The following is a 72089-nucleotide window of genomic DNA, read 5'->3' as shown; positions in this document are numbered from 1 at the left end:
AACCATTTTCCTGTAGCTAACAGAACATGATCTTTTAAACTCCTTATCTCATACCCAAAAGGATCAAATGTAATGTAGCAGGCATTATCCTTTGTGAACTTAGCTACTGATAAAAGATTATGTCTAATGTCTGGCACATGCAAAACATCATCTAATCTGAACCAAGTTCTGGAAGTATTAAGTACATAATTACCAGTAAGAGTTATATCAAGTTGCTTACCATTTCTAATCATTACATTGTCCTTGCCTTTGTATGTAGAAGTATTTTGAAGTAAAGTCTGGTCACCAGTCATATGTTGTGAAGCTCCACTATCAGTGATCCAAACAGTATTTGATGAAGATGGATCATCATTAATACCAGCATTGGCAACATTTATACTTGAAAAATCTTGCTGAGTAGAACCAGAAGTATGATTTGATCCATTTGAAAAACTTGCTCCGTTGTCAGAATTAGCATAATGTGCTTGAGAATTATTTGTTGAAGAACCAGTAGATGGTGGATGATATCTGAAGAAGCACCTGGTAGCCACATGACCCTTTTTCTTGCATATTTGACAGAACATTTTTGAGTACTCTATATAAGGTCTTCTAGTAGAGTTTAAGTGCGAACTAGTAGAGTTTTGAGAACCTGAACCAGAACTTGAACCAGACTGATATTGACTGTTTCTAAAATTTCCAGCATTTCCATTTCTATCATTATTTATTCTATTATTGTTATACCCATTTGAATTTCCCCTTGCATACATAGCATTATTATTTTGTTCATCATAGACATTAGAGTGTTGATGTTGTCTTTCAGCCAAAAATTGCTCATGAGATAGAAATTTGGCCTTCAACTCACCCAAAGTATAAGGGTTCTCCCTATTCTGAGAAGAAACGATAAAAATATCATAACCATTACTAAGCCCATTCATAACAAACATCATTAAGTCTGAATCACTGAATTTCTCACCAATGGCTGCTAAAAAATCAGCTATAGTTTTGATTTTCTGAAGATAAACAACAATAGATTGGTTACCCTTTCTAATCCCATGTAATTGGGTTCTTAGCATACTCTTCCTAGCCAGAAATTGAGTTCTAAAACTTCTTTCAAGAAATTCCCAAATCTGTCTGGATGTAGATCAACCAAAAACATCACCACTTATGGTTGCAGTAAAAGTTGCTTTTAAACAGGTTGAAACAAATCTATCTAGTTTCCTCTAAGAAATCCATTCTGGGTTTACAATTTCAACCCCATCAACAATTACTTTCTGTGGTGGTTCTACCAACTCACCATTAACATAACCAAATAGATCAATAGAGATCAAAACACCCTCAAATTGATCACGCCATAACAGGTAATTTGACCCATCTAATTTCATTGAAAAAAATTTGGTGATATTTGTAAACGGTAGAGAACAAGAAGTATCATATCCAGTGGAAGTCGACATTTCTACAGATTCTTGAGTTACAATTTTATGAATTGTGTTGTTGTTGTTGTTGATATTATGATTCTTGTTGTGATTATTATTTCGATTCCTTTGATAAGAACCCTTTCTTGTGGTTACCATAAAACTGCAGAAGATGAACCCTAAAAACTGAGATGGGAAAAGTTACTGAATCTTTATTGCCCAAGAAGCTGAAAGTTATTGTAAAAATTGTTAAGCTTTTGCTGATTAAGATTATAGGATCGTTACTATATATGATACCATGAGAATTGATATGTTCTCATAGTATTGAAAAACAAGAATTACAGAGAGATATGATGAAGAAGAAGGTTTATTATTACACAGTTATTGTGTCTGAAAAACAGATAAATTGAATACAAAATAAAACACACATATTTAATGTCTCTGAAAATAAGGACCATTGACTTCTATTGTCAAAGTCAGTTGACTTGGCTTTGATAATTCTACTATTCCTAATAAAACAACTTACATATAGATCGCGGAAATAATTGTAATTCTACCTAGCTAAATTTTTTTTCCTAAAAGAAGTACATAGGTCAAAGAAGTAAGCAAAAAAAAAAAAAAAGAGAGAGGCAAACTCAAGCATATTACAGCCGATTATGAAAATCAGAAATATTTACATGAGTTCTCAAGATCATTAGAGAGTCATCGAATCCGTAATATCTCCACCAATTATTGACTAATCATCCTAAATTTTCACACTTAAAAACCTTCTCGAAATCGTGGTTGGATCAAATCCGACCACATGGTTCAAGAACATATAAGCCTAGCTTAAATGAACTAAGGTTTTCATAATACAAGGGTGTTAAGTAACAAAAAAAGTAACATAGTTTTAAGTAACATGAGCATGAGTAACAATGGTTTTTTGAGTCGTCCTTTTATGGTCTGGCTCGGGATGATTCGGTCTGAATCGGCGTTGGAGTCTTTGTAAAAATTAATAAAATTGATGAACTTGTTGATGATTTTTTTTAATCCAAAAGGAAATATATTACTTAGATGAAATTACATATCACCAGGCGATCTTCTTCATCCCTTACAACATCTACTAACCAACCAGGGATGGTATTCCAAAAATCAAAAGAAGCTCTTTCAATTCTAGCTTTGTTAGCTCAGATTATGAGCTATATTGTTGCTTGTTCTCTTAACATGACTGACCTGACTCATACTAATACTAGACAAGAGATGCTTTATTTTTTCTACAATCCCCTGACTCCACTAATTTACAAAAAGGGTAGCATCTGTGATAGTTTTAAGTAGATTAAGACAATCCGATTCACTTATTACATAGTTAAGATTTAAAGACTTGCCAATAACACTGCCTCTTTGAAAGACAAGCACTCTACTAGTTCAACACCTAGTCCTCCATACCAGAATATCCCCCTGATGCCCTGGAAACTTCCTGCACAATTACGAGCTATTATGCCAACACCATATTTGCAGTCATCATAAGAAGCATCTATATTAATGTTTATGTAGTTTCTTGGTGGAGGAATCCACTTAGTGTTCATATTTATATCAGAAGAAGTATTATCATGTGTTTCTGATGTAGTAAGGGAATGAACCACACTACGAATTTTCTTTACTGTCCCAAAGTTACAATCTTGAATATTTGTTTCTAAAGATTTTGTCACATCTATTCTTCCTTAGGTACCAAGTTGTTGTCATCAAGAGTATGGTGTAATCATTATTCCCTGTGTCCTGAGAGAACCATATGTTTATCCAAGATTGTACTGTAGTTTGACTTATTTGCACATTGTTAGTGTTAACATCCAAGAGAAGCCAGACCGATCTTGCATTATCACAGTTGATAATCGGGTGTTCCAGGGTTCTTGCTGTGAGTGACAGTGAGGAAAAGTAGTTTCTATGTCTCTTTTGTATCTACTGAGTTGCACTCTTGTCGGGACAATGTCTTTTAGGCATTTCCAGATAAAGAGCTTTATTTTATGAGGAACTCTAATTTTCCACAGGCGCTTCCAAGTTTGTTTTTGGACTATCTGATGCTGTTGAAATTGCTGATGGGAATGAGATGTTAAGACCTTGTATGCCGATTTAACCTAAAATTTACCTGTATTATTTGGTTCCCAAACTAGAGTGTCACTACATTGTTGGCTGAGATACATGTTACAGATCAGAGTTGCAGTATGCTGAGGAAATATTGCTTTTATGAGTTGGATGTTCCACCTTCTTGGATTGTGTAGCATCAAATCATAGACATATACAAATCTCACTGGTTCTTTGAAATCATCTTTTGGAGCAGGAGGATGGACTAAACCTATTACCCATTTGGCATACGATACCAAGACTTTTGTACCACATTTTACATTCCATCTATGATACTTCCTAACTTGCTGAAGACCTTCCTCAATTCATTTCTAAATTCAAGAGGAATTTTGATGTTCTTCTTGCAAATGAATAAATTCACAATGGTGAGAATATTTTGGTTTAAGAATTTTAACCCACAGTTGGTCAGACTCAGTGCAGAGTCTCCAAGCTAATTTAGTGATTAGAGTCATATTGTATTGCTCTAAATCCCTAAATCCTAAACCTCCATCACACTTAGAATATGATAGTGAGTTCCGGGCAATGAAATTTAATCCTTTGTTACTTTTGTATCCCCACCAAAACTTTCTATGAATGACATTCAGTTTATTTATTGTGTGTTTTGGAAGTTTAAAGTTGCCCATGTAGTGAGTAGGGATTGTGTTCAAAACTTCTTTTACCATGGTGGATCTTGATGTTAGGTTTAGAATTTTAGAATTCCAACCTTGAAGTTTGTTTTCAAAGGCTTCATTGATGGAGTGAAAAGACTTAACCTTGTTCTTCCCCAATAATATTGGAACCCCCAAATATTTATCTGAAGAACATAGCTGCTTCACACCTAGAGTTTTGACAATGCTCTATTTTTCTTCCATTGAGACATCTCCTGTATAAAAGCTACCGACTTTGTGAAATTTATAGACTGTCCTGAGAGTGCTCCAAATTCTTGAAGAATGTGCAGGATATGATCTATGTTTCTCTGATCTGCCTGGAAAAATAACAGACAATCATCTACGAATAACAGATGATTAACTGAAGGAGCATTTTTAACAAACTTAATGCCCTGAATTTGTAGGTTTTGCTAAACTCTATTAAGACTTCTAGTAAGGAACTCCATTGCAATGATAAAAATATAAGGGGACAGAGGGTCCCCTTGTTTCATTCCTCTAGTAGGAATGTATTCTTTACAAAACCACCACTCAGCTTAATTGAAATGGAAGTAGTACTTACACATTGTTGAATAAGTAGCCTCCAATCTTCAGAGAAACCAAGGCAGTCCAACATTTTATTTATAAAGCTCCACTCGAGTCGGTCAAACTCTTTCGACATATCTAACTTAAGAGCAATTTGAGATGATCTCTTATTACATTTCTTCATTGAATGGATTAATTCATGATCTATTATAATGTTATCATTAATTAGTCTTTTTGGAACATAAGTAGCCTGTGTTGGAGAGATTATTTTATGCATGAGAGGTTTCATTCTAGTTACCAATAATTTGGAGATAATCTTGTATGAAATGTTGCAGAGACCAATTGGTCTGAAGTCCAAAGGAGTGACTGGGTGTTTTGTTTTTGGAATCAAACAAACGGAAGTTTGGTTCAAACCTTAGGGCATCTTCTTTTTTGAGAAAAAATATTGAACCATTTCTGTAATGTCATCTCCAACAGTTGACCACTGAGTTTGGAAAAAACTAGCTGGGAAACCATCCGGTCCCGAAGAATTCCAACTCTTTAAACTTTTAACCACATTGTAGATTTCATATTTAGATGGCATTTTCAGTAGGTTATCATTATCCATATGAGAAATGACAGCCTGAATGTGATCAAAAGAAGAGTTCTGAATTATTGGTTTAGTTGTGGAGGCAATATGAGAAAAAATGATTAATAAGTAGGCTTGCTAGTTAACTTGTTGATGATATTGATTTTAGTCTTTTTCCCTTTGTTTCCTTAATTGTTGATGTTCTTATTGCTTGCACAAAGTCTTCAGTAGCCGAAAAAGTTGAAACTTATTAGAGTTTATGTTTTTGCCAGAAAGTTGCGTTGGATCATCATTAAACTTGTGATGAGAATCAAAGAAAGAGACCCCAAAATTCTCATCTTGAATAACATCTACTTCAACTGGGAAAACTAATTTTTTCCAGAGAACACAAAAAAACTTCTTTATCCACCAGAGAGGGCGAAAATTAACACCAATATTTAGGCAAAAAAACATAAGATCCATGATAACATGAACAAAATAAGGGAAGATAAAAACTAGTACAAGCCCCTTAATACTGAAAGCAAAAATAACTAAAATTAAAACAAATACATGTATATCCAAATCTAGATCAAACCCAACAACAGATAAAACAACAGATTTACCCATGGCTATTAGAGAAAATTCTGAAATTAAAGTTGAAAAAGCTTCTGCTTGTCCGGGGATCAAAGGTGAAAACGATGATATGATTTGGTTTCTTCTCAACAAATCACAAAAAAACTTCATTCACAGTGAGAGATCCAAAATCAAAATCTGAAAGATTTTAGTCGAAAACAAAAAATATAGCTAAGAAGTGCCGGGAATAAAAAAAACAAATAGGTTAGAGTTGATTTGTTGATTCTTCTGCTCAGATCCGCTCCAACGGAGCCGATATGATCATGGAAAGTTTCAGGCGGCTAGAGTTTCCGTTGCCTATCCAATAAAACTTTTGAAGAAGAATGTCTCGCCGACATATAAGTATACCAGCAGAGCATACCACAAGGTCATGTAGCTTGATTTAGCCATAAAAGCTATATGGATCTCGAGTGACCGCATAAAATTTAACGTCAAATGTGGTAACAAAACATGTAAAAAACACTAAATAACCTGCACAACCATTAATTTGAACCCAAAATATATATAACCATCCTCGATAGGCTAGGATAGCAGCGCAAACCAACTGCTGCCAGTGTTAGTGAAAAGTGATGATAAGACATAATGATAGACATAATTTTATCTTCGCAATGCCAGATCCAGTAAAGAAGATAAAAACACTTCTACCAACTAAGGAAAAACTACTACAACAATGCAGTGAGTTTAAGATCAAAATAATAGAATACAAAGAAGCATACCGTAAAAGTATAATTCTGAGAAATCCGACAAGAGAAAGAGAAGAATTACATTGTATGAAAAATACAAGTATGAATGAGAACCGAATAAACTGGAGGAGTGATAGTTTTTTCTCGGAAATTAAATTCCAACCATTAAGATTGTTTTTCTTCTTAGAAAGATGTGCTCTCAAAATAGAAGTAATTTTGATTACACCTATTAAAACTAATAATGAAGCTTCCTTCGTCAAAAGAAACATTGACGAAAATTCCATCGTCGGATAATTCAAAGATGAAGATTATGCCACCAGAGACAACAAAGATGATATCATTGTTGGCGCTAATAATCTAAAAACCCAATAAAGTTACCGAGAACAGCCATTAAAGGACAAATCTTTAGAAGGGGAGAGAAAACCAGCATAGTAGTATAGATAAGAAACATAATAAAACTAACATAAAACAAAAGATAAACTAACGTAAAACAAAAGATAAACTAATAAAACAATAAGGATTGAAAACCCCTGCTCAGATCCAGCCCTTAACGGACTAAATCTGAGCAGCAATATTTTGCCTACGGTGGGATTTTTTTTTCCAGTTAGAAGAGGTGATAGGTAAGTTATGCATTTAGCTGTTCATTATTTGAAGGTTAATTAGCATCCACAATCTTTATGACCCAGAATTTTCACTGAACTCAAAACTGTTATTACAACCAAATACATATTTCGGCCAGTAACGCAAAATCTAGTGTATGACCTAATAGTTTGCATCATGACCCAAAATCTTCTCATGTGACAAAAAATTTAGCATATAACCTAAAATGTGCCTCGTGGTTCAAAAGTTGACTTGTGGATCAAATGTGACCTAAACTCTGATTGCTAGATCACTGCTAGGTTGACCCCAATATGCATTGGCAAGTCAAGTTTAGATGTCAAAACTCACTGTTTGAATTCCTTACTAAATTCAATTTCATTAGGTCAACTTGGGAATTAAAAGTGTAGAAATAGAATGCTAGTTACTCTTGAAGATTTGACGATAAAATATTGAAGAACAAACAAAGACATCATTATTCAAGCTGAGGTTATTGTTCCATTTCTGTCTAGTTTTTACAGTCTTATTCATTGAAAGGTAAAGCATATAAAGTTTGTTTACATATATTTAATGTATATATGGTGACTTGATCATGATATATGATCAAAGTGTCGAAGGAATAATATTTACTAGTTGTATTCTACAACTTCTTGTACAGAGTTACAAAGCATAGTTCTCCATACTTTTGATGATTTCAGCATAACACTAATATTATATTTTTTACTACTTAGTGTTGAAATTTAATAACTAGATAGTTTGGGTTCGTGCTTTGAAAATATGTTAGAAAACAGTTTCGTGCTTAAAAGCATATTTGAACTCGAATTAAGTTTCGTATTATAATGACAATTCATATCCGACTTGAGAAACGAATTTAGACTAATTTGTTTCCCGAATCCAATCTATAACCGGTTCAATATCCAAATCTGACTTGCATATTTTCGAAATGTTTGTTTTATCATTCTTGATTTATTTTTATTTTTATATAATTCACAATAAGTGAAAGTTGAATCTAAATGCTCAAATATATATATATATATATATATATATATATATATATATATATTCTGTTTTGAAGTTTTATGCAAAAAAGATGAAAATATGCAGCTAAGGAAGTATTGGTAAAGGATGTTAAAAATTTATCCTCTCGGCAAATTTTTGCAAGATGGCAAGCCATTTTATCAGCGTTTGATTTTAAAATTGAATATATAAACGGTGAAACTAATTCTCTACCTAATATTAACAATACGGGCATTGAAGCCCTCATTCAGGGACATAAAATATTATTTGAATTTGTCTCTGAACCTAGGCAAAAATTTATTAACCAGGTTCAAGAAAAAATCAAGCACAAAGAAAATTTTTTGTTCTTCTTAAAAGAGGAGATTCAATATGAGCAAATAGAAGAGAAACTAAATTGCCCAAAACTCCAAAAACAAATCAATGATTTTAATGATCTTCTAGTGAAAGAAGTTTGTGCTGAAATCACAAATGCATTCTGGGAAAGAAAACAACATATAGTAGAATTACCTTATGAACCAGATTTTTCTGAAAAAATGATTCCAACAAAAGCCAGACCAATTCAAATGAACAATAGATTATTAGAAATATGTAAATCTGAAATTCAAGATTTACTAGATAAAGGTTCGATTAGAAAAAGTTACTCTCCTTGGAGTTGTCCTGCATTTTATGTAGAAAAAGCAGCTGAATTAGAAAGAGGAGTTCCGAGATTAGTCATCAACTATAAGCCTTTGAACAAAGCATTAAGATGGATTAGGTATTCAATTCTATAAAAAAAGATTTTAGATAGATTACATAATGCTGTCATATTTTCAAAATTTGACTTAAAGTCAGGATATTGGCAAATTCAAATCGCAGAAAAAGACAAGTATAAAACTGCATTTACGGTTCCCTTTGGACATTATGAATGGAATGTTATGCCATTTGGTTTAGAAAATGCTCCATCAGAATTTCAACATATTATGAATAACATATTTAATTCTTATTCAACTTTTACAATTGTATACATTGATGATGTATTAATATATTCTGAATCAATTGAGCAACATTTTAACACTTATCAATATTCCTCAAAATAGTAAAACAGGCCGGATTAGTGGTATCTGCAAAAAAGATGAAAATATTTCAAACCCAGGTTAGATTCCTTGGTCACAATATTAATAAAGGTACTATACCTATAGAACGGGCTATATCCTTTGCTGATAAATTTCCTGATGAAATCAAGGATAAAAAACGATTACAAAGATTCTTAGGAAGCTTAAATTATATAGCAGATTTTTATAAGGATTTAGCTAAGGATAGCAAACCTCTATATGCAAGATTACGGGAAAAACCCTGCTAATTGGAGCAGTGAGCATACAACTGCTGTTATAAAAATCAAAGCTAAAGCTAAAGAATTGCCATGCCTAACTATAGCGAATCCAACAGCCTACAAAATAGTTGAGACTGATGCTTCAGATGTCGGATATGGAGGAATCCTTAAACAAAGGATTCATAATAAAGAGCAATTAGTAAGATATACCTCAGGTGTATGGAAATCGGCACAACAAAATTACTCAACCATTAAAAAAGAAATATTGGCAATAATTCATTGTGTTACTAAATTTGAAAGTGATTTGTTAAACCAGGAATTTCTTATTAGAGTGGATTGTCAGGCAGCTAAGGAAGTATTGGTAAAGGATGTTAAAAATTTAGCCTCTCGGCAAATTTTTGCAAGATGGCAAGCCATTTTATCAGCGTTTGATTTAAAATTGAATATATAAAAGGTGAAACTAATTCTTACCTGATTTCTTGACTCGTGAATTTTTGCAGGGGAAGCATGGACTGCCAGATAACTAGGGGAAAGGCTCCTCAATTTTCTTACCCATCTCCTAATAAAAGGAACAAAAGTAATCCTATTATGATTAAAGGAAACCCAAATAAGGGAAACAATATTCTTCTTCAGAAGAAAAGTCGGCATTTATAATGTCCACATCAATACCGCTTTTAGCGGTGGAAACAGAACATGCTAACAGAGATCCTGCAGAAGTTGCAAGCATGTACTTAAAAGAGCATATTTTACCACATTATGGTAAAACTAGAGAGTTTTATGAAACAATACTCATAGAGACAGGATCTATCCTTTTAACACATAACACGGCCAACAGTAATGGTAATGGTCCTCCTGCGTTCTCCAAGCTTGTTATTCTTAAGGTATTATCATACCGAGATTGGGGAATGAACCCTCATGGGTTAAAAAAATTCAATGATCACCCCCATATCAAACCGAGATCATATTCTTATACTGATTATATTAAAGCATGGACACATATTTTTTGCTATCAAACTCAGAGATTCTCTCATTCCTGGTATATTGGTTTTAAACTCAATACAATCAAAGAGCTACCAAATTGGTTCAGAGCATGGCTAAGTAGCTGGGGCCATGCCCGGAGATTTTACCTGCATATATTGTAGATATGTTAAATAAGTTTATCAAGGCTAATAGCCAATCTTATGATATAAGAAGATTAATGCAGTGGTTCTTTATACTGTATGAAATCCCATGGATTCTAAGATGGAATTATTCGATTCCACAAGATAATGATCCTGATTGGGATTATATCCCTTATTTAGAAAGGCAATTATATATCAAATGGTGGGATAGATATAATGCAGCACATCTACAACCATCTACATTTAACATGCAGTTTGTTGCAGCTCAGCTTATGGTATCGGCATCAACCACCTCAATGCCGATGGAATTCTCAACCCACATACTCGCACTAAAGCATAGGCACGGGGACTTGTCAAAGGAAGAATTTAAGAAGCATTTTGGAGGCACTTGATAACGAAGATTTGGGTTCCCAACCGTCCTCGTCAAAAACCTTTGAGGAAGAAGAGATAAAATCGGAAAATACAGAAGACCTAAATGCAAATGGTGATGATTGCTTTGGAATGATTTAGGGTTTAAATGGTTCGAAGAAGATAGAAAATTCTAATTATTTTCCGGCAAAAAATTGGTCAACTTTTCATCAACAGGAAGCAGGATCGACTCCACTATTCACCAAGGACACGTATTTGCTTCAAAATAGTAAAAGTGAAAAGGTTTAATATTTTCCAAAAAAGAAAAAAGGTAAATCTTATCTAAGATTTCCACCTTAGATATGTCTTCCACTTGTCTACCACTTATAGGTTGTTGTAATTATAGATAGGATTCTCAAAAAAGAAAATCTTATCTCTTTTGTTTCTTGCAAACTTTCCCCTATATAAATACCCGTTAAGGGAAAGGGAAAGAGCAAGTTTTTAGTTCTCAAGAGTCATTGTCTATAAGTTTGAGAGTGAAAGTTTCTGAGTGTTTCCTGCTTTGAGAGTGATAGTTTGTGAGTGTTTTCATGTTCTAAGTGTGAGTTTGAAGTTGTTTGGTGTGCTATCTATTAAGGAATAAAAGACTACTTTGTAAGTATCTCTACCCGTTATCTATGTTTTAAATTTCTTTTAATTATGAAGATTCCTTTTAATTTTCTATTAATCATTTTCTAAATTATCTTTCAATCACTATTTCTATTTATTAGTTTTAATAATATATTCTGTTTTGAAGTTTTATATATATATATTCTGTTTCAAATAAAGATTATATAAAACCTGGGAACGTTTTGGTATCAGAGCCATTTAAAAGGGGAGATAAAGTGCTAAATATTAGTCGCAGTGAGCTCGTAAAATAAAACCTCTTTAAAAAATTAGAGCATTGATTCCTGTTGACCGTTTACAGCTTTATAAACCCTAATTATGGCTAGCTTTGTCAGATCGTTTTCAAAGAAAAATAGTTTGAAAAATAAAATAACCCTTAATTCAGAAGAGGTCATAATGCATGACATTGAAAAAAATTACAAAATTGGAATATTCCTAAAGTTCCAGTTAATGAAGTATATAAGAAAGGATCTTTTCAATTCAGAAGCGATTACGCAATTAAAACTGTAGAAAAGACCATATCTATAATTGATTCGAATGATAATTTTGAGCTTTTCTCTCCTAGAATGATAGAAGATCATAAACAAAAAAGATTTAATTATCTTCATATAGGCTTAATCCAAATAGCCGTAAAACCATTGACAAGGACAGGATTAAATAATTTGTACTCTTATGTGTCAGGGATTGTAGACACAATAAATTCACTGATTCATTATTAGGAATTATTGAGTCCACCTTATGTGAAGGTCCAATTTATTTTAATTGTTTCCCAAATTTTTCGGTGTCTCTGTCTGATCCAGGACTCCTTAAAACTCTAACTTTAAATGTTAGAACTCAGGGGTTTGATATGGTCGCAGGGTCGCAGAACTTAGCCGTTGTGTATAGAATATATTATAAGGTTATGAATACCTTATGTCCTAATGCTCAAGTTTATGACACAAAAGGTCAGACTACTCTTTTTCATACCAATATTGGTAAAGCCCATACAGTTATTCCCAGAACCATAAAGTGGGATCAGGTTACCCTCCCTGAAAAGTGGACTTTACAGGTAGAAGTTCCAGCAAAGCCTTGCCAAAACCAAAATCTCCAACAAATAATTGAATATGAAGATGGAGATGTGGAAATACAGTTTACATCTTTCAGGAAAACTAGGCTTAAGATATCAGAAGGCGAGGGAAGTGCACCAAGGCCATCTGTAGCATCTTCTTCTTATACAGATCCTATTCATAATTTTATAAATGACCCAAATGATATTATTATAGAAGGAGTTAAAAAACCGCGCATCAGGTTAATAAACCTTATTATAAAGTAGAAACGCCAAAATCTACGGTTAGAAATATTCCTGAACAAGTAGAACCGACATTCTCCGATCTAGAATTTGAGATAAATGTGATCCAAAAACCATCATTGGATTTACAAGAACTTCGAAAAGAGTATCATAGTTTAGAAAATACAAATAAAAGGGCTTGGTTTGAATCCAACTTTAGTTCTAATAGAAGAACAAGAATATATAAAACTTATGCTCTATACTTAAGTCATAATAGAAATCCAAACCCATTTTTCACCTGGTTTGAAGATTTTACCAAAACTTACAATTTAAATAAATATAAGAGATCGCTTAATATGTTGGAAACCCAGTTTCAATCTTATACGACAAAAGATGGAAATGTTATTCAGTCAATCCATCCACCAGAAGTAGTCCTTGATATCAAAGGTGCTATAGCAGCCCCATACAAATTAGAACATAAGGGAACTGATTCAGTAGCTAACCATAAAGATATTGGTCAGTTAATACAACAAAATAACTACACCAATTTATATTTACATTCAATAGGAAAACAAACGACAAGAATTGAAGGCTTGTTAAACAAGGATAAAATCCAACATATACAACCTAATGAGCTTAAACTTAATCCGGCACCATCTAGTGGATTATTATTTAAACCAAACCCAATAATAGATCCAAATGTCTTCAGGTTGTCCAACCCAGATAATAGCTTTGTAGATGCACTAGTAGAAAAGCTAGGAAAATTAAGCTTATCTGCTTCAGGCCCATCTAAAGCATCCAAACAATCAAAAGAAGGAATAAATGTTCTATCCAAACACGAAGAATACAGTGATATAGATATAGAAGAACTGGAAGAAATTTTTCATTCATCAAATTCTGGTAATATTAACAACAATTCTGATGACATTAATAAAATATCTTTTGGAAAAAATAAATATACACCGACAGTTCCTACTAGAAATTATTACCCTAGACCAACACCGGTAGATTTACAACTGGAAGAGGATTATAATTGGAATCAGACTTCGTTTGATGGAAGATCCATAGTTGAGTGGAACATAGATGGTATGACAGAATACCAAATAGTAAATATCATAAGACAAATGTCGATGTATGCTTCTGCTTCTAGACTCATTAAAAACCCAGAAAACAAATTGCTGAATCCATAGTTACTGGCTTTACTGGCCAACTTAAAGGATGGTGGGATTTCCATATGTCCGACCAGGCAAAATATAGCATTTATATGGCAAAGAAACCAATCAATCTAGAAGATGGTACTGAATACTCTCAGGAAGATATTGTTAGTACCCTACTTTATACCATTGGCCTGCACTTTGTAGGAAGTAATAGCCAACAAATGGAAAGATCTAGGGAATTACTTATTAATCTTAAATGTCCTACCCTCTCCCATTATAGATGGTACAAGGATGTATTCTTCTCAAAATTGTTTAGCAGAGAAGATTGTTCCTCTAATTCTGATTTTTGGAAAGAGAAATTCGTCTCAGGGTTACCCCCTCTGTTTGCTGAAAGGGTTAGAAATAGACTAAAATCAAAAAATATTCAACAACGTATTGAGTATGGCGAATATACTTTTGGCCAACTATCTTCCGAAATTGTATGTGAAGGTTTAGCTTTATGCTCAGACATAAAGCTACGTAGACAAATACAAAAGAATAAATTATCTAACAAGCAAGAGTTAGGTGATTTTTGTGAGCAATTTGGATACACTAATACACCATCCGCGTTATTATCTAGGAAGAAAGGTACTCGACCACCTTCCCATAACAATCCTAAAACTACTAGTTATCCTAATAGGTATCCATTGAAATCTAAACGACCCAATTTTAGGAAAAACAACAATAAGACACAACAATTAAATAAAAAGACTAATAAGTCACTTCCGGTCTGTTACAAGTGTGGAAAAATTGGGCATTATAGTAATAAGTGTCGTACAAAACAAAAAATAAATGAGCTTAATCTAGACGAAGGTCTCAAATGTCAATTAGAACAAGTCCTCTTAATGGACTCCGATCTATCTGAAGAGGATGAATCATCCTCCTCAGAAAATGATTCAGGGACAATTTCAGGATTGGAGGATGATGAATGTACAGATGGTTGTTCTTGTAAAAATTGTTTTCATAAACAAATATCTAGTCTAGGAATTAATGTCCTCACCAATGAAGAAAATTTTATATTAGAGTTAATTGATAAAATTGAAAATCCAGAATCAAAGCGAATGGCTTTAGAAAAATATATTGAAGTAGCTAAAAGAGCACCAAAACAAGAGAAAATCGAAACTTCTTACAAACCTTATAGTTTTAAGGAAATAATGGCAAGAGTAGAAAATCATCACATTAAAAAAGAACCATCAGTCAATGATCTTAGGGAAGAAGTTAATCAGGTTAAAGAAGAATTAAGAAGTCTTAAGCAAAGAGTCCAGATATTGGAACTTCATAAACCAGTAGACTGTGAGTATGACTCACAAGAAGAAAACTCTTTTGATGAAATTTTACAAAACTACCAGGCTCATATTACTACACATATAGATAAACCAGAATCACCTACTAATAACCAGGATATCGAAAACATGCAATTCATTAATATAATAGATAAAGTAATCACTCAAAAGTGGTACACCTTAGTCATTAATATGCAATTCATATTCATTCCTTCGAAACTCAAGGCTAGATCTCACATCCATCCAAAGAGATGTTCATCTTTATTACTTCATGTTGAAATCCTGTTTACATCTTGATTATGTCAAGTATGTAACTTTTGAAAGTTACTGACAACAAATTAAAGTTATTGTTATCATTTGCTAACCTTGGAAGAGATTAATATTTGAGATTGATTTCACTTGCTATACTTAGGATTTATATTTATGTGCCTTCCTTTCCCAGAAGATTGTACATAAGTATTTTACTTATTCAGCATAGTACATCAATTTCAGATGGATAAATGTGGTAGTAATTCTAGTAGGATATCTCAAGTATTAATGTGGAATATATTCTAAATTATATTTTTGAATAGCAATACACTCGTCTTAATTGGAATGAGTTACTTGAGATAATATAATCCAAGAATATCAAGATAATATTAATTTAGTAATGCGCATTAATGAGCATCTTTTATTCGGGAAACAAAACTATCTTGTTACCAAAGAAGCCTTGGTTTTGACATTATGTATAATAGAGTCTTGTATTTTTACAAACTCATTCTAGAACACACCAAGTTGAATGAAAGTTATGGTTGAGTGTTATTAGACGTGATTAAATTTCAGGAGAAACACAATTAACTTGTTTAAAGGATTATTTGGCATCAAGAAATGCTAGAAGTACCATTGGTGGGAATTGAGAAACTAGATTTTTTATACATGTTTTCTTTGATAATACTTGTGACTGACAAGAAGGTATCTTCTAGATAAGTTCATGTTTATTCTATGGTCATTTTCTTTTATAATATAATAAGACCACTCAAGAACTTTCACAACCGAGTTATCTAGATTCAAGTGATTCAGAATATGTGGATAGATTTATTTATTCGCCGATGCTAACAGGCTTTGTTTTGCATGTAAATCAATAGAGGAATTAAGTTGTTTTGTAGATATTACATTGAAAAATTTGAATATTGAAGACTTTGATACACATATTTTCGTTTGATTAGCTAGTTGACTTTATTATCTGGGACTAAAAAAGGAGTTTAATTTGTGAACTCATCGAATAACCTTATGCATTAACAAGTTTTTTACGAATTAGTAAATCTAATTATCGTAGAACCAAATAGATTACAACGACAAACATAAACCTTGATTGATCTTATTCGAGGAGTTTGAGGTGTTATCATGTCTTCTGGATTCAGGTATTTCAGATCTTAGACGAAAGAATCTTGTCTTGAAATATTTGTCACTTTCTTATATTTTGTGATTTGTCCAAGTTGAAATCATTAGGTTTTTCCTTTGCTAATTGACTGACGTCCCAAATGAAATCTTAGTCGTTCGGTTGGGACCGGGTAATAATAGTTTTCATGACGGGTTGTAGAGAAACTTTTAACGGTAATTGACTTCTGTTAAAGGATTCACATGGTTAGCTAGATTGGTTGTAGGAGCAAGGATACTGAGGAAACTGAGTATCTGGGGACCAGATTAACCGGTCTCAACTACATGAGATTGCATCGATAAGCAAGACCGACGGCTAAATTCTGAAAGTACTACCCGAAATTCTTCTACTAGGTAGATTTTCTCGTTAACAAAATCTTGTATATTGCGACAGTTACTTTATTCTACGCTTATACTATTTATCTTTATAATTAAATTAAAAAAACATGGTGATTGGTAATCAATTCCTTCTTGATCAAAGATTATATCAAAGGTGTGTCAAATATAGATTAAGCAAAAAAGAATTTGAGGTGCTCTGCATCCTCTTATTTTCACTGACCGTGGCACAAAAATCGTTAAGTTATCCTAAATATGCTTAGCAACCTAAAAGCTGCCTTCTTCCTAAAAGTTACCACATCTTACGAAAACCTATTTGGTGAATCAAAATCAGTCTTGTAAACCCAAGCATGTACTAAAACTTGCAAGCGCCATGTAATGTGAAATCCTCTTAGTGACTCAAAAATACTAATTACCGTCTAAAACAGCCGATGTATCCCAAAATTTGTCTCGTAAATCTAAAATGAAATCACCCACTTTCCATTCTTCCACTAGTTATTTGTGAAGAATAAAACATGATTAATACACTGTAAGTAATAAATAAATATCAATTATGAAAATTTAAATATTTGTATATATGCCTTATATTGATAGATTTTTTTTAATTTATTTACGATCATAATCACCATGTAATATATAAGGGATATTTTGCTTTTCCTTCCTTCCCAAGATTTCGAGTTACCGCTTCCTCCTCAAATAGATTGAAATTAGTGTTTCCTCCTATCGTTAGGTATTCCGTCCGTTTTACAGTTAGCCGAGTCAGCAAAAGTATACACGTGTAAACCAAGGTACCCGAAATACCTCTTCTATGGACATGAAATAACAACCAAAATTAATCTGGACTTGATTTAGTTTTAGCAATTACACTATCCTAAATTTCACTCTCTTTCTCTCTGCAACTCTCTTCTTGTTCTCGAAAATAAGATATAAATCCGCCATTGAAAGAGACCCTAAGATCAAATCAGAAAAAAAAATCAGAAAACTAGTTGAACTAATTTAACTGCACGTAAACAAATCCACACTATTTTAATCCAACAAAGCAATTTACTACGTTCAATTGATTCCCGTAACTCTAGCATTTTTGGTACCAGAAATCAAACTCCACACCATTAACTGTATATCCATCATGTAACACCAAATCACGACAGCGACAGAAAATTCCCATCGATTTCATCGCATCAACAATTCAGAAATTTCCAATCGATGGCGGGAACACAACATCCTTTCAGATCGGTGGCAGCAACTTGTTTCTGTCACTCTTTCTCTCATTTATCGATTCAATTTTATCAGCAAGAGCTACCGGTGAGAACTGGGGAAGAACATATGAAATGAATTTCTCCCCTTATTGACCTAATTGGTTATAAGGCGAATTCCTGGACTCTCATCTATGCCCAATACTCAAGAAGAACAAAAAAGAATAGGTAAATGACCACGAAATCAAGGCTTTATGAAAAGAAAAAAAATTTAGGGTTCAAATGAGGAGATAAATCAAGATATTTTAAAGGGTTTCAGTTATGTAAGGAGGAGAGAAAGAATACTGGTGATGTGGAGAAAGAATTGAATCGAGTTGGATCTTAATTGGGTGTCGTCGTCGACCGGGAGTGTGTCTGTTGATAAAAGTGTAAAGTAAGAGAGAAAGGAGGTGAGGTGATTGATATATATTATTGTTGGAGGGTAATCGATAACAACGGGTGTAAGTGTGGGTTCTCCATCTATTAAAATCGAACACCATCCAGTGTTGTCAAAACCCTGTTTGTTCTAGATGAAGCTTGCTGCTATTATTTTTGATCTTTTAGATAGGGAGGGACGATGGCGTGAATCAATGGATTTAGGGATTTGGGTAAGTATGGGCTATGTAATTAATGGAAAAACTGATGGTATTTTGGGAATTTTATGAGACACGTGTACAATCTGAGTCACGTGTGCATATCTGCTGACTCAGCTAACCGAGTAACGGATGGAATTCCTAACGATAGGAGGAAACGCTAGTTTCAATATATTTGGGGAGGAAACATTAATTAACAATCTTGGGAGGGGAGGAAACGCAAAATAACCCAGTATATAATAATAATTTTTGAAAATAATTACGGACGATCCGTACCCAAATTCCCCAATACCATGAAACCCTAGCTGAGGGTGGTGAGGCACACCTTAAGAATGGAGGTCTCACATGAAAGTAATGGGACCTACCAAAAATAACTTGTCATGCAAGGACATTTCTTTACCTAAAATGATTTGTACACCAAGAGATTATCCCGTGGTTATACCGTGTGAGAATGGTTGAAAAAGCGGGGGGTCTAACAACCACACCTAATATATCTCTTAGAAATCTGTATGGACTAACTCCAATATACTTTCAAGAGAATCAACTAGACATCAGACTCAATATTAAGAAAAGTATATCAAGGAGTTATATCTCAATCTTTTAATTCAATCCACAATCAAACAAACAATAATTTGCGAGCCCGATTGAATAGAAGAGAGATAAGTTGAACGGTACCAAAGACCAATATTCACGGATCAATCAATTTCAATCTACAACCAAAGGTTGGATTTACCAATTGATCGATTCAACGCACAACCTGTGATATTTCAATTACATACCAAAATAAAATGCGGAAAAGAAATAACACAGACACCAGAAGTTTTGTTAACGAGGAAACCGCAAATGAAGAAGAACCCCGGAACCTAGTCCATATTGAACACCACATTGTATTAAGCCGCTACCGACACTAGCCTACTACAAACTAACTTCGGTCTGGACTATAGTTGAACCCCAATCAATCTCGCACTGATTCAAGGTACAGTTGCACTCCTTACGTCTCTGATCCCAGTATGATAATACGCACTTGATTCCCTTAGCTGATCTCACCCACAACTAAGAGTTTCTACGAACCCAAAGTTGAATACTTTTAATAAACAAATCTGTCTCACACAGAAAAGTCTACAGGAATAGATAAATATGTCTCCACAGAAATACTTACGAGTTTTGCTCCGTCTTTTGATAAATCAAGGTGAACAGGAACCAATTGATATACCAGACTTATATTCCTGAAGAACAAACTAGAAATATCAATCACCTCACAATAATCTTAATCGAATAGCGAGACAAGATATTGTGGAATCACAAACGATGAGACGAAGGTGTCTGTGACTACTTTTTTTTCTTGCCTATCGGGGATATAAATCTCAAGACAATCTTACGATTGCACTCAATCACGATAGAAACAGCAAGATCAGATCACGCAACTACAGAGAAAATAGTTGGGGTCTGGCTTCACAATCCCAATTAAGTCTTTAAGTCGTTAATCTACAGGGTTTGGTGAAAAACCTAAGGTTGAAGGAGAATCGATTCTAGCTTACACAACTAGTATCACACAGGAGGTATGGGGATTGGGTTTCCCAGTTGCTAGAGTTCTCCTTTATATGGTCCCCAAATCAGGGTTTGCAATCTAAGTTATCTTGGTAACAAAGCATTCAATATTCATTAGATGAAAACCTGATTAGATTCAAGCTAATATCTTTCAACCGTTAGATCGAACTTAGCTTGTTATACACAAATTAAATGTAACTTCATTTAGGTTTGAGTAACCGTACCTAAACGTGTACACTTATTTGGTTCAACAATAGTTAACCAATGGTTAGTAATATAGCACTTTCATATCAACCTTATTCATCTTCACCATAACTAGTTCAAATGACTCAAATGAACTAGTTAGAGAGTTGTTCAATTGCTTAGATTTCATAGAAGTATACAAGACACAATCGAAGCAAAATCGGTTTTGATTCACTTGAATCGGTTCATGAATACTATAGCCATGGTTTGCAAAGATTGCATTCCTTATTATATAAATGCTTTATTTCATGAACAAACCGATTTTAGAAAGTAACCTACCTAAGTACACGAACAGGTTCGCGTACTTAAGTAACCGGATTGAGTTTTTTTTTCACTTCCAAACTCCAGCAGAAATTCACGGACGTGAACTTTCTGCCAGTATGCATACGGGTACGTATACTCTACGGGATTTCCAACAACCGCCAGTACGCTTACGGGTACGCATAATGTGGGTTCCCGATTTTTGACTTTTACACAAATGTGAGAACACATTATGTTTATATCCAAAGATGGTTACATGTTCTTAAAATGCGAGGGTTTAACAACCACACCCAACAATTCGTTCGGCAATATGAGAGGATTTACTCCAATACACTTTCTTGAGAATCAACTAGACAGTCAGACTCAATCTAGAATAAAGTATATCAAAGAGTTTAATATCTCTAACTCTTAATTCAATCCGTAATCAGCAAATAGAAATCTGCGAGCCCGATTGAGTATAAGAGGAATTACTTGAATGGTACCAAAGACCAATGTTCAAGTGTCAATCAATGTAAATAAATAACCAAAGGTTGGATATTCTAATTGATTGATCTTAACGTACAACTTGTGATATTTTAATTGTATAACAAAATATAATGCGGAAAAGAAATAACACAGACACCGAATTTTGTTAACGAGGAAACCGCAAATGCAGAAAAACCCTGTGACCTAGTCCAATTTGAAGACCACATTGTATTAAGCCTCTCCAGACACTAGCCTACTACCAATTAACTTCGGACTAGACTGTAGTCGAACCCTAATCAATCTCACACCGATTCAAGGTACAGTTGCGCTCCTTACGTCTCTGATCCCAGCAGGATACTACGCACTTGATTCCCTTAGCTGATCTCACCTACAACTAAGAGTTGCTATAACCCAAAGTCGAAGACTTGATAAACAAATCTGTATCACACAGAAAAGTCTATAGGATTGAATAAATCTGTCTCCCACAGAAATACCCAAGAGTTTTTGTTCCGTCTTTTGATAAATCAAGGTGAACAGGAACCAATTGATAAACCAGACTTATATTCCCGAAGAACAACCTAGTATTATCAATCACCTCACAATAAACTTAATCGACTAGCGAAACAAGTTATTGTGGAATCACAAATGATGAGACGAAGGTGTTTGTGACTATTTTTCTATCTTGCCTATCAGAGATATAAATCTCAAGCCAATTTACAATTACACTCAATCACAATAGAAACAGCAAGATCAGATCACACAACTACAAAGAGAATAGTTGGGTCTGGCTTCAGAATCCCAATGAAGTCTTCAAGTCGTTAACTTACGTGGTATCGAGAAGAAACCTAAGGTTAAAGAAGAATCGACTCTAGTTATGCAAATAGTAACACACAGGACTTGTGGGGATTAGGTTTCCCCGTTACTAGAGTTCTCCTTTATATAGTTTTCAAATCAGAGTTTGCAATCTAAGTTACCTTGGTAACTAAGCATTCAATATTCACGGTTAGATGAAAAACCTGATTCAACCAAGATAATTTCTTTCAACCGTTAAATCGAACTTAGCTTGTTACACACAAATGAAATGTACCCTCATTTAGGTTTATGTAACCGTACCCAAATGTGTACACCATGTTGGTTCACAAATAGTTAGGTGAGGTTATCCATGTGATTACTCTCATATGAACCTTATTCATATTAACCATAACTAGTTCAAATGACTCAAATGAAACTATTTAAAGAGTTGTTCAGTTGTTATATTCTCATGGATTTATAGAAGAACACAATTGACACATAATCTGTTTGATTCACTCGAATCAATACATAAACATTATAGCCACGGTTTGCCAAGATTGTATTCCTTATTAATAAATGTTTAAGTTCAGTACACTACCGATTTTATAAAGTAACCACTTAAGTACACGTACTTAAGTAACCGTTTTTTTGAGTTTGGTTTTTCAAAACTCAGCAGAAATTCACGGATGTGAACTTTCCGCCAGTACGCAAACGGGTATGCGTACTTAGGTAACTGAATGAGTTGGTTTTGAAATTCCAACATCAGCAGAAATTCACGGACGTGAACTTCCGCCAGTATGCGTACGAGTACGCATACTTTTCCAGTCTCCTTCAACCATTTTGTATACACACGAGTATGCGTACTTTAGGTTCCCAGTTTTGGACTTATACACAAATGTGCACACACATTCTATGCTTACATCCAAAGAAGGTTACACGATTCTAAACTCTTTATTTCAATCATTGAAACATTCTTCTATAATGACACTAGACGTTTTCACAGACTATTAGCATCAAAGCAATTTTCAAGATATTGAAATAATCATTATCGAAACATTCCAAGTCTTACACCAAATGATTGTATCACACAAACCATGTAAGATGTTACTCGATAATTTTCTCATGATATAAGATGAAATTGGTTGAAGTGAAAGCTTACCAACACATATTTCGATAAATATGTAAGCGAGATACACTCAGCTCGAAATCTCAAATGTGTATATAGAAAACTATATCGTATTACGAATTATATCTCAATATAGTAGATAGAGTAATATAGACATTCCAAGTGATAAATGAGTTTAAGTCTCCACATACCTTTTGTTGATGAAGTTCCACAAGCTCTCCTTAGTAGTTCTTCGTCTTCAAGTGATAAACGCCCTGAAGTCTAAGCTTAACAACACAAACTATGTCCTAGTCCGAGACATCTATAAATAGGTTAGAAATCAAAACTTATAGTTTTAATCACTAACATTGACAAACATGCTTGAGATAACAACGCATGCGAGTTCGACCGAGCAGTGCTCTAACATGTTCTAAACTCTCATTTTAATCATTGAAACTTTCTTAGAGGATGTTATATAGTTGTTATTCACAAACTATTTTCCATCAAAGCGATTTTCAAGTTATTGAAATAATCAACATGACTTTCATCATGAGTAAAGATGAACTTGGCCAAAGCAAAAGCTTACCAACACATATTTCCAAAAATAGATAAGCGAGATAAACTCGGATTGAAATAGCAAATGCGTATAATCGAAGTCTATATAGCAATACGACTTTTGTCTCAAGATATGAGATATGATAGATAGACTGTTGAGTGATAGATAAGTTCAAGTCTCCACATACCTTTTTGTCGATGAAGTTCCACCAGTTCCATGAGTATTTCTTCGTCTTTGCATGATGAACGCCGTGGATTCTAGAGCTCAACTACACTTACTATCCTAGTCCGAGACTTAGCTATAAGTAGACTAGAAATCAAGACTTATAGTTTTGGAAACTAAACTTGACAAACAAGATTGAGATAACAACGCTTGCGAGTTCGACCGAGCAGTGCTTTAACAATCTCCCCCTTTGTCAATTTTACTGAGAAAACTATCAATACATATGGAATACAAAATAAACAAACTTTGCAGCTTCTCATCCACATGCTTGATCTCCTTGGTTCCTCAACATTACTCGAAATCTTCGTCACTTCCAAGTACTCCAATGATTCCAAATTTATTCAATTCAACATCATCGTTGTTGAAGATCCATAGCCATAACAATGAGAAAACAATAGCTCTCAATCATTGTTATATACTGTCATAGTATTATTACACAACATCAAAGTTCAATTGTATCACAACTTCGACAACAATACTATGGTGATATGTATCACTCCCCCTTAGTCAATACTTCATCTCACATGAAAACCACTCCCCCTTACATAATGATTCGAAAACCATATGTATTTGTAGTGTGAACTACACATTAATTCTCCCTCCTTTTGTCAATAAAATTGGCAAAGGTACAAAAACTAGTGGGCTCCTAATGAAATTTCCATAGAGACACTTCATGACCAAAACAAAGCACATATCAACTTTTTAGATGCAATAATATATCCGAAACTAAATGCATTCATCAAGGAGTTTATAAAGATACAAGATAACCCCTATAATATTCCTCAACCGCGCTCCCCCACAAAGATTTGGCAATTAAGAACAAGTTCAATTAAGAACTCTCCCCCATAAAATGTCATTCCCGAAAGAACAACAAGAGCGAACTTACTTTCACAAGAAAAGAAGGATTTCTTTGGACATTAAGAAATCACATGAAACATGAATTTGTATCCAAAAATCTCAATTAAATTAACCACAAGAGAACCCATGATTAATTTAATCGGAAATGCTCACATAAGAGAACTTACGGAGCCGCCAAATATATACATAAGATATGGATCAGGGAAGATCAATACTGCGAAATAAACAAAGATTCATTCTGTTTCTCATCACCATTTTCACAATGACATATAATTGACTTAATCTTTGAAAACAAATGGTCATCCTTTCTTCCATCAATATTTTCATAATGACATAATAGGCTTGTCTTTTATTTGTCAAAAGTTCATTTAATCTTTTATCAATACTTGCATATCGATATAAAAGACTTAACTTTTGACCACGTATGGGACAATCATAGTTCATGGATGCAAACATACATATCCCATAACAAGTTGCAATATATGAAACCATAAAGATTAATACTACAAAATCATCTTCCAAATAAACTTTAGAATATAAATAAATAAATTTAAAAACATTGCAAGATAAAAACGTTGGACATAGATATGTGTACTCACAATAATGGCTATTCCAAACCCTAGTTATCCTTCTTAAAAACACAAGAATAAATTCTCATAAGAAGTTTCCTAGATATATAAGAATCAAATTTCTTTGATAACATCATACCTTTCAAGGGATCCATCATAAAATGTATTACTGATATCCTTGATTCTTTTGACCGTAGAGACCCCATGTTCATGAGTGAGAACATTAACTTTTCGATCAACAATGCGGGCAAGACGCCTAGCTTTGACACAGTCCATGATGAGTTTCTTCTGATTCTTGATCAAGCTGTTTTGATTATCAAGGATTTTGGCCTGACCATCAATAAGCTGATTTATTTGCAGTTTAAGATTTTCAAACTCGACCCTAGATTCATTCTGAAAAAGAATTAAATCCTTGACAGATTCAACCCAGGAGTTTTACTCTTTCCTTTTAATCATCCTTTTCAAGACAAGTTCTTGAACAGAATCACATCCTTTAGAGTCTTCTTCCATCTCAAGATTCACAACTTCTTGAGGTCTCGAGGAGATTTCTATATCCCTTTTTTTTATATTGTTAGGGAAGGCAAAACAATATAATATATATATATATATATATATATGTTTTCAAGCAAGAGAGTGACACCCTTGCTTTGGAAACCCTAAACTCCCAAGAGAGACACGGACGTTCGTGGACTGGTTGAAAATTACAGAAGAGATTCAAAAAGAATAAAATACCCTGTTTTCATGTATCCCATATCATCATGACTCAATAATTAAAATTTTAATCAGAGCATAAGAGTGAGAACATAGCAACAATGAGTCAAGTGACTCTACTTTCACATCAAAAGAAAACAGAATAGTCAAACATAATACAAATGGAAAACTACAGTAGACTTGAGTATCTCCCAAAAGTCATTCTTGCATCTCTCAAGTTAGATACAAGAATAAAAATGCCTACGATTAGGCAGTCAAGTGAGATGTAATCCCACTATGAGTATTGAGAGATGAGTTGTAAATTCCATCTGAAGGTTTGAACCTGGTGTTGATGGTGGATTTTCAACAAATGGCAAAACCGTAAAATCATGACGCATGTTTTCGACACGGCTTTCAGGCATGCAACGATTCGTATTTTACGAAGCCATGATGAGTATGTTTTCGAAAATCCTCCACTAGCTGAGCATTTTGATCCCTGTTATCTCATCGTGACCTCTGTGAAGAATAACGTAATTGGGCGGTTCTCCGTAGATTGGGAGCTTAACGCTTTCAGAACGTCGGTGACACTCACTGTTCCCTGACTGCATGAGAGAGACCTCCACATAGAAGAATAGTTGGGCGGCGGACGCCTTCAGGACGTCGGTAACGCTCATCGTTCCCTGATTATGTGGAGAGACTGTGCATAGATTCAGGCGGTTCTCCGTAGATTGAGAGCACTAACGCCTTCAGGTCGTAAACAACACCGTGACTCCCTGACTATGCACCATTCAGAATAGATGTGACGCTTTAACTGGCTAATATCTTTTCTGCAATAGATTAATCCTGTCGTGACATTCACTACTGAATTCTCAGAATAATCTATTATTGCTCATATTCCATGGACGAATCCACGACCTGATCCCATGGAATGGAAATAACAATTGCTTCAATTCTATGATCAAATCCACGACTTGATCTCATAAAATAGCAATAAAACAACTGTGATATCTCAGTACTTCGATTTCATGATCGAATCCACTGATCTCATGAAATGGTAATAGATAATCTTAATTACTCTGATTCTATGGTCGAATCCACGATCCCATAGGATGGTAATGCTTTTTTTATTATTCTGAATTCGCAGTCGAATCCACAGCTGATCCTGCGAATTAATAATGAACAACTATTCATTTTTATTACTCAGTTTCATGAATTATTCTCCACTGAATTTCATAAATTAGTAATAAATACTCAATAACCGGGCATCTGGACCATCACTGAGTAAGTCCCACAAAAATGGTGCGAGTGTACTCGACAATGATGCACGACTGAGCACCGGATGCACGAACGAGTGTCCAAAAATATGAAATAATGAGGAATCCTTCGCAAAAGAAGAGAAAACAGTAAATATTAATAAAATAATAAGAGGCGCCAAGGTCGGGCCTACCAGCCGGCCGGCCGTGCCCTATCCATGGTCGGTTCGTGCCTCTCCCATTATTTTCCTTATTTTTTTTTATTTCGTGAACTCACGAAAACTCCTTGGTTTTAGCAACTTTTCTTGTTTTTGCAAAACCCGTGAATTCTCCATAACTTCGTGGATTCACAAAATAATATTATAAAACAAGGAGAGGTGTGCGAGACCGGGCAACCTAACTGGCCGACCATGCCTAAGCCGTGCCGGTCCCACACCTCACAATCCTTAGCTTTTTATAATTATTATTCCCTAATCTCACGAAAATCCTCCGTTTCAACAAAAACTCGTGGATTCTCCATAACTTCAAGGATTCTCCATAACTTCAAGGATTCATGAAAAATAATAAAATAGGGAAAGGCGTGCGGGACCGGGCAACCTAGCCGGCCGGCCATGCCCTATCCATGGTCGGTCCCACACCTTGCAATCCCTAATCTTGCATAATTATTATTTTCCTCAATTCATGAAACTCCTAGGTTTTAGTAAAATTCATGATTTCTCCATATTTTCTCAAATATTGCTCAAATCACGAAAAACCAAAAGCCAACATAGTCACACGACTGGATAGCCTCTCACGGTAATTTTAAATATTAAAACACTTTTATTTTAATATTTTCAAAATATTGATGAATTGAGCATACATGCTCATTCCAACAAAAATCGAGAATTCTCAGTCAAGATGAAACTCTTCTGAAAATTCATTATGTTGCTCGAACGCGCATCACAGAATATTGAAACTCTCAGTATGGAAACACGGACACCACGGCAACACGTGCATGCCTCCATGACCGACCAGAGTCATTCCTAGGGATTGTACAAAGCCGGTCCCACATGTTTTCATAATTCTGACCTAATTTGCTCAATTGCTCATACTGGGCCCGAACTCTCTCCAACCAACTGGAGAATCCTTCAAATGACCAACAACTGGTCCCTTGACCACCAAGATCCGGTCCCATGCTCTATTGGTCGGTCCTCATCTCTCATACCTAGGTTTTGTCACCTAATGCTGAATCCAGCAATATTTCAATAAATGATGAAACCTGCATTTAATCATCGTTCTTTCACCAACTCTCAAACTGAGAACCCTGGTGCGTGCTCACTCGAGCACTGGGTGTCACATAGACGCTCATCATCCCATGTGGTCGGTCACTCTTCACTCATGACCAATTTTCAGCAATTCACCAATTGTTGAAGGATTGATCAAAAATTAGGGTTTCGAACAAACTCTCCACGAATCACAATTCTGAGCAAGTTCAAACACAAAATTATGTTGATTCATCAATCAACATCCAAATTAATAATATTCGATAATTCACCAATATTTTTGATTAATATTTTATTGGGTCACGGCATCAGTAAATAATTCTTTAAATTGATCAATACTTGCTTAGTTGCTCGAATATTGATCCAACCATCAATATTTGGTAATTCATCAGTAGTTTGTCGAATTGATCAACACTTGCTCAATTGCACGTCAAATTACCAATATTCAGTATTTTGTTGAATTGAGCAACACTTGCTCAGTTGCACACTAGAATTATCGAATTCGTCGAATCGAGCAATACTTGCTCAGTTGCTCGACAAACTCTCGATATTCGGCAATTCGTCGAATTGAGCAATACTTGCTCAGTTGCTCGACAAACTCTCAATATTCAGAAATTCTTCGAGTTGAGCAATACTTGCTCAGTCTCTCTATTCAGTAATTCATTGATATCTCAGAGAAATACATGTTCAATCTATGAATCGCTGAGCATTCACCACTTATGCTCGATTCAATAAAACTAGACTCACGGTCTAAATCAGTCAACAACTGACTAACTAATACACGTCTGCCTTGAAGACTCCGCGATTCGTGAAATATCAATCACGTCAAAAATGGGGGATATCACTTAGGGTTTTGGTCTGGCGGTCTACGGCACGTGGATTCATCCACAACGAGAAATGTGCGTAAGTCGCGTAAACGGTTGAAGGAGTTATCAAAGTAGTGGGTGCACGATCAGTCAAGTCTCCACACGACGTGGAACTGACTTTACCACGATCTCCCACTTTCCCACTCTTTCACTCAAGAAACCGTCACACTTACAGGGATCAGTGGTGCATCATTCTTGCAATATAAATAAGTCTAAATCGAGGAAAACATAATGATCGAATATCATCAATCATCGATTATCATCATTATCCGTCAATAACTCGGTATAAACTTATTCACAGAGCTCAACTTCAGCAGTTCAGCAATATTGCAGAAACCTTCAACACACCCACAATCCTTGATCATCACTGATCCCACACAAATCTCAGCTTCTCTCATACAGATCAACCCATCTCTCTCTTTGCGATTGAATTGACTCTGGAACGGCCATTGTATTGGTTTAGGCCGGAGTCATACAGATTGATTTCCCGAATCTAAACACCCCCTTTGCAACGGTGCATCTGTGTGAGGTTCAACAGTTTGCTCGGTTGAGGAGTCTCGACAGCACGCTCGACTCTCCACTTTCCTAGAAAACCAGCAAACCGTTTTTCCCCATCTACATATTGGAGACCACAGTGGGAAATTAATCTCTGTTGCAATCTCACATTTTCGCAAAATGGTAGATCTTAGGTCAGGTTCAGTTACAAATCCTAACGCGAACAACGCTAGCACTATCAATAGTGGTGGTACTCCGGAAACCATTTCTACTTCTAATGATGGTAGTGACATTACTCCTCCTCACACCAATGTCGAAAATCATCCTCTCTTCGTGCGGCATCCAGAAGAAATTAGAGAAAATCCTCCTACCATAGGCGATCTCATGAAAGTCCAAGAAGTTCTCGCCAAAAATCAAACTGACATGGCTGCTACTCAGAAGGAACTATTCAACTATCTCAAAACCCTCACTGACAAGATGTCAGATAAATCTCAAGAGAAAGGAAAAGACAAGGAAACATCTCCAACTGCTGATCCCGAAGTTATTCCAGTCCCTGATGATGATGAAACCCGCAAAACTGCAGAACCTGAACCTGCCAGTTTCATCACCCGTGAAGACCTGGAACGTTTTATGGAAAATCGAGGAAGAGGCCATGCACCGTCCGTGCACCGTCACCAACCTCCATATCCCGCTGCTACACAAAGAATCCTTCTCCCAAAAGGTTACACTTCTCCAATGTTCACACTCTACAATGGAACGGGGAATGCTCGAGAACACGTTTCTCGGTTCCTAGAAGTATTAGGAGAATATGAATATAACCATGTCATCCGTTTGAAGGAGTTTTCAAAATCCCTGACGGGTTGAGCGTATACTTGGTACAACAACATTGCACCAAGGAGCATAGATAATTGGGGAGAAATGATTAATGCTTTCTACAGGAAGTACTTCTTTGTTTCTGAGCAAATTACTTTTTCTGACATGGGAAGGATGGCTCAGAAAACTGCCGAAAATCCGAATGATTATGTGAAGAGGTTCAGGATTCAAGCTTTGGAATGTCATGATCCAAACGTTACTGAACAACAACTGGTGAACTTGTGCATCAATGACATGATCCCAGTTTACAGGGCTTTGCTGGAGAATCTTCGCTTTCAGATCTTTTCAGAACTTCATGAAGCAGCCAAGTGATCAGCGACTACTGCTCCCGCCTTGCAAGAAAGAACGAAAACTGTCAAAGTAGAGGAATCGAAAGACAATCGAAGCAGCAATGCCCGGCGTATGATCAATAAACAGTACAATGTTGAAGCCTCCATGAATGTTTCTGAAGGGATCAAGAGAAAAGCCGAGGCACAGCAACATAAGAATGCTTCTCCAACGTCTCACCCTCCGAAAGCTCCGAGGAAGGACAACCAGACTAGAAATGCACAACCACCGAATCAACATGATGATCAGGAAGTACCTGACTTCCCTTTTCCTATTGAAGAAGTGATTGAACTACTAGAAGTCTGGGTCCAAGATGGTGCAATCAAACTACCTCCTGTTAAGAAGGAACCAACTGCGGAACAAATAGAAAACGCACATTACTGCCATTTCCATAGGTACGTCAGTCATCCAACAAGTGATTGTAGAAATTTGAAACGCATATTCAAAGAGAATGCCGACTCATAGAACTGAGGACTGAAGGAGTGCACAGAAATCCTCTCCCAATCAGAACATTCGCACCCTCCGAGCAGCCGGTCAAGGAAACGGTTCAATCCTTAATTGAGTACGTATGAGAGTTGTTGTACCTGTCAAAGGCCCGAAGATATGATATGTTTGTTGCGATGAACCATATTGTGTCTGGAAAGCGACTAGCAATCCAGTAGACGTTCCCTGAACCTCCAGTAACATACAAGGAGATGTACCACTGGGGACTTCTCACTATGGTGCATCTTAAGGGAAATGAATTTAAACGAGCATTAGTTGACGTTGGCACTGTTGTTAACATCATCCCTTTGAAAACCTTCAGACCTGCTGGCATCACTCGACAAGAAGTGACTCGTGTTATTATTTCAGTCAGAGACCATGAAGGAATCTCCGGGGAGGCTTACGGTTACATCATTCTCAACATAAGAAATGATTCTACTTGGACATAAACTAATTTCCTCATAATTAAGGAGGATCCTGGGTATGACATGATTCTTGGGAGAGCATGGATTCATGATGGAAAAGTTGATGCAGTATCTTCATCTTCAGTTGCGCAGTTCTCTGTCGAAGAAAGCTCTGACTCGGAAGATGATCAACCTTTCGAGCATTTGGGAAAAGTCGAAGCCTTGATGGAACTCACACAAAAACCTGGAGAGGGCGTCCACGAATTTGTCAGGGGGTTTCGCACTCAGGAAAGTCTCGTTCCTCATAATGCATATGTATTACCAACTTTCAAATATGCTACCCTAGTTCGGGGACTTAATCACACTCACGACCAAGCTGTTATCAAACGCTATGAGTGGATAGTCTCGCCTCAGCATTACTACACTGAATGGTTGGAGTCTCTTCCAACTAAACACCCCATTGAAAGGATTATCGCTGAAGACATGGCTCAATTCTTCAAGCGATACCCAGCATACTCTCTCTTGCATGAATGTCCACATGTGACGCAGAATTGGAAATCTCCACCAACGTGGAATCCACGAGGAATTCCAAACCAGCAGAAGATATTCAAGGCACGAGCAACCAAGTCTAACAAATTTCATGAAGAAGATTTGGTGCTTAAGGTGACCAGATGCAATCTACATTCTACAAAGGGATCTAACTGGGAAGATTTGGTGCTTAAGGCTGACATCAAGGGCAATACGAGTATGACAGTGATTCATGAGAATTGGCTCAAGATTTTCGATGCATGAAGCATTCAGAATTGAATGTTTTATATCTAAAATAAGCGCTCAAAACATCTGACGTTTTGTATCTTAAGATTTTATTTTACCTGTATTTTCAATTCCTCCAAAACGTTTGCAATACTTGCATTCAGTATTTGAAATTCAGCAATTTATCAAAAGTTCTTTTACTTAAGAAAAATCTCTATCAAAATCCAAAGGAAAATCCTTAATTACTCAAAAACTCAAAACCTATCAGAGTCAAAACCAAAATAAAATCTCACATCTCTCGGAAGTTCAATGTTCATGAGAATAAAACTAAAGAAAGCCATCAAAGAAAGATTTTTGCTCCTCTGCCTCCTCCAAGAATTTCAAGGCTGCCTTTTCCGCCTCCAGCTTCTTGGAAAGTTCGGCAACTTCGTTCATCTTCTTCAACACAGCATCACTAGTGGGGAAAGGAGCATCACCCTCTACTACTTTCCTGATAGTCTCAAGCTTTTGACGAAGCCACTTCAGATTGAAGCCAAGTTCTTCAGCATTCTTCAAGTTGTACTCTGATGTGTTTTCAAAGTTGTTGTAGTGATAAGATTCGTTCAAGACTTGTGAAAGCAGATTTTAGACTTAATTTTAAATAAAAAATATAGGAAACTTAAATAAAAGTGATATGAAAAATATGGAGAAGACTGGGGCTATGGATTCCACTAATTACCAATATCAAAGTGATTTATATTTTCTAATTATAATTATGCAAATCCTTCATTCAAGTTGATTCTTAATATTGCAAAAGTTGATTTTTTAGAAATAACAATTGTAAATCGAAAGTATGGGACATCAAAACCCTAGGCTAGCATGCTCCATCAATTGAAATAACAATTGTTTAACAAAAACCATTTTATATATTTATTTATCAAGGAAAATAATCATATAATAATTGCATAAATTAAATAAAATAGAGGTTACCACATTTCATTGGCAAAATAGCTTCCTCCGTCGCCCCAGAAGATGGGTTTAGCTCATCATTGTATAAACTTGCTCAAAATATTGATTCATGCTCAAGATTTGTTTACAAAGATGAAATGGAGAGAAAATAATGAAAATCGGGTGTTTGCAACGTTTATAATTGTTGCAAAACACTGTTACAAAGAACGATAAAAAGGAACTGCTGTTGTTGTATCTCTGCGACCCTCGTGTGGCTGTCGTTGTGACTGTTGATAAACGACCGCCTCTGGTGGTTTTTTGTTCTTCGTGTTCTTCAGCAGCAACATAAATGGTGGTTCTCTGGTGTGATTTTTTTTTCTCTTCTGTTGTTGCTCTCCGCCCCTCCCAAACTCTTTGTCCTTTATTCTGCAACACCAGAACCCTTTATATATCCAGTAGCACCAAGAAATCTCGCTATAACTCAAGATAATTCTCTCTTAACTCGACCTTGATGAAAAATATTCTGGGAATATTTTCTTCCCTGATTTAGCTTCTCACGTTGTTTCCCCACGCCAAATTACTTTCAATGCATCCAGTCATTGTCTAGAAGTGTTCCAACATGCAGCAGCTACGCGAAAATCTTCATTCAGGACTCGGAATGGAAAACCAACCTGTGATGCTCTGATTTCATATCTTGGTTTATCTAGCCAAATTTGATCGAAACAAACACCCATAACAGCTTTGTTCTAACAAATCACATCTACCCATGAAGTTTCAGCGATTGAATCGCACAAAAACTCCTTCAAAATTCGATCGAAATTCTGCCAGTGAAGTGAATATTTTTCCCGCCATTTTTTATTTTTGAAATGTTGAAGATGAAGTGCCCATATCCTTTTCTGGGGTGCGAATAGCAGATGGGTGCCGAGGACGAATTTGGGATACGCATAACCTTGGGTGTCCCTTAGCCAAATCTGGGGGTCCGTATAGCAAATGTCCTCCAGGGGTCCAAATAACACTTTTTGAGCAACTTTTTCCACACAAGTGTATTTCTCCAAAAACATCTACACAAACATAAAAACACCATAATAAGTACAAAATCAAGCACTAGCAATAGAGACACTGAGGACAATTCAGACACAAAAATGTGTCTATCAAATACCCCCAAACTTATTATTTGCTAGTCCTCGAGCAAATCTAATATAAAAAATAAAAATGACTACACTTAGCACGTGCAGCAATCCGTTAAACCACTAGGTGGCCCTAGTGGCGGAGTGTTGTCTCCGGAGGGTTTACCACAGGTGTACCCACAAAACCTTTACTCCAGACCCTAGCTATCTACGCAGAACCTTGGAAAGCACTAAAGAATCTCCTTGGTTGGCATACTCTCATTGACTACAAGAGGAAGTACCTTGATGCGAAATTCCAATTGTTGTACACGAGTTTGCACTCAGCATACTAAAATTCATATATAAGTGACATAGCTTTACTCAGATAGTTTCTGTACATCATAACCGGAGTCAACTAATCACATGGAAAGATTAAGAAGATGGATAAAGAGATGGTTAAAAGTGAACGGTGTTTCCCATATCTGTCTGAAGGCCTCTGCCAAGGTGAACCTATCCTAATGGACTGATATACCGGTCTGACTAATATCAACGCAAATGGCATATACAAGGGGACCAGTGGTCGATAAACCTAACTCTAGGTCAAGACAACTGGCATATACAAGGGCACCAATGTTCGACTTTATTGAATTTATTCCGGTTGGTCTAATGGTCTGGTCTCATTTTTATTTATTTTTTATTATTTTTTTTTTCATTTTTTTTTTTGGTATCTCAATCACTCTATTCCACCCTAGCAAAGGTAACAACTTGAATCGTGTGCCCCACCAAATCACTTAAAAAATAAAAACAGAAGGATTAGGATTCAACGAGATATGTCGAAACTACCATGTTTTTTTTAATTCTAACACCTGAGCTCTGTGCTTTTATGAATAGACTCTTTAGATGTTTCCATCTAATCAGATTGGTTCCTCAACTCCTACAACCAAGATGTTCCCATCCATTTAGATTGGTTAGTGCCAACCTTAATAAGCATAAATTTCTAGGCTATGGAGTTTATTTATTGCAACTAAAAGCTAACAAAAATTTTCTTCCCCACCCCCAAACTTAAATCTAACATTGTCCTCAATGTTTCTAATGAAAGAGAAATACCAAACAGTAAAGTAACATGAGGAATTAGTAAAGAGAGAAGTCGGAAAGATAGTACCTGGGTGAAGAGAGAAATCAAAAACTAATATACAACATACAATCGCCTCGATGGTTAATCAAGGGTAAACAGGGTCCTCAAGAGGGACCTCCTCAATATCACCTGTAGGAAAGGGCTCTAAAAAGGGTTTCAATATCTGACCGTTAACCTTCGAAGAACTACTACCATCCGGTGTCTCGATCTCAACAGCTCCATGAGGAAAGACAGTGCGAACAATAAAAGGACCCGTCCACCGAGAACGTAACTTCCCAGGGAAAAGATGCAAGCGGGTATCATACAGAAGAACTTTTTGACCTGGCGAAAATGACTTTCTTAAGATATTTCTATCATGCAAAAGTTTCATTTTTATCTTATACTCCTTAGCACTATCGTATGTATCTCTACGAATCTCTTCCAACTCATTGAGCTGAGTTTCCTATGGGCTCCTGCCTTGTCAAGTGAAAAATTTAGCTGCTTAACAGCCCAATAAGCTCTATGTTCTAACTCAACAGGTAAGTGACATGCCTTTCCATACACAATTCGATAATGTGACATTCCAATGGAGGTCTTAAACGCAGTACGGTAAGCCCATAAGGCATCAGTAAGCCTAGACGACCAGTCTTTCCGATTATGATTAACTATTTTCTCTAATATACGTTTTATCTCCCTATTGGAAACTTCTACCTGACCACTAATGTGTGGATGATACGGGGTAGCTACCTTATGTGTAATACCATATTTCTTCATCAAAAGCCTAAAAGGTCCATTACAAAAGTGCGACCCTCCATCACTAATTATAGCTCTCGGTGTACCAAAACGTGTAAGTATGTTATTTTTCAAGAACTCAATCACAATCCTATGGTCATTGGTTTTACATGCAGCCGCCTAAATCCACTTAGAGACATAGTCTACAGCGACAAGGATGTATAAGTTACCAAAAGAATTAGGAAACGGACCCATAAATTCAATACCCCACACGTCAAAGACCTCCACAACTAAAATAGGGTTCAAGGGCATCATGTTCCTACGGGAAATGGTTCCTAATTTCTGGAAACGTTCACAAGTCACACAGTAACTGTGGGAGTCTTTAAACAACGAAGGCCAATAGACTCCACACTGCAATATCTTAGCAGCAGTTTTCTTAGCACTAAAGTGACTCCCACAAGCATGATCATGACAAAAGGAAATAATACTGGACTGGTCACTCTCAGGTATACATCTCCTAATAATATGGTCTGTATAATACTTAAACAAATAAGGATCATCCCAAAAGATGTGCTTAACCTCAGCTAAAAACCTAGAACGATCATGTTTACCCCAATGTTGGGGAATTCGACCAGTAACAAGATAGTTCACTATATTCGCATACTAAGGTAATTGGGTAACAAAGAACAATTGTTCATCAAGAAAGCTATCCCTATAGGAAGGGAATCATCAGGGGAACTAACAACTAGCCTAGACAAGTGGTCTGCTACAACATTTTCGGCACCCTTTTTGTCTCTAATGTCTGGAGAAAACTCTTGCAACAAAAGGATCCACCTAATCAATCTAGGTTTTATATCCTTCTTAGACAAAAGATATTTCAAAGCAGCATGATCAGTATATATGATGATCTTAGAACCTAAGAGATAGGGTCTAAACTTGTCTAAGGCAAACACAATGGCTAACAGTTCCTTCTCGGTAATGGTATAGTTCAACTGGGCATCATTCAGAGTTTTTCTAGCATAGTAAATCACATGAAGTAATTTGTTTTCTCGCTGACCTAGCACAACACCAATAGCATAATCTGAAGCATCACACATGATCTCAAAGGGTAGATTCCAGTTGGGTGCCTGGACTATGGGGGCGGTAGTGAGTAAATTCTTAAGCTTCTCAAAAGCCTCAAAACAAGCATCAACAAAGACAAACTTAACATCTTTTGCAAGCAAATTGCAAAGAGGTCTACAAATTAGGCTAAAACCCTTAATGAATCAACGATAAAATCCTGCATGCCCTAAGAATGACCTAATATCTCTTACGGTTTTTGGGACCTGTAAAGTCTTAATAAGGTCAACTTTGGCTTTATCTACCTCTATACCCTTAGAAGATACGATATGCCCTAAAACAATTCCTGAACGAACCATGAAGTGACATTTCTCCCAATTAAGCACTAAATTTTTTCCTTACACCTAGTCAACACTAGTGACAAATAATGCAAGCACTCATCGAAAGATGAACCAAATACTGAAAAATCATCCATAAAGACCTCTAAGAACCGTTCTATCATGTCAGAAAATATGCTCATCATGCAACGCTGAAAAGTCGCAGGGGCATTACAAAGCCCGAAAGGCATGCGTCTATACGCAAAGGTACCAAAGGGACAGGTAAAAATGGTTTTATCCTGGTCTTCTGGGGCAATAACGATCTGATTATATCCAGAGTACCCATCTAAAAAGCAGTAGTGACTATGTCCAGCTAATCTCTCTAGCATCTGGTCGATGAAGGGAAGGGGAAAGTGGTCCTTCCTAGTGACCTTGTTCAATTTCCTATAGTCAATACAAACACGCCAACCCGTGGTCACTCGGGTCGGGATTAACTCATTGTTATCATTCTGGACTACAGTAATACCATTTCTTGGGTACAACCTGAACGGGGCTGACCCACTTACTGTCTGAAATGGGGTAGATAATGCCTGCATCTAACAACTTAAGGACCTCGTTTCGAACTACCTCTCTTCATATTAGGGTTTAGTCGACGTTGCATCTCCCTAGAAGGTTTGGTATCACTCTCTAAATAGATCTGATGCATACAAACAGTGGGACTTATACCCTTAATGTCAGCTATGGTCCACCCTAAAGCTTCCTTGTTGTTTTGAAGGACGGTTACTAGCCTACTTTCCTGGTCACTATCCAAGACGGAAGAAATAATCACAGGTAAAGTCTCAGACGGGCCTAAAAACCTATATTTCAGGGAATCTGGCAATGGTTTTAGGTCCAACTTAGGAGGCTCTTCTAACGAAGGAACTAGGGTAGACTTAGAAACTGGTAGTGGTTCGACTTTAGGTTTCCATCCATTACTAGTATCTAACAAAGGGGTTGAATCTAACAAAGCATTCACCTCATTAATCACATTATCATCATCAAAATCAATCCCAAAGTGAGCTAGGCATTTCTCTAATGGATCTTCTAACAAAGTGTTTGGTAATGACTCCTCGACTAATGTTCCTATCATGTTCACCTCTTCTATGTTCGAGTCATCTAGTTCAGAGGGTAGCTTACTAATATTAAAAATGTTCAGCTCAATAGTCATATTACCAAAAGACAATTTCATAATACCATTTCGACAGTTAATGATCGCATTGGATGTAGCTAAAAACGGGCGACCTAAAATTACCGGTATCTGGTTCTCTGGGTCAGGGACAGGTTGGGTATCTAGGATAACAAAATCCACTGGATAAATAAACTTGTCAACCTCTATGAGAACATCCTCGATCACACCACGAGGAATTTTAACGGACCTATCAGCTAACTGAAGTGTCATCTGGGTAGGTTTCATCTCACCAAGTCCTAGCTTAAGGTACACATGATATGGTAGTAAGTTCACACTAGCTCCTAAGTCAAGCAACGCTTTCTCAACACGGTATTTACCTATTGTGCAAGAAATGGTAGGGGACCCTGGGTCTTTATACTTAGGAGTAGTGGTATTCTGAATAATAGAACTCACCTGACTAGCTAGAAAGGCTTTCTTCTGGACATTAAGCTTTCGCTTTCGCGTACACATATCCTTGAGAAACTTGGCATAAGAGGGAATCTGCTTAATTGCATCTAGTAGTGGAAGGTTGATAGTTACCTGCTTAAAAACCTCCAATATATCATTAAAATTGGACTCCCTCTTAGTTGGAACTAGCAGCTGTGGGAATGGGGCTCTAGGGACAAAGCGGGCTCAATATGACCCTCATTGGTCTCTTTAGAGACTCTATCAGTCTCCTCAGTTTCTGGTTCAGAAGGGTGAACTACAACATGTTCACTATCAGGCATGGAAACCTTGTTGTCTATCACTCTACCACTCCTAAGGGTTTTAATAGCATTCACATGATCAGATGGTCTTTCACCTATTTCATTAATTCCTCTAGGGTTGGGTTGAGTCTGACTAGGAAACTTACCTCTTTCTCTTAAAGACTCATTTATCTGACTAACCTGGGTTTTCAACTCGGAAATAGCCTGAGAGTTAGCCTGACCTATTCTCTTATTTTCTTCTAAACCTTGAGCAACAGATTGCTGAAACTGCACAGTGTTACGAGTTAACAAAGCAAGAGACTCTTCTAAACTCATAATCTTCTTATCCGAAGGGTTCTGAAACTGTGCCGGAGCTGAAGGATTCTTAGTATAGCCAAAACCTGGGGGAACCTGAGCATTACTAGACTGACCTTGATTCTGGCCCTTGGACCAAGAAAGGTTTGGATGGTTTCTCCAGCCAGGGTTATAGGTTTCTGAATATGGGTCAAACTTCTGTCGGTTATCAAACCTAGTGTTGTTATAAAGAGCATTGGCTTTCTTCAACAGCATGGCCTTCCCAAAAAGGCTCATTTCTTCCACTACTACCACTAGAATGACCTAATTCTAAGGCTTCTAACCTTTTGGCTATAGCTGCTATTTTGGCATCTGACTCATGAGATCCTTCTACCCTATTAACATTTCCTCTACTTAGAGAATTGTTTTCTGGGGTTCCCTACTATTTTCCCATTGTTGGGTCTTATCGGCGATTTCATTCAAAAATGTCATCGCTTCATCAACAGTTTTATTCTCAAACCCACCTGTGCATAAGGACTCAACCATGGTTGTTGTTGAATAATCTAAACCCTCGTAGAGGATCTGAACTAACCTAACCTTCTCCAAACCATGATGAGGACATTGAGATATCAAGTCATTGAACCTTTCTAAGTACCTATATAAAGATTCTCCCTCTTGTTGGGCAAAAGTACATATTTGTGTCCTAATAGACGATGTTTTATGCCTTGGGAAAAACTTATGTATAAAGGCAGAAGTAAGTTGGTCATAGGTTTCAATTGACTCAGAGTCCAAACTATACAGCCAAGATTTGGCTTTATCTTTTAAGGAAAAGGGGAATAACCTAAGTTTCAACGCATCATCACTTAGGTTTTAATTTTCAGAGTACTACAAACTTCCTCAAATTCCCTAACATGAAAATAGGGGTTCTCATTCTCCTTCCCTAAAAACATTGGGAGCATCTGTAAAGTCCCAGGTTTCAGTTCATAATTTGCCTCGGTTTCAGCTAACTTGATACAAGACGGACGAGAGGTCCTAGTTGGGTTTAGCAAAGCTTTCAAAGTTGCCATTTCTGGCACTACCAAAGGACTAGGAGTACTAGGGGTACTTTCCTCACGAAGAGACAGATTCTCAAAACTGAAGTTTCCAAAAACGGGGCTCTCAAAAGAAGAGTCTTCGAGCTCCCCGCCTTCACAAGAAGAACTACTAGGTTTGTCACTAATCAAACGACCTAGAGTGTTTCTTTTCCAAGCCCGTTTAAAAACTTCGGGCATACACTAGAAAAACAAAATCAAAAGAAAAGTCCTAAAAAGGAAGGGATGTTCTATGCAAACACAAACAAGGCTGACTCCACCACAGCAAACCTACTGATTTCTAGCAAACAAAAAGCATGATGGCTCCACTTAGATTGTTTCTAGACCAGCTTCTAATCCTTCGAACGGGAATTCGTTACAATTTAAGCAAACCCCTCTGGAATCAATCCGAGTAAAGTAAGTTGAATAGAGGCGAGGGAAGCTCGGTGGAGCTTTGATACCCAAGGCCTCACCGGTATTACAAGGCGGCGCAGTCACGCATTCAACTTACAGAAACCGTCAAGAACTTCGAAGTATGCTTAAAAGAGTAACCAATATTTTTCGAATGACTTTCCTGTTAAGCTCGTTACCCTATCGGTCTCGTTCTAGTCAAAATTTTAGGCTTAGGTTCGCGTTTGGTGTTTTTCCTAAGGCGGGCAAGAAGAGAACGGTGATGAAATCCGAACCCTTATCTTGTATGGCCAGTCCTTGCCCTTTACTAGGAAATTAAAGCAGCCGTTTTCAAGTCCTCAACATATATGCATACGAAGGAAGAAGTAATCGCTGACAGGGGATTCGCGAGTGTTTCGACAAACTTACCTCCCGTACCAGACGGGGGATGAACCTTTGTAGTCGACTCGGGCCACGACTTCTATGTCATGTACGAACCCGAGGGGCCGAGGTGATATCGTAATCACCGTCCTTCTCTGCAAACAGTTTATATTTAAACTACCCTTCCGTAGGGTTTAAAAATAATGTCCCAAAATTTAAAGTCCAAAGTCCAAAAATATAAAGTGCAAAAGAAAAAGAAAGTCTAAGAAAAAATAAAAATCTACAAAAATAAAAATGTCTCTCTTTTTTATATAAAAAAAAAAATCTTCTTCTTTCGCTCCTTTCGCTTTTCCTTTACTCGAACTCTTTAAGTGTTCACCAAAAGCTTTGGAAAAAATTTCTTTCGTTCCAAATTCCGAATTCTGTAATAAAAAGACAAAAACTCAAAAACGTAAAGAAGAACAAATAAAAATAAAAACCTAAAAAAAAAATCTAAAAACTCTAGCCTAAAGACAAGTTCCCGGCGGCGGCGCCAAAAATTGATGTGTTTTCAAAGTTGTTGTAGTGATAAGATTCGTTCAATACTTGTGAAAGCAGATTTTGGACTTAATTTTAAATAAAAAATATAGGAAACTTAAATAAAAGTGATATGAAAAATATGGAGAAGACTGGGGCTGTGGATTCCACCAATTACCAATATCAAAGTGATTTATATTTTCTAATTATAATTATGCAAATCCTACATTCAAGTTGATTCTTAATATTGCAAAAGTTGATTTTTTAGAAATAACAATTGTAAATCGAAAGTATGGGACATCAAAACCCTAGGCTAGCATGCTCCATCAATTGAAATAAAAATTGTTTAACAAAAACCATTTTATCTATTTATTTATCAAGGAAAATAATCATATAATAATTGCATAAATTAAATAAAATAGAGATTACCACATTTATTGGCGAAATAGCTTCCTCCGTCGCCCCAGAGGATGGGTTTAGCTCATCATTGTATAAACTTGCTCAAATATTGATTCATGCTCAAAATTTGTTTACAAAGATGAAATGGAGAGAAAATAATGAAAATCGGGTGTTTGCAACGTTTATAATTGTTGCAAAACACTGTTGCAAAGAACGATAAAAAGGAACTGTTGTTGTTGCATCTCTGCGACCCTCGTGTGGCTGTCGTTGTGACTGTTGATAAACGACTGCCTCTGGTGGTCTTTTGTTCTTCGTGTTCTTCAGCAGCAGAAGAAATGGTGGTCCTCTGGTGTGATTTTTTTTTTCTCTTCTGTTGTTGCTCTCCGCCTCTCACAAACTCTTCGTCCTTTATTCTGCAACACCAGAACCCTTTATATATCCAGTAGCACCAAGAAATCTCGCTATAACTCAAGATAATTCTCTCTTAACTCGGCCTTGATGAAAAATATTCTGGGAATATTTTCTTCCCTGATTTAGCTTCTCACGCTGTTTCCCCACGCCAAATTACTCTCAACGCATCCAGTCATTGTCCAGAAGTGTTCCAACATGCAGCAGCCACGCGAAAATCTTCATTCAGGACTCGGAATGGAAAACCAACCCGTGATGCTCTGATTTCATATCTTGGGTTATCTAGCCAAATTTGATCGAAACAAACACCCATAACAGCTTTGTTCTAACAAATCACATCTACCCATGAAGTTTCAGCGATTGAATCGCACAAAAACTCCTCCAAAATCCGATCGAAATTCTGCCAGTGAAGTGAATATTTTCCCGCCATTTTTTATTTTTGAAATGTTGAAGATGAAGTGTCCATATCCTTTTCTGGGGTGCGAATAGCAGATGGGTGCTGAGGACGAATTTGGGCTACGCATAACCTTGGGTGTCCCTTAGCCAAATCTGGGGTCCGTATAGCAAATGTCCTCCAGGGGTCCAAACAGCACTTTTTGAGAAACTTTTTCCACACAAGTGTATTTCTCTAAAAACACCTACACAAACATAAAAACACCATAATAAGTACAAAATCAAGCACTAGCAATAGAGACATTGAGGACAATTCAGACACAAAAATGTGTCTATCATACTCCCAATCAAAGAGTACATCTCGGGTAACAGTATTTCTGGCTGTGATCTGGATATCATTTATAACACGCAAGATGGCTTCTACTTGCCTCGTCAAGAAATAACTATGTCCTGGATCCCGAGTAACAACGATGTGTGCATACATTTCCCACAGTTTCTCGTACATAGCAGCATATCTGATGGGAACACTAAATCCGCCAAAAAATTGGTGATATGGGAGTAACTCACCAAATTGAGGAGCAAAAGAAATCCCTGCAGTGTGATACTCGTGTACTATCATCCGGGTCTCACTCATTGGAGCAGTGTCAACAATCATAGGGACAACTTTAGTCGGAGTAGCTTCTGCCATTCTCGATTCGGGTTCCATCGCCTCAGGCACAACTGGGATTTCCGCCACCTCTACAGCATCAACAACCAGCACTTCATGACCCTGAGGTGCAGGTATGGAAGTCTCATCACTGACAGCTCCAGGATCGCCCAAACCATCACCATTGGATCCATTATTCCAACTTCGACATTTGGCACCTAATGTGAAGATTACATGGGATTAGAATGATTCAAGCGTGGAAACCCAATACAACCATAAAATTTAAGAAAGTAAGTGAACTAACATCATCTAAGTTCCTTATTATGCATCTAAGACATGCACAAGTAGTTTGAAAGTTATGAAACGCGTTTTCAAGCAAGCTCAGCTGAAGAAAGTTTACACTTCCCTGTGTTCAATGACGAACTGGGAGAAATTGGTGAGGAATCTAGAGTTGGGTTATACACCATTCTCTTTATATGAAGTCCTCTACAACATGTCAAAATTTTGTAACAATTTTATGAACGAGCGAAGAGATGTGTCCAAAACATTGGACAACATGCAATCTGGAAAAATCCTGAAAGTCTCCTGGAACTTTACTGTTTCGCCCTTTTCAGGCCCTAAACATGCTCAAAAATAAAAAATCTTCTATACTAAAGCTTGGAAATTTTCTGGGCTTGAGGATACATATGCAAATATCAAAAATCCAACTCCAAATGAGGATTTTACAACATTTTTACTAAAAGGCTGAAGTCTGAAATTTTCCGGTGACGTATTTCAGCAAAATTACTCGTATATTCACATGGGTTTTCAGTCATTCACTCACAAATCAGCAATATCATACTTATATGAAGAAATTAAAGGGGAGAAACTTACTGGAGGGGTCTCTAAATCATTTGAAGACTCAGTAATGCCAGAATCCTCATTGGCAACTCCACTATCTTCATTCGGTTCGGGATTTCTAGCGCTCTCCATATGTTCATGCCCCTAGAGGGGTGTGCTTCATCAACATGCTTCTCATATACAATGACTTTATCCTAGATACATCAACAACGATCTTCATTAATTCATCCAAAGGCGTGTTACACTGATTAGCTTGAGGAGGGGATACTTACGTCAACTTCCTCTTCAGTGTTGTATCCCTGAATTATTCGACCAGGAGCAAAACGAAAACCATCAATAACAGATGGAGAAAAATTCTGAAACGAATTAAAAATATTATTTTAATATCCTGATCACAGGGACGATAAAGTCACAACAATGAAGAAAAGTATTAACAACTCACCAAAGAAGCGGCAGGAGACTGTATATCGCTCGGGATCATCCTATGAGATATCTTGCTCCTGCCTTCTCCTCCTTGAGGACTTTCTTGAAGGTTTGGAGAGTTTACATCAACTTTAAATCTCACAGCATGGCCTTCCTACCATGGAGTCCACGATACAATTAAAAAGCGTGATTGGCGTACTTTGGCTAAAATCATGAAAAAGGTACTCACCTGTGTCGCATTTGGAGACGTCTTCCTTTTGTCGCCACTGGAAAGATATCTCATCCTGGGTCGATCAAAGATCATGTCATAGGAAGGGAACTCTCGAACTGGGGACTTAACATCCATTGCAAACTCATACACACGCTCAAGTTGCTGACGCCAGAAGTCTATGTAACCCGGAGTCACGAAATTAGCACGATCAGAGTATGGGAATAAATATTCACTTCCCTCCACATGAGTTCAGTACAGATTAGTCTTCAAATACTCAATTGATGGTTTGTTCATTCGGTGACCCGGAATACACTGATCAACACCCATCTGTCGAGCCGCTCTATCAATATTTTATCCTTTTATCCAGAATTCTCCATTCATTACTGATATCAAGAAACCAGGAGTACAACTCAAGACAAAAGATCTCTCTCCTTCACTCAGACCAGCACCAGTTTTCAACGTGATATTATTGTCAGTAGTATTGAAAGTGATCAACTTTGAGAAAAGAGAAGGAACCGACACCCAGGGATGAAAATTGAACTCAGACTCAATATCCAAAACGTCAGTAATGCATATCTTGTATTTTGGTTTCTTTCTAGACCAACGCATGATCCTGGCGTTATTCTTCTCAAGGAAGGAGTGACGAGTGTCGACCTTGGGTCCTTGCAAAATGCTGCGGGGAATTGGGGCGTAACTCTCGAGATGCTCCCACATCAAGGCTTGGAGGAACATGGTATTGGCATATGTCTCGACTTTCATGAAGCCATCAGAAATACTGGAGTCTATAACTAGAGAGTCTAAATTGGCGAATAACTAACCCAAGAATAGACTGTCAATGGGAATTTTCTCTCCTTTTGCCATCTTTATGGCAAAGCGAATCACAAACGGCTTCAGCAAGTGTCCACAATCTTCAAAGATATCCCTGGAAAGTCACAGGCATAAGAAAGAAGCAATTGTTAAAGCTCCATCAACCGGTTCTTCAGGAATTCTATCTCTCGGCCACCAATGTGATAACCATTGAGCATAACAGGATGCGGGTGACTCATTGAATTCGTGCATCTTGGCCTCCAATATGTTAGATATCTCCTTCTCCTCTGACGAAAGCTCTTCAGGGAAATTACCAGTAATTGGAAGGTGCAACAAAGCAACTACATCTTCTAAAGTAATGGTGAATTCTCCCCATCTGCATATAAACGTGTGGGTAGGAACACACCAACGTGCGAGCAAGGCTACCATACCTGGTATATCATGGTTGATGATTAAATCTCCAGCAGCTTGAATGGCTCGTGTTACCTGGGCACTATCCAATATGGTCCTAACACGGCTATGACCCAGCATGTGTCTTGCCCATCCAGAGAAATGCATCAGGGGCTTTCGTGAAATCTTTAACTCCACATGAGAAGCCGAAAAGTGTTTTCCTTGCAAACAAAACCGGATTACTGCTTGAGGAGATACCAATTTATGCTGAGTAGTGCTCCTGGGATTTATTAACAACCGAAACGAGGATCCTAAGGGACGCTTTTCAGGTCTTATAGATATGTAAAGAACTTATCCTCAGCAGTTGGAATGTTCTTAGTCTTGGGACTTCCCTCTTTCTCCTTGGAAATCTCAGAATCATCATTTCTAGAGGAACCATCACCTCTGGAAGAGGCGTCTGTGGAAACATCTCTCTCGAAGAAGCATCTTCTTCAGAAGCGCTATGGGACTGAGCCATTTTCGCAAAGTTGTTGTGACATCCATACACAAATTTCATCAACAGAATTGAAGCAACAAGACAATTATGATGCTCATATCGACGTCTACAAAAATGGTAATCCTCAACTCGTTCCTATTTACGATTTCACGAACTTAGTGATAACAACATAAAACCCCAAAACTTGCTTGTTCTTTCAAACCTGCAAAGCCGAGCAAAAAACTTATCATTTGGGAGTCAACACTGACTTTTCACGAAACCATGAACAATTCACATAAACTTTTCATGTGAACATCTCATGATTTTATACCACAAAACATATATCATAAAATCATGAAACACAATTGTTCATCTTCAACAGTTACTCAAAATCACTGTTTGATTTTATTTTATCAAAAAAAAAAAAACAACTCATGTACGCATATAAAAAAAAACTTTTTACGTGAGTTAACTTTGCTCAATCGAGAATTCACCTATGAAACGAGGGTCTTTCCTATTTTGTGAAGTCCGAATAAAATTTCAAAAGTTCTCAAACAAATTTTCATCATGAACTCCAGGTCTTTTCGAAATTCCTTTAACCCTAAGGATCATTATTTATTACTTTTTACGAACAAACCTACGTTCCTTAAAGTATTTGCAAAGTCCATGCTTTCAAAAACAAACTTGGATTTTTTTTGAAACCTAATAAACAAAACTTTTGCTACTGCAACTAGACCATGTCTATTCAAAATTTTATGTATCTCTTCATATTAGGGATTTTTGCTCGTTCCTTCAACTAACGAACAAACGGGCATATACATACGTTTTCTAAAAATCCTTCATAAATTCTACGCATGCATGAAACTAGGGGATTTCTCGTTTTGTGAAAACTCATGAATCATAAAACTAACAGCAAAAAAAAAAAAAAAAACGGACGGACGGACGGACACACTTGCCGGCGCCGGTCGGAATTCTGTCGGACGGTGATCGGACGGTGCTGGCGTGAATTTTTCTTCCTCCTCCATGTTGTTGCTGAACTCGTGAAGGTGATGAAAAGATTGAGAGCTGGTCGATCAAATAATAAGAATTATTATTAGGGTTATTCCCTTTTATATCGAATTTGTTTCCAAAACCTAATAAAACATGGGTTTCCTTTTTTGGACTTGGGCCCGTAAATCCTAAACCAACCATAACTAGGCTTCTCAACGCTCAAATAAGCAGTGCCTCATCTCTCCATGATCACGAGATGACACTCTATCTTACTATCAGGGTCCTCACCTGTGTATTTGCTCGTACACGACATCGTTGGGATAAATCGAGGATTCTGAAACTACCTTTGTAGACTGAGTTCAACCACTGATCTCATCGATTGAAAATCACCATTATATTTAATGCATTACTACGAAACATGAATGTTCCCCACTAAGCAGGGGACTTAATGTTGATGGTGGATTTTCAATAAAGGGCAAAACCGTAAAATCACGAGGCATGTTTTCAACACGGCTTTCAGGTATGCAACGATTCATATTTTACGAAGCCATGATGAGTATGTTTTCGAAAAGCCTTCACTAGATGAGCGTTTTGATCCCTAGCATCTCATCGTGACCTCTGTGCATAATAACGTAATTGGGCGGTTCTCCGTAGATTGGGAGCTTAACGCCTTCAGGACGTCGGTGACACTCATTGTTCCCTGACTGCATGAGAGAGACCCACCTACACATAGAAGAATAGTTGGGCGGCGGACGCCTTCAGAACGTCGGTGACACTCACCGTTCCCTGATTATGTGGAGAGACTGTGCATAGATTCAGGCGGTTCTCCGTAGATTGAGAGCACTAACGCCTTCAGGTCGTAAACAACACCGTGACTCCCTGACTATGCACCATTCAGAATAGATGTGACGCTTTAACTGGCTAATATCTTTTCTGCAATAGATTAATCCTGTCGTGACATTCACTACTAAATTCCCAGAATAATATATTATTGCTCCTATTCCATGGACGAATCCACGACCTGATCCCATGGAATGGCAATAAAAATTGCTTTGATTCTATGATCGAATCCACGACTTGATCTCATAGAATGGAAATAAAACAACTGTGCTATCTCATTACTCCGATTTCATGATCGAATCCACTGATCTCATGAAATGGTAATAGATAATCTTAATTACTCCGATTCTATGGTCGAATCCACGATCCCATAGGATGGTAATGCTTGTTTTATTATTCTGAATTCGTAGTCGAATCCACAGCTGATCCTGCGAATTAATAATGAACAACTATTCATTTTTATTACTCAGTTTCATGAATTTTTCTCCACTGAATTTCATAAATTAGTAATAAATACTCAATAACCGGGCATCTGGACCATCACTAAGTAAGCCCCACAAAAATGGTGCAAGTGTACTCGACAATGATGCACGACTGAGCACCGGATGCACGAACGAGTGTCCAAAAATATGAAATAATGAGGAATCCTTCGCAAAACAGGAGAAAATAATAAATATTAATAAAATAATAAGAGGCGCCCAAGGCCGAGCCCACCAGACGGCCAACCGTCAGTGCCCTAGCCATGGTCGATCCGTGCCTCTCCCATTATTTTTCTTATTTTTTTTTGTTTCGTGAACTCACGAAAACTCCTTGGTTTTAGCAACTTTCCTTGTTTTTGCAAAACCCGTGAATTCTCCATAACTTCGTGGATTCACGAAATAATATTATTAAATAAGGAGAGGTGTGCGGGACTGGGCAACCTAACCGGCCGGCCATGCCTAAGCCGTGGCCGGTCCCACACCTCACAATCCTTAGCTTTTTATAATTATTATTCCTTAATCTCATGAAACTCCTCCGTTTCAACAAAAACTCGTGGATTCTCCATAACTTCAAGGATTCTCCATAAGTTCAAGGATTCATGAAAAATAATAAAATAGGGAAAGGCGTGCTGGACCGGGCAACCTAGCCGGACGGCCATGCCCTATCCATTTTCGTTCCCACACCTTGCAATCCCTAATCTTGCATAATTATTATTTTCCTCAATTCATGAAACTCCTAGGTTTTAGCAAAATTCATGATTTCTCCATATTTTCTCAAATATTGCTCAAATCACGAAAAACCAAAAGCCAACATAGTCACACGACTGGCTAGCCTCTCACAGCAATTTTAAATATTAAAACACTTTTATTTTAATATTTTAAAAATATTGATGAATTGAGCATACATGCTCATTCCAACAAAAATCGAGAATTCTCAGTAAGATGAAACTCTTCTGAAAATTCACTATGTTGCTCGAACGCGCATCAGAAAATACTGAAACTCTCAGTATGGAAACAAGGACACCACGGCAACACGTGCATGCCTCCATGACCGACCAGAGTCATTCCTAGGGATTGCACAAAGCCGGTCCCACATGTTTTCATAATTCTGACCTAATTTGCTCAATTACTCATACTGGCCCGAACTCTCTCCAACCAACTGGAGAATCCTTCAAATGACCAACAACTGGTCCCGTGACCACCAAGATCCGGTCCCATGCTCTCTTGGTCGGTCTCATCTCTCATACCTAGGTTTTGTCACCTAATGCTGAATCCAGAAATATTTCAATAAATGATGAAACCTGCATTTAATCATCGTTCTTTCACCAACTCTCAAACTGAGAACCCTGGTGCGTGATCACTCGAGCACTGAGCATCACATGGACGCTCATCATCCCATGTGGTCGGTCCCTCTTTACTCATGACCAATTTTCAACAATTCACCAATTGTTAAAAGATTGATCAAAAATTAGGGTTTCGAACAAACTCTCCACGAATCACCATTCTGAGCAAGTTCAAACACAAAATTATGTTGATTCAGCAATCAACATCCAAATTAATAATATTCGGTAATTCACCAATATTTTTGATTAATATTTTATTGGGTCATGACACCAGTAAATAATTCTTTGAATTGAGCAATACCTGCTTAGTTGCTCGAATATTGATCCAACCATCAATATTCGGTAATTCATCAATAGTTTTTCGAATTGAGAAACACTTGCTCAATTGCACGTCAAATTACCAATATTCAGTATTTTGTTGAATTGAGCAACACTTGCTCAGTTGCACACCAAAATTATCGAATTCGTCGAATTGAGCAATACTTGCTCAGTTGCTCGACAAACTCTCGATATTCGGCAATTCGTCGAATTGAGCAATACTTGCTCAGTTGCTCGATAAACTCTCAATATTCGGTAATTCGTCGAGTTGAGCAATACTTGCTCAGTCTCTCTAGTCAGTAATTCATTGACATCTCAGAGAACTACATGTTCAATCCATGAATCGCTGAGAATTCACCACTTATGCTCGATTCAAGAAAACTAGACTCACAGTCTAAATCAGTCAACAACTGACCAACTAATACACGTTTTCCTTGAAGAATCCACGATTCGTGAAATATCAATCACATCGAAAATGGGGGATATCACTTAGGGTTTTGGTCTGGTGTTCTACGGCACGTGGATTCATCCACAACGAGAAATGTGCGTAAGTCGTATAAATGGTTGAACGATTTAGCAAAGTAGTGGGTGCACGATCAGTAAGGTCTCCACATGACGTGGAACTGACTTTACCACGATCTCCCACTTTCCCACTCTTTCACTCAAAAAACCGTCACACTTACAGGGATCAGTGGTGCATCATTCTTGCAATATAAATAAGTCTAAATCAAGGACAACATAATGATCGAATATCATCAATCATCGATTATCATCATTATCCGTCAACAACTCGATATAAACTTATTCACAGAACTCAACTTCAGCATTTCAGCAATATTGCAGAAACCTTCAACACACCCACAATACTTGATCATCACTGATCCCACACAACTCTCAGCTTCCCTCCTACAGATCAATCCATCTCCCTCTTTGCGACCGAATCGACTTTGGAACGTTCATTTTCTTGGTTTAGGACGGAGTCATACAAATTGATTTCCTGAATCTAAGCACCCCCTTTGCAGCGGTGCATCTATGTGAGGTTCAACAGTTCGCTCGGTTGAAGAGTCTCGACAGCACACTCGACTCTCCACTTTCCTAGAAAACCAGCAAACTTTTTTTTCCCATCTACACCTGGATTCCTTACCTTCCTTCGGTTATTTTTTATTCCATAAGAATACAACATAACCTTGTTAGGTGATCCATCAGAAATATTTTTCTGAGGATTAAGTCTAGGACCTCTAGAAATTGGTTTCAGAGAATTATAAGAGACATGTCTCCACCATCTAGACTTAGATTTACCAGACTTATTCTCATAAATACTGGGAATGTGTATTTTTGTGGTGTAAGAATTTGTACCATTCGGAGGAACACGATTCCTATGGGAATTTCAAGATGAGTGACCATTGAAATCCATTTTATGAGAATCCTATTTTTTCTGCAGGGCTGAAATCCATTATATTGGTCATTAGAGAGTTTACTCTGTTGACAGTGAAAAGAAGTAGATTTTGAAGATCATAAATCTGTTTCTTTCTAGCAAAATAATGATGAACATAGTGATTCTTTTTCCCCATAAGGAACAGGTTCGTGGAAGAGAAGCATTGGAAGGAACCTGTTTTAAATTCATAGCCCTATTAGAAGATTGCAAGTTATGAAAACATTTCTTCGCATGAACTTCTTTCGGAGAACATTTCTTCATGTAATGTAATTATGTCAGAGAATTAGTGATCGGTACAGAAGAATTTCTCATTAAAACAAAGTTTTCATTTTTCAAGGATTTGCACTGTTTTTGGGCTAGAATAAGGGATGTACCCAGTTTCTCCTTTTCAACACGAAGTCTGTTTAGATCAGATGAATGCGTCTCGATCAAACGTTTTTCTCTAATTGAGTCTTTTTTTAACAATATTCTCAAGAACACTAATCTTTTCACGTTGTAGGGTAGTTTCTTGAATTAGTTTTTCGATATTGTTGGAGAATGACTCAATGATATTATAGAGTTCCCGTTCTCGACCAAGAGACTTTTCAAATTCATCAATGACTTGAGCATGATTTTGAAAATCAATAACCTCAGTTGAGATTCTGGTGAGTTCCATTTCAGCTTTTGACAGAATGTCAAATGTCTCATCTGAGGGAATGTTATCAATATTTGATAAAACAACCTTTCTACCTCGGGATTCGGAAGAATCAACTAAGGAGTTATCCTTTGAGGCAAAATCGATCCAATGCACAACCTGTGATATTTCAATTATATAACAAAATATAATGCGAAAAATAAATAACACTGACACCAGAATTTTTGTTAACGAGGAAACCCGCAAATGTAGAAAAATCACGGGACATATTCCAGATGGAATATCACACTTTATTAAGCAGATACAGACACTAGCCTACTACAAACTAACTTCGGTCTGGACTGTAGTTGAACCCCAGTCAATCTCACACTGATCCAAGGTACAGTTGCGCTCATTACGTCTCTGATCCCAGCAGGATACTATGCACTTGATTCCCTTAGTTGATCTCACCCACAACTAAAAGTTGCTACGACCCAAAGTCGAAGACTTTAATAAACAAATTTGTCTCACACAGAAAAGTTTACAGGAATAGATAAATATGTCTCCCACATAAATACCTACGAGTTTTGTTCCGTCTTTTGATAAATCAAGGTGAACATGACTTAATTGATATACCAGACTTATATTCCCTAAGAATAGCCTAGTGAAACAAGATATTGTGGAATCACAAACGATGAGACAAAGGTGTTTCTGACTACTTTTGTATCTTGCATATCGGATATATAAATCTCAAGCTAATCTTGCGATTTCACTCAATCACGATAGAAACAACAAGATCAGATCACGCAACTACAGAGAAAATAGTTGGGTCTGGCTTCACAATCCCAATAAAGTCTTTAAGTCGTTAACCTACAGGGTTTCGTGAAAAAACTAAGGTTAAAGGAGAATCAACTCTAGCTTACACAACTATTATCACAAAGGAGGTGTGGGGATTGGGTTTCCCAGTTGCTAGAGTTCTCCTTTATATAGTCTCCAAATTAGGGTTTGCAATCTAAGTTACCTTGGTAACAAAGCATTCAATATTCACCGTTAGAAGAAAACCTGATTAGATTACTTAGCTTGTTATACACAGATGAAATTTAACTTCATTTAGGTTTGAGTAACCGTACCTAAACGTGTACACTTAGTTGGTTCAACAATAGTTAACCAATGGTTAGCCATATGAGCACTTTCATATCAACCTTATTCATCTTCACAATAACTAGTTCAAAATGACTCAAATGAACTAGTTGGAGAGTTGTTCAATTGCTTAGATCTCATAGAAGTATACAAGACACAATCGAAGCAAAATCGGTTTTGATTCACTCGAATCGATCCATGAACATTATACCCATGGTTTGCAAAGACTGCATTCCTTATTATATAAATGTTTTAGTTCATGAACAAACCAATTTTAGAAAGTAACCTACCTAAGTATGCGAACAGGTACGCGTACTTAAGTAACCGTATTCAGTTTTTTTTTTACTTCCAAACTCCAACAGAAATTCACGGACGTGAACTTTCCGCCAGTACGCATACTTTGGTTTCCCGGTTTTGGACTTTTACACAAATGTGAGAACACACTATGTTTATATCCAAAGATGGTTACATGTTCTAAGCTCTCATTTCAATCATTGAAACTTTCTTAGAGGTTGTTATATAGTTGTTATTCACAAACTATTTATCATCAAAGCGATTTCCAAGTTATGGAAATAATCAACATGACTTTCGTCACGAGTAAAGATTAACTTGGCCAAAGCGAAAGCTTACCAACACATATTTCGAGAAATAGATAAGCAAGATAAACTCGGCTCGAAATAGCAAATTTGTATAATTGAAGTTTATATAGCCATACGACTTTTGTCTCAAGATAGGAAATATAATAGGTAGACTTTTGAGTGATAGATAAGTTCAAGTCTCCATATACTTTTTTTACGATGAATTTCCACGAGTTCCTTGAGCAGTTCTTCGTCTTTGCATGATGAACGTCGTGGATTCTAGAGCTCAACTACACTTACTATACTAGTCCGAGACTTAGCTACAAGTAGACTAGAAATCAAAGACTTATAGTTTTGGAAACTAAACTTGACAAATCAGCTTGAGATAGCAACGCTTGCGAGTGCGACCGAGCAGTTCTCTAACAATCTTCCCCCTTGTTAATTTTAGTGACAAAACTACCAATACATATATGGAATACAAAATAAATAAACTTTGCAGCTTCTCATCCACATGCTTGATCTCTTTGGTTCTTCAACATTACTCGAAATCTTCGTCACTTCCAAGTACTCCAATGATTCCAAAGGTATTCAGTTCAGCATCATCGTTGTTGAAGATCCGTAGCCATAACAATGAGAAAACAATAGCTCTCAATCATTGTTACACAGTGTCATAGTATTATTACACAACATCAAAGTTCAATTGTATCACAACTTCGACAACAATATTATGCTGATATGTATCACTTCCCATTAGTCAATACTTCATCTCACATGAACCACCCCCCCCCCCTCCCCCTACATAATGATCCGAAAACCATATGTATTTGTAGTGTGAACTACACATTAATTCTTCCTCTTTTTTTCAATAAAATTGTCAAAGGTACGAAAACTAGTGGGATCCTAATGAAATTTCCATAGAGACACTTCATGACCATAAGAAAACACATATCAACTTTTTAGATGCAATCATATAGCCGAAACTAAATGCATTCATCAAGGAGTTTATAAAGATACAAGATAACCCCTATAATATTCCACAACTGAACTCCCCCACAAACATTTGGCAATTAAGCACAAGTTCAATTAAGAACTCTCCCCCATCAAATGTCATTCCCGAAAGAACAACATGAACGACCTTAATTTCACAAGAGATAATGAGAAATCAGATCTCAAAGTACAAAATGCATCCACACTATACTGAGTGTTTTCTTATCTATTCGATTCTTAGTTCAGTACAAGCAGGAGGAAAAAATAAATACTACTCCAAAACCCTAGCAGAGAGTACTAACAGCTCTACTGCCTCCACGTGATCACTGCAGTAACACACGATCCTAATTAACTTACTGCTTCAGAAAATGATTAACACAACATTAATTAACTAACGTAATTAAAATACTACTAATTGCATCCCAGGTTGATAGGGGCAGCCAATCTTCAGCAGGTACATGACATTACCCCCATCTTCAAACCATCCTTCTCCTCAAGGATAAAATTTAAAGAAATAAGCTTTGACATTTGAGACATCCTCCCAAGTAGCATCATCTACAGTGGAGTACGACCAGTGGATCAACATCTGAGGAATAACAGAGCGCCCCCTGGTGATTTCTCTTGTTCCCAACATGGTTGAGGATAATTTCATCATCAGCATCAGTTTGTGCAAGTGTTGGGGCAGTGATAGCAACAGAACCTATTATTTTCTTCAACTGAGAAATATGAAACACCGGATGTATCTGAGAGGAAGCAGGTAGTTGAAGTTTGTAAGCTACTTGGACAACTTTGGAAATCATAGGGAATGGGCCATAGTATCTTGCTGAAAGTTTGGAATTCCAGCACAGAGTAATGGAGGATTTCCTGTAGGGTTGGAGCTTCAAGAAAATCAGGTCACCAACCTCAAACTGTCTATCAATTTTCTTCTAATCTGCAAACACTTTTATCCTCTCTTGTGCTTTGTGTAAAGAGTCTCTCAATAATTTCATCATTGTATCTCTTTGATGTAATTAAGTAATCTTCAACAAAAACAACATAAGTGAGAGCTTCATTGGGAAAAGCAAGGTATGGAGGGGAATAGCCATACAATGCCTTGAAAGATGTCATGTTTAAGCTTGTATGATGGTTGGTGTTGTACCAGAACTCTGCCAAGGGAAGTCATTGAACCATTACTTGGGTTGATGTCCAATCATACATCTAAGATAGTTTTCCAAGCATGCATTCGCTCTTTCAGTCTGGCCATCATATTGAGGATGATATGCAGTACTCATTTTCAAACTGGTACCCATTGCTTTGAAAAGTTCCTGCCAGAAGTTACTAGTGAAGATTCTGTCTCTATCTGAAATAATGGAAGAGGGAAGACCATGTAACTTGAAAACATGAGTAAGGAACTCATGAGCCACAGTGGAAGCTGTAAATGGGTAAGCCAAACCAATAAAATGACTATATTTGGTGAGTCTATCAACCACAACAAGAATAACATCTTTTTTTACTGGAAATAGGTAAGCCCTCTATGAAATCCATGGTGATGTATTTCCAAGCCTGTGTAGGGATTGTCAATGGGTGGAGTAAACCAGCAGGGAAAGTATGTTCACCCTTATTCCTATGACAAATATGACAGTGGATAACCAATAGTAACATTTCCTTATTGAGACCTTTCCAATAAAAATGTCTTTTAGCTCTTATATAACTGGCTTGCATTCCCGAATTCCCCCCAACTGCAGAAAAATTGATAGATTTCAAGATGGTATACCTGAGGGTTGTTGTTGGTACCTATATAAATTCTTCCCTTATGTATCAAAATGCAATCCACATAAGTATAGTTAGGAATGTAGGAAGGAGCCACCAGTAACTGAAGGACAATGTGAGTGGCCTATTCATCTGTGTCATAGATCTGAATAACCTGTTGAGCCCAAGTATGTGTTGAAATAGAAATAACTGAGCACTGAAAAGAAGAAGGAAGTCTTGAGAGGGCATCTGCAGATTTATTCTCCACGCCTTTCTTGTAGTTGATTGTGTAGTTAAACTCCAACAACTTCATACGCCACCTTTCTTGTAGAACAATGGTGATTTTCTGATCCATGAAGTATTTAATACTTTGATGGTCAGTATTAATGATGAAATGGTGGATAGTTTCTCCACTTGGTAACTTCCATCACTACTGCAAGGATTTCCTTCTCATAGATAGAGAAGAGAGGCCTGGAGATTTATGGCCAAAAGGTTTGCCGTAGAAACTAATAAATCTACCTTCTTGCATTAAGAGAGATCATACACCCACAAAACAAGCATCTGTCTCTACAACAAATATTTTATTGAAGTCAGGAAGCACCAACACTGGAGTAGTACACATAGCTTTTTTAAGGGCCTGAAAGGCTTCATCTGCACTAGGGGACCAATGAAAAGCATTCTTTTTCAGAAGGTCAGTGAGTGGTTTACTGATAAGTCCATGATGCTTAACAAACTTCCTATAATAGCCAGTTAGACCCAAAAATCCTTTTAAATGCTTGAGGAAAGTTGGTACAGCCATTGCTGCATACATGAAATTTTTTATGGGTCAGCAACTAGCCCATCATCTATGATGATGTGACCCAAGTATCCCAAGGATGATTGAGCAAAGCAAAACTTGGAATATTTAGCATAAAGTTGGTGATGTCTGAGAAGGTCAAGGACTATAGAAATATGTTGGACATGCTCTTCTAGTGACTCGCTGTAAATAAGGATATCGTCAAAGAAAACTAATACAAATTTTCTTAAGTAAGGATTAAAAATTGAATTCATGAGAGATTGAAATGTGGCAGGGGCATTAGTTAGACCATATGGCATCATTTTGAACTCAAAGTGTCCACGATGAGTTCTGAAAGCAGTTTTATGTATATCATCTGCAAATAACCTGATTTGATGGTAACCAAATCTCAAATCTAACTTTGTAAAAATTTAGAGTCATGTAATTCATCCAGAATTTCATCAATAATAGGGATAGAGTAGTTATCTTTGATGGTGAGTTCACTGAGTTTTCTGTAATCCACACAGAATCTCCATGAGTTGTCCTTTATTCTTGACCAAGAGAATAGGAGAAGAAAAAGGACTGTGACTGTCCTGGATCACACCAGAATTAAGCATTTCTTCTACTAGAGATTCTACCAGTGATTTATGAATGTGGAGGCATTTGTAGGGTCTAAAATTTACTGGTTGGGCACCAGGTTTGAGAGGTATTCAGTGATATAAGGATCTCTGAGGAGGTAGCTGTGTTGGTTCAACAAAGACATTAGGGAATTGATTCAATAAACCTTGTACTTGGGAAGGAATTTGGGTAAGAGATGGTTCAGCTTAGATGGCAAAATATTGGCCCACAAATGCAGGGGTGTGATGTTCGATAAATTTTTGGACAACTTGACCACTAACCATCATAGATGAAACTTAGAAGAAATGCCAGTAAGAGTAATGTTGGTGCCCAAATGGGTGAAGGAAATAGTTAACTTGGAGAAATTGAACATAACATCACCTAAGGTTTTTAGCTAGTCTTCCCACAAAAAAATGTCACAACCACCCAATGAAAGTACATGAAAGTCTGTTGAAAACTGATGACCCTGCATCTGCCATTCAAGTTTTTGAAAAAACCCAGAACTTGTAGTTGTGTCCCCATTATCACAGTCACTAACAGATTAGATGTTGGTTGAACATTGCAGAACAACCTCTTTGCAAGAGAAGCATCAATGAAACTATGAGTGCTAGCCGTGTCTACTAAAATTGTAATTGTTTGCTTTTTAACTTGCCCCAAAATATGTATGGTCTCAGTACTATGATAACCCGTGAGAGCATGGAGAGAGATTTCCATGTCTGATTCCACCACAGTTTTGGTTTGTTCTGTCTCAGTAGGTGAGAGAATGTTGTCTGAAGGTGAGTCTTCTTCAGATAGAATCATATAGAGCTGTCAGGACTTGCATTTATGGCCATAGACATATTTATCATCACAGTTGTATCATAAGTTTTTGGCTCTCCTCTGACCTAATTGTTCTTGAGTTAATCTTTAATTGGAGGTATATAAGTAGATTTCTGGGAAATGTGGGTTATTCAAGTGGAAACCACAGGGGATGTAGTAGGTTTGGTGAATGAAGATGGTTTACTAAAATAAGAGGAGGTAGTGGGTTGTTTAGTGACAATAGTTTTAGGTGGTGAAACAAGAGTTTGTTCTTGAAGTCTGGCTAAGAAGAAATCCCGAGAAAGAGATGTGGGATCGTGCATACGAACTGAATTACTAATCTCAGGTTTCAACCCACTAATAAAACTCAATATGAAGTATTCTTCATCAAGGGAAGGATTTTTGCAATCATCGAAGCTTTGAGTTGCTCAAATGTTTGGAAAGATTCTTCCACAGTAGTGATTTAAGTTAATTTATTGAAACACCCAACATAATTATCATTAGCTAAGCCTTCAAATCGACGACAAAGATGATTAGAAAATTCAGACTAGGTAACAAATGTTTTACTAGAGCAGTAGTTGAAAAACCAAGAATCATCTCTATCATCCATGTACATAGAAGCTAATTCTGTCTTTTGAGTTTCTTCCATGGGGTGCATCTGAAAAAATCTGTCACATTTGTGTAGCCAACTTCTAGAGTTCTCACCATCAAATCTAGGGAAATCAAGTTTTGCTGGTTTGAGAGCATTTGCAGGAGCACCTTGAATAACTCCATGACTTTGAGCTTGAGAGTGACCAATAAATAGAGTGCTTTGTTCACCAACTATGGATCTGGGTTGGGTTTGGAGATGTTTTAAAGTGTCTTCTGAGAGTTGTACTAGATGATTCATTAAGATTAGATATGCTTTAGCATCTGCCTCACGTTTCTCTTCTGCTTTAATCTGGATCTCTGTGAGATTCGTCATTAGACGTGACAACTCTTTTGTTGGCTGGTCAACATCCTTGATTGATGGACCTCCGGTCATTGCAGTCTACCTAGATCTACTGGATGATACCGTTGTTATGGTTGATGATAGAAGTACAGGAGATAATGAGAGATCACGAGCTCAAAGTACAAACTGCAGCCACACTGGTCCGAGTGTTTTCTTATCTATTCAAGTCTTAGTTCAGTACAAGCAGGAAGCGAAAATGAATACTACTCCAAAACCCTAGCAGAGAGTACTAACAGTTCTACTTCCTCTACCACGTGGTCACTACGGTGCCACACGATCCTAATTAACTTACTGGTTAAGAAAGTTATTATCACAACATTAATTAGCTAACGTAATTAAAAGATTACTAATTGCATCCCAGGTTGATAGGGGAAGCCACTCTTCAGCAGGTACATCACACACTCAAGACTAATGTTTGCACAATCAGTTAGTAATGGGATAGGTTTTATCCAAGTGAAAACTACAGCCACACCCATTTTTACACTTTTCCCTACTGTGAAACCCACGCCCAAAAAAAGTCACGGGCGCATCCAAAATCGCTATGAAAATTATTCCATCACCAAGAGTTTTCAAAATTAGTTTCTTTTCTATTTTATTTCCCAGTTTAGCCTCACTTTCAGTTTCAGTTTCAGAGATATTGAGAAGGAGATAGAATAGGAGCGAGAGCTGAGAGATTGAATTATCGAGAGCTGAGAAGGAGCTGATTGAGAGATTGAATTTACTCAGCAAAGATAATTCAAGCTTTAGCCTCACTTGTTCTGACATTCAGTTTCGAGAGATTGATTATCGAGAGATTGAGAAGGAGATAGAATAGGAGCGAGAGCTGGGAAGGAGCTGATTGAGAGATTGAATTTACTCAACAAAGATAATATGAAATTCAAGCTTCAGGTTCGTTCGTTTTCAATCTTGATTCTGATTTTTGTTTGATTTTGATTCAATTCTAGGTTTTAGTTTCTGTAAGATTAGGATCTATTATTTTAGGTTTTCGGAGCTTAATTTAGGTTTTCGAATCGTTTTTTAGATCTTTTAAGCTTGTTTTTGATTTTTTGTTTATTTTCTAGGTTTTGAAATTGTTACGATCAATGTAGATCTTTTTGATTCAATTTTTTTTGTTTCAATTTCATGTTCGGATGTTGATATACCAATTTTCTAGGTTTTGCTTCTGTTCTATTCGATTTTTTATTTGATTTGTTTTTCCACTCCTATTTTTGATCTGTTTTCTGTTATGTTAATGTAGACGTTACTGATTTTTGATATCCAGTTGATTTTTGATCTGATTATGGCTAATGTAGATTGTCTTTGCTGTTGTTGATTTGATCTTTTAATTTTGAGTAAGAATTTTTGTGAAGCAATATGCAAGATATATATGTTTGATTTTTTTCTCTTTGTGTTATGCAGGGTGAAATGCCTGTTGTTAGTGCACTAGCTGTAATTCACTACTTCAGTGAATTCTTAGCACATCATGTTGATGTCAACACAACTCTGGAGTCTTTGAAGACAGCCGTTTGCCATAAGTGGACTCGTTTATTACCTCATCATGTCATATTTTCCTTTAATGATGGAAGCAAGTTTGTGCGAGTTGATTTTGATGTTCTTCTTAAGTTTTTGGTATCTCGTTGCCACTGTAAAGGTCAGAAAAGCTATGATTTACTTGTCGAAGTTGGCTGGAATTCTTCCAGATGTCGTAGTAGAGCTTCAAGTAGTCGTGTAATAGAACCTGAACCCGAAGAAGCTATGGTGAATATCCTTGAAGATGGTTTTGTGCCTGTTGACAAGGTTCTTAGGACTGAAAGTTGGGATAAATTACTTAGTGAAGTTGTTAAAGTTTGTTTTGGAGGTGTAGCAGAGGTACGTATCGCAGTGAATAAATACTAGCTAAAGTCTGGGTATGTTTTTCTATATACTAAGAATGAACCTAGCAGGTTCTATGCAAAATGCTCTAAATAAAATTGCCCTTGGGAGTATAAGGTTTGTGCTGTTGATGTTGAAAATAAGATGCTTAAGGTTAAGAAATATGTTAGCAGTCATCACTGTGGTGTGGGATGTGAAAGGATTTTCCACAGGATTAGTAGTAAATTTGTTTCTAGTCTTATCAAGGATGAAATCAAAAGTGACCCGAGTTTCAAAGCTTTTGATTTGAAAAAGGTTTTCAAAACTATCTACGGGATCAATGTGAAATACTACCAAGCTTACAATGGAAGGGAGAAAGTGTTTGGGGATATATTTGGTGAGGATGCCATGCCGTATCCACATATGGTATGGTATGTAGATACCATTCGCATCACAAATCCTGGGAGTTGGATTGATTTTCAAGTTCAAATGGATGAAACAGAATCGAACGAGGGCAGTTCAACTGATTTAGAATACGAAGCACCTTCAAATAAGTTTGTGCGCCTTTTTATTGCTTTCGAGGCATGCATCCATGGTTACCGTTACCTTCGTCCCATGATTTATATCGATGCTACCTTTCTTACAGGGAGATTTAGAGGATGCCTCATTGCTGCAACCGGTATCAATGCTGAAATTGGTAAATTTTATGATAATGCATCCTTTTTATATATGTGCATAATGTCTTATGCATTGATTATTTTGGCTTCATAATGTCTTATGCATTTTTTTTTATTTATATGCATAATATCTTATAGATTATTATTTTCACTTTTCTGATTATGCATCATTTTTGTTTAGATGCATAAGACATTATACATTATTTTGTTTTAGCTGCACTTTTCTGATTTATGGATTTTTTATGCACGTGCATAATGTCTTATGCATCATTTTGTTTATATGCATAAGACATTATGCATTTTTTTTTTGTTTTAGCTGCATAATACTTTATGTAGACGTTCGCTTCATTTTATATTTTTTTAAGTCCTGAAACATGTTTTGTTTTATGCATGGTTCTTTCCACTAGCCATGGCCCCAGTACCTGCCGAAGATAATGATAACTGGGAATGGTTCTTGGGGAATTTGAGTAATGTTCTTGATCATGATCAAAGGCCAATCACATTTTAATCTGATCGTGCAAAAGGATTAAAGAGAGCGGTTCCAGTTATTTTTCCTGGATCCTTCCATAGTTTCTGGTATTATCATCTTAAGATGAACTTACCTATTAATGCTTCTGACGAAAGGTATGGTGCCGTTATTGATGCATTTCAATCTGCTGTGTGTGCTCTTAGTCCCGAAGGTTTCCAAACTGCCATCGCTACGATTAGGGGTATTGGTTGTGGTTGGGTTGCAGACTATATTGAAGATATCCATCCCGAGAGGTGGTCAAATGCCTTTTTTAATGGATGTAGGTATGGAAGGACATCTTCTACTATTGTTGAATCCTTCAATAGTTGGATGAAGGTACACAAGAAGATCCCTGCAAATGCTCTTCTGGATCAGATAAGGAAATATGTGATGAGGATGATGTCAGAAAGGAGAAATACTGGTAAAGGTTTCATAACAATTCGCACACCAAAGAACGAAGCAAAGATGAAGGCTCTTATTGATGAGGGTTTAACCTGGATGGTTATACAGTCCGATACTCATGTTTATGAAGTGGAGGGAGGGGAGAGTTCTCATAGTGTTAACCTTGAGGCAAAGACATGTACCTGTCAGAGGTGGCGCGTCTATGGGTTTCCATGTGTGCATGCTTTTTCTTCGATAACAATGCCTGGTGTTAATCCATATGATTTTTTTGAACCTTATTTCACTATTCATACTTCAATAATGCCTACAGCCATGCAATTCATCCTATTCCGAACAACAACAAGCCTGAAGTTTATGAAGGTAATGATATTATCGATGTACCTGATGTTAGGAGGCCGCCAGGGAGACCACCGGCTAATAGGCATTTGAGCAGATATGAGAAGCTTCCCAGGAGAGCTATGCGCTGTGGTAATTGTTTTGAGATTGGTCATCACAACAAGCAAACATATATAAATCCTACCTGTTACAAGAAGCCGCTGAAGCCGCCGAAGCAGCCTAAGGGAAGTTAAGGGAAAGCAATTATCTTGTTGGTTTCTTCAGACTATTACTTTTACGTTTGAACCTTATTCATTTTTCTTTAATTAGTTTTTGTATTGGTTTTTATGAACAAGTACTTTTTATTTACTTAGTGTCTTTTTTGTATTGGTTTTATGAAAAAATACTTCTTTTTTTTCAATGTGTGTTTTTCTGCTTCTATCAGATAATCTTATTCATTTTTATTCTTAAATGCATAATAGATTATGTATTAGTTTTTGATAATGCATAACGTGTTATGCATTATTTTTTGAAGATGCATAATCTTTTATGCATTCTTTTTCGAAGATGCACAATCTGTTATGCACTTATTCTTTTAAAGATGGCTGCATAACGAGTCATGCAACCTGTGGTTCCTTCATGCATCTGCATCTGCATAACAAGTCATGCACATTTGTTTTATTCTGCATAACATGTTATTCAAAACTTTTTTGTTGCATAACATGTGTTTTTTTGCTGCATAACATGATATTCGGATGTTTATATGTAACCTGTTGTTCCTTCATTTTCTTTGTAAGATTTATATCATGTTATGTTTATAATCGGGGGTCGAGGGGGCAGCACCCTCTTGTTATCATAGTACAGTTAAATGCCAGTCAGTTTTTCTATTTTTTTTGAAATAAGATTGCATCAAATAAGCACTGAAACAAGCATTGATATATAAATATATATATATAGACATCGACAAGATAACAAGATATAAGTTGTTGAGACAAGGTTCATACCAACACATTACACATAATTACTGACTGAAGTTAAGCTTTACACTAACTACTTTCCCATTAGTTTTCACTCTCAAATTAATTTGCTCAATCTATCCACACACATATTGTTAAAACAACGTTACGTTTGAACATTTCAATTCTGCACAGCATCGGGAACATTCACGCACAGCTTCATCACATTTACGCGTAGCTTCATCCCAGACGTCTTCATTGGCATTTATCGCCCAACTGTTTTCAGTATCTGTCAGCATTTTCAATACCAGACTTATTCTTTTCTTGTTGGCTTTTGCTACTGCATCTTCCTTTCCTAACTTCATCAATTTCTCTCTGACTAAACACTTCATACTCATCTTCATATAGTAGCATACAAATATGAGGCAGTCGGGGTGATGACCTTGTTCAAGAAAAATCCTGGAAAAAATATCCTTGTATACAAGCGGTTCCCTCTTTTTATCAAAGAAATCTGGTGATAGCTTCAGTTTGTCATATCTTTCGATCAAATAAGGCATACAAGCCTTTGCCATTATAAGAGCTTGTTTCTTGCAGTTAAATTTATAGCTTGAAAGACTGTTATAGAAGTTCCACTCACCCTCTGAAAAGTGATACTCTAACAATGTCCAATGTGTATCAGCATGGTTTTCCTTTGTCATATAGTTCATTGGAATGAACATTTTCTCAACTTGATCAGGGAGATTCAAGATGAATTCTCCAACATATTTGGCAATCCCATCTTTCTCCTTTGTTTTAACAAAGAACTGCAAAAGAAATATTTTTTAGGAAAAAAAGTTAGTGGATGCAATTGAAAGGTTGCACAAAAAGTGTAGGAAACAATGCTGAATAACTTGTTATGCAGTTCAAAACTAGTTGCATAATATGTTATGGATAAGTAATAATATGGCATAACGGGATATGCAGTGATGAATAACTTGTCATGCAGAAAAATTATGATGACTTGTTATGTAGAAAAATGATTTTCTTTTTTTGACTTACCCAGGTATCTGGCCTCATGAATGCAGACTCCGCATACCTCTGTTGAATACTCAAATCATTCTCTTCATTTTTCCGCTTCTTCCACAACATGTAACTGTAGAAGCGTATTACTTGTTCTTCTAGGTATTCATTGTTCATTAGATACCTTATTACATCTCCGTGAATCCGAATATCCCATAAGTACGGGTCTTCTCCGTCTCTGATACTCCAAGACGAATTTTTGCAGAAGACATAATTAGTGAGATATTTTATTCAAGTGACATGGGGCAGAACCATAAACTAGAGGTTGTGTTATGCATGGATTGTTTTAGAAGCATAATTTATTATGCATGGGTTTTCCTTAAGAATAATTTGGTATGCATTTATTTCATAAGAAGCATAACCTGTAATGCATTGATTTTTTAAACAAGCATAAAGGTAGTTTTGATGTACTTACTGGCTGTTGGCATTCTCAAAGTATGTCTCCAGTACTTCCATCAAGGCTGGTTCTATTGTATCTTTGCAATCTTGAAAGCATTCCATTGTTTCCAGCGGAGGTAATTTTCTGAACGGCCCGCCAACAGACGTACGAGGATTTTCTTCTTGAACTTTATTCTCATTAGGCTTGTCTTTTTGCTTCTGCTGCTTCCCTAGGTCACAATATTTGAGTAGTATACTGATTGTCCTTTCATTACATGTTGTCCTTTGTTTGATTCTTTTTACCTTGCTTCCTGGTTGGTTTTTCCCTTTATGTTCCTGGTCCCCATCCTCTTCTGCCTTGTTAGATTTTCCTTTTATCGGTTTCTTCACAGCTTGCTTCTTCGAAAATTCTGTTCTTAGTACAAATTCTCCTCCCAGAAATTCTTCCTACAGATTCATGTAACCAAAATGTGTTAGATATAACCAATTAATTTTGAAATTAAGTAAATAGTAGTTGATTAAACAACAAAACAACAACATAATAAATAGTATATAGTTGATTAAAAATAATAAATAATATATTGTTGATTCGACATTAAAAAAAAACTTCAAGCAGTTCATGCTTTTTAAAATACATAATCTGTTTTATATTTTCTGTACCATTTCCTGTGAAATTCTCCCCATCTCTGCAGCTTCATTTGAGTTTTCTTTGTTTTCAGCATCTTGTGTGGTTGGAGTTGAGGGATTCTATGCGGCTTCATTCGAGTCATTTTCAGCAGCTTCTTTTATGGCTGGAGTTAAAGGATTCTATGCCAGGTACCTCACCACATCACTGGCCATCTCAACGACCATTTCCTTATCTGCATCAACGACCGTCTCAACAGCTGGTTGTTGCGGCTTTTCTGCGACTTGCTCTTCTGGCATCTCAACAACGGTTTTTTACGGCTTTTCTGCGACTTGCTCCTCTGGAATCTCAACAGCTTCCTGTTGTTGTCCTCCAGCACTATTTCCCTGTGAAATATGGAGATTAAATGTGGGCCCTTCAACTGCTTCTGCTTTTTTCTGAGTTTCTGGAAGATGTTCATCATCTTCTCCTCCAGAACCATCTTCTCCTCCAACACCATCATCACCAGCAAAAAAAAAATTCCTGTGCTTCAACTCTTTCTTGAGTTGTTTCCAGATTTGGCGTTGTCTCCAATTCCTCTGGTGTGTAAGTTTCCTTATCGTTGTAGAGATTAACATCTTTTTCCAGGTCCATGAACTTGTAAGGTGAAGAATGGAGTCCTTGACTAGCAGTTTGGTCTTGGCTATCAAGTCTGATAATTTCCGGCAATGATTCTTGTGTAGGTGGTTCAGTTGAAAATACCACTTCAACAAGTGTCTCATTCCTTGTCAAAATTTTTGACTCAATGGAACGCTAGGCTCAGCTGATGATGCATTGACGTTAGGGCCACCTGATGATTCCACTTGCACCTCCTCTTTTATGCCTGAAGCAATGAGCAACTTCTTCACATTATCGTACAACTGAGAATTGAAGTCTCCTCCAGTATGTCTAAATTTCTCCTAAGTCTGTTTGATGTTTTGTAGCATTTCTTGGACATTCTTCAACCTTGCTCCAGGACTATCGGGAAACTTTTCTTCTTCAATCATCTATAACGCATCCTGAAATGCGTCTTCATACTTGTCCTTGTTCTCTTCAATATCCATTGTGATGAGTTCATATATACTTTTCCTGTTTTTTGGTTCTCTTGGTTCATAGAGTTCCAACTCCATTGGACTGTACGCATCTCTAAAGTTCTCATGAAACTGCAACATGATTAATGAAACTCATCAGGGAATGCATAACAAATATAACAACATTTTTTATATGCATAACATGTGATGCAGATACTTTAAACAATGCATAACTAACCATGCATTAAACATTGGAGCTGCATAACATCTTATGCACTCATATTTCACAACCCTACTTAACACTGTCATTTTTAAATAACGCGTAACCAGTTATGCATTCACAATTTCATATGCATAATATGTTATGCAATTATTTATAAAGGTGCATAACATCTTATGCAATTATTTCACAACCCTGCTTAACACTTTGTCATTTTAAAATAATGCATAACTGGTTATGCATTCCCAATTGCATATGCATAAGATGTTATGCATTATTTATAAAGGTGCATAACATCTTATGGGCTCATATTTCACAACCCTGCTCATCACAATTGCATATGCATAATATGTTATGCAATTATTTATAAAGGTTCATAAACAAGTACCTTCAAGTCTATAATATGATTCTTGAGCATTGCTTTCTTCATTGCTGCAACGTCCCACTTCGCAGCTCTTGGTGTAGCAGTTTCACTGACCTTGGCGTTGGATGATATCTCAGCTATGTTAGAGTGCTCAGCCAACCAAAGTTGTAAAAAAAATAACTAATAAGATATTATATGGATTAGATTTATTGACAGAGATTAAGTAAAAAAAACTCACAAGAGAATATATAATGCAACAAGTGCAATTCCTGATAAGAAGATTCTTTTCTTTCACAGTTTTGATGTCGTCCATCAGGTGTTCGTGAATCAGATCAGGAAATGATACAGAGTCCATGGTTCCCAAATTCTTCACCAAACCAACATATGAGACGTCCAAATTGTCTCCCATTGGCCCACAAAAGAGCAAGACGACTAGCCTGTAGAGGCAGACAAGGAAGACAACTACCTATTCACGACATTTCTTATCAAGTTTTTATAACACCATCCTTTGAATATATTCTACCCACACCTTTGTTACCCGTGCTTTGGGATATGTACTCACTTTACCTGCCGCTGTTTTGCATGGGAATTACTTGACGAAGGAAAGTGACTGAGTCCGATCTATCTCTTCCTTTAAAGTCAGAATATTTCTTCCTCTATCTCCTTCAACTCTTGGAATCAGAAAAGTAACAGCAAGCTCACTAGCTGTTGACTTATACACTTGTTTTCAGACACCTTGAATGAATGCTGACTCAAATCATCATGGTTATATGATAAAAGGACCTCATCCATCAGCTGGTTGCTCTTACCATCCAACAATGACATGTCCGCAGTAGATAACCAGATGTAGAATTTCCCAAATGGACTCACATTCATCATACTAGCCTGCTTTGGAGTAAAACCACCTCTTTCCTTTATTTTATTGAACAAGGTACGTTCCCTTAGAAATCCTGCTCTATAAGTATCTTTCTGAGTTGCAGGTTTGGGTTTAGGTTTAACTGCATAAATAAAAGAACAAAAAAATTGCATTTAACTAAGTTAGAACCGCTATTTTGACTGCATAACCTCATATGCCTCTTATTCAGGCATCTGCATAAACTGTTATGCACATTTTTTACCATGCATAACCTATAATGCACTACTTCTTAAAATGTATTTTTTGCAGATTTATTATGTTGCATAACCTATGATGAGATATTATGCACACCCAGTTGTCTGCATAACCTATTATGCATTTTTTTTAAAGAAGCATTATGTGTTTTACAAGCTGTTAACTACAAAACTAGCAAGTAAATGATCAAGATAATTTTATTTACTGATGCATAACAAGAATTCAACGCACCTGGTTTATAGACGACACCTTGCTGATCATGTCTTATTCTTCTTCTTCTTCACTTTCAGATATTTCAATTTGCTTCTCCTTTTTCTTCCTTTTCACGTCTTCTGATTGTTTGGGTTCACATCTTTTTCTTTTATTTTTCTTATCAACAACTTGCTTGACTGAAGCAGACCAAATCAACAATGAAACAAATCAACCACACCAAAGAAACAATATATCACACAAAAAGGAAATCACAAGCAAATCTTACCAGCTTCCTTTGGTGCAACTTTCTCTGTATTATCCTCATTCTCTGTATCATCATCCAAAACTTCCTTTGGTTTCGCAATTAATTGCTCCTTAGCTTGCTGATCAGAAACTAATAGCAAACAAGAACAAAATCATGTCATAACAGAAAAGATTAAGTTATGTTCAGAAACATGAAAGATGTAGGCAAGTTAAGTTCTCACCAGCTTTCTTTTTAGTCTTTGTTTTCCTTTCTGCTTCAGGCTTAGGTGAACTAGGTGATACCTGATCTTTCAATCTCCGCGACTTCCTTGATAGGGGGTTTGCTTCAGGATCTTTTTTACACACAAATAAATAAGTTATTCATATAAGGTTACGCAGTAAATTTGGTAAGCATAACCTGTTATGCATCTGCAGAACAAGTCATGCACATTTATTTTTATTCTGCATTACATGTTATTCAATTTTTTTTGTTGCGTACACACATGAAGGAATGTAAATGCATACTAGAGACTTTCATTTTCTTCTTGGCAGCGTCGTGCTTTACGTTGGTTTTAGTCTCCTTTTGTTGCTGGTCACCGTCAGTTTCCCCTTTTCCATCTTCTAGGTTATCATCATTTGCAGGTAAAAATGATGTTAAAACTGTAGTAGATTAAAATGAAAAAGTAAAACTTAAAAATGGGTAAGTTTGACAGGGTATTATGCAGGTGTTTTTTGTAAGCATAAGCTGTCATGCAACTGCATAACAAGTTATGCACATTTATTTTATCT

Source organism: Papaver somniferum, chromosome 4 (assembly GCF_003573695.1).
Source record: "Papaver somniferum cultivar HN1 chromosome 4, ASM357369v1, whole genome shotgun sequence".
NCBI lineage: Eukaryota > Viridiplantae > Streptophyta > Magnoliopsida > Ranunculales > Papaveraceae > Papaver > Papaver somniferum.
Note: the sequence above shows the minus strand (reverse complement) of the source record.